Below are 61084 nucleotides of genomic sequence, written 5' to 3'. Positions count from 1 at the left end.
GTTTATAACATCAATAATCCCCTCTCCAACACTGGTCCTTCATTAATAAGGACTCGGTGTGACTGCACCAACCCTTTAAATGAGGACACAGAGGCCACATTCCTTAAAAAAAATTCCTACTGCATCATATTGTAACATACGAGCACTGGGGACATTTTCACGCGGTCACGAGGCTCTGTAACCTCACCAGCACTGGGCCCACCCATCACGGCCATTAGGAACTCGTTTCCATAAAGGAGCGCGGTATCCCGCGGGCGCAGAAACCTCAGCCTGGGCGGGCAGTCCCCAGGCATAGCCTGTGGAACCCTCAAAAAGCGTAGTGCTCTGGAGGGGGGTGTTCCGGCGAAGACCTTCACAGGCCTCCCTTACAGCCTCTCCAGGCAGTGCACGCGTGCCGCCGCCCCTGGCCCAGTACAACTCCCGGCGTCTTGGCCGGCAGAGAGCCGGCCCAACTCTCCCTGCGCCGGGGCCAGCGACAAGCTTGAGCGTAGGCGCCTGAGGGGTGGAGGCGCGGGACGACGCTGCGCTCCGGCCCAGTCGCGTCCCTTTTCCCTCGACCGCCCCCGTCCGCGCGCCAAGAGCTCCGCGGGCGGAGGACCTGCGGCCCGTGGGAGGGCGGGAAGCCACCAGGCGGTCGGCACCTGCAACCGGGGTCGCCCGTCCTGCCCCGCCCCCTTTCGCCCCCCCACGCCCTGTCCCTAGTCCCTCGTCCCTGTCTCACGCCTTTCTCTTCCGCTCCCTCCCTTCGCCCCAGGCCGCAGCCCGGCTCCGCCCCGCTCGCGCGGCGGCCCGGCCGGCTGTGACGTCACCAGACCCCGCCCCCTTACCATAAATACTGGCGTCGCCGGCGCCGCCTTCCCACACTCTCTGGCTTTTCGTTCGGCTGCAGTGTTTCCTTTTTTTCCACCTTCTCTGCCTCTTCTCATCCTTTCTCGTTCTTCGGCTCTGCAGTGTGACGAGGCCGAATCCTCTCCCCACCCAGTCCTCGCCATTCTTCTTTTACTCGCGCTGTTGTTCTATTTCTCCTTTCGGCCGCCGCCGCCACTGCTCCACAGCTGGTGTCGGTGCCGCGCTTTTTCCCCCACGTCGTCCCCGCAGCCTATGGCCCAGGCCGCCTTGGGTATTTCTGCTCAAGGTAACCACATCCCTCTTTAAAAATTCCGCCGAAAAAGAGAAGACGCTTTACCCGACTCTTTGGGCCGTTATCTCACGTGAGTACCGACCCGAGGGGCGCGGGGGCGCGGGGCCGGCCTCGGGGAGCTGCCAGGTGTCTGCCGGCTGGGCCCCGCCGCCCGGCCGGCGGCCCCACAGCGCCCCACGGCCGGCTGCCTCGAACATGGCGGACGACGGTGTGTGTGGTGGCGGTCGGTCCCTCCGCGGCGGCGGCGGCGGGCTGGGGTGGAGGGCGCGCTTCGGGGCCCTCAGGCTGCCGCCTGCCGCTCGACGGAGCAGGAGCCGCCACGGTTAAAGCGAGGGGGCGTGTGCGTGTGGGGGCGCTCGCGGGGGTCTCCGCCGGGGGTCGGCGTAGTCTCCTGGCGGCGTGCGGCCCCCACCCCTCTCCCGTGGTGCATTGCTGTTTCCGGGGAGGGGGCCGAGCCGCAGCCCTGAGGGGCCTTGGTCCCGCAGCCCCGGCCCGGAGCCCGGTCGCGCCGTCGCCCCCGGTATCCCCGCAGGCGGCGCGAAGGGCTGCAACGGCTGGGGCCTTATGAATGGGAGCGGGGCGGGTCTGGCGGCGGCCTCCTCTGACAGCTGCCGGAGGAGGACGGGTTCTTGGGGGTGCGGGGAGTGCGGTCCCCCTCTGGTGGAGGAAAGTTGACGCCACTCGGGGCCCGGAGGCAGGGAAGCCCCGGTGTCAGGTAGCGAGGGAGAGGCCTTTGGCCCCTTCTGGAAGCCTCGGGGCTGCTGCTCCGCCTCCTGCGGCGCTCCTGATTGGGCCAAGTCGCCTTCACTCACCCCAGTCACCTCCTGGAGCCTGAGGATTAGTCACCATGGCTTCGTTTCCCCGTCCGTGCCACGATTCCTGGGCAGTGAGAGGGAGAACGGTAGGCTTAGGTGGCTTATCAAGTGCTATTTTGACTGCCAGCAGGAATGATGGTGACGTGTTTTAACTCTAGCCCAAAATATTTCTTGAGGGTGTATGTTTCTTGGGCTACACTGCTGGCTCGGAAACCTGAAGGCGGGTACACAGTTTACAGCCCCATGATGTTCAGATTTAACTGGGTTTTGTGGTGGCATCTTGGATCTGTTCAGATGTTTTCTGTTCCGTGGTGTTTCCACCTTTCAGCCCACAGCTTGGGTGGGAACCTAAGGAGTCTTGAGGGAGAGAGAAGTGCTCTGTGATGGGAAAGAGTTGATGGGACGAACCTGGCAGAGATACGGCTAATGATTGTCGGGCAAGGCCCTAATCTTTTAATTTTTTACAAATGTGAGAGTGCAGATGCTGGCCATGAAGACAACAGAAGCCCCGAGGAGTTTACATTTAGTAGGAAAGATAGGCTCCTAGTGATTAAATGTGATACAGTCGGTGCAGTGATCAAGTAATCAGTGACTTCTCTTTTGCCATTCAGGTTTAATTTATACATTTCCAACCATATAGAGAAGGCGAAAGAATTGTACCCTCTCCTAGATGCATTTAACAGCATTTTGCTTTATTTGCCATCCTGCTATCCTTTCATCAATTCATCTCATTTTTCCATGTATTTCAAAATTGGAGACGCCAGAACGCTTTACCCTTCTGACTTCAGTTCATAAGCCCGTATCATAGTTTAATACTGTTTATTCCTTTAAAAAAAAAAAAACCTTTGGATAATATTCATGTAAAATGCACAGATTTAAGTGTATCATTTTATGAGTTTTGACAAAAAAATAGAGTTGTGTAATGCAAACTGAGCAAGATATGGAGCGTTGCCCTCACCCCAGAAACTCCCTTTGCACCTTCAAATGCCATCTCCCCCTCCCCCCTTCCAGAGGCAACCAGGATTCTGATTTTTTTTAAAACCATAGATTAGTTCCGTCTATCCCAGAACTTCCATGTAAATGGAATTATACTGTTCAGCATTATTTTGTATAAAAGGCTATATAACTCAGCAGGTTTTTGATATTCATCTGTGGTACACATGTCAGTAGGTTGTTACTTTTATTCCTCAGTGGTAGTCCATTATGTGAATACTTTGCCTGAGTTTATAAAATAAACTGTTTTGGAATAATTTTAGACTTATAGAAAAGTTGCAAAGGTAGTACAGAGCTGTGTACTTCTCACCCAGTTCACATTATTATTAGCATCTTACTGTGGTGCATTTGTCAAAACTAAAAGTGATTTTGATGCGTTACTATTAACTAAACTGCAGACTTAATTTGAATTTCATCAGTTTTTTAATGTCCTTTTTTGTTCCAGGATAATCCAGGGTACCACATTACGTTCAGTTGCCGTGTCTTCCCCAGTTGTCTCAGATCTATGATAGCTTCTTAACCTAGTTTGTCATGTCCTTGACAGCCTGGAGAAGTATTGGCCAGATATTCAGTAGAATGTCGCCCAGTTTGGCTTATCTGATATTTTTTCTCATAATTAGACTGAAGTTTGGGGGTTTTGGAAAGAATACCACATGGCAACTTTGAAAGTCATTGGTAAAGGCATTTGATATGTGTCATTCAGAGAAATACTGATAATTTGGGGCTACTAGGCTTTGGGGTAGTAACTATAAAAGTGATGGGAGGGTTTTGGGTTTGTGTGTTGGGGGGGGGGTAGTGACCTGTAGCTGACCAGTCAGGACTAGTTCTACCTATGCTCGTTCACCTAGATGTAGCAAGAGACATTCTCTTCAGTTAAAGAACTAGATCACAATGTTGTGCATAATCCAACAGATTTACACATTGCATTCTAAATGAGAATAATTACCTTTTCCTGTACCTCCTTTTCTCCACATTTTCATTTAATTTCCTTATGGTTTATTTTAACTGTACAAATAATTCTATTCTGTGTGTAAATGGCCCTCTTAACCCTGTGTACCCCTTTTATTTTACTAAAACGTGCCCTTCATATTTTAGGGACTTCATTTCCTATTAGTATCTTTTTGTTAGATGGAAATGTTTTAGGGATCATGCTGAAGAACATTTTTGAATGTCTGAAGTTTAATATTCTTAACCTTTTACATCTCTGCACTTGGGTTGCATTAAGCAAAATAGCTGTGTGGATAGATGGGGGAAGGGAGATGAGAGTGTCTCACCCAGGATAATTATCCTATTCCTTAGGATAATTGAAAATAAACTCTGTCTCTGTCTCCAGCATGAGTCAGCTTTTAATTTATTTTTAAAATTATTTTGGTGTGGGAAGAATCAAAATCTTTGTTTTGTTGGAGTGCATCATTTGGAATCTAATGTAAGGTTATAATCACCGTTACATGTTGGTATGGGTTCTTGACTCATTTTAAGAGTGTGAGCAGATTCTCCTAGTAGGTTGAAAGAACCACAAGGATGCTTCTATCCTGGTGGAGATGAGAGATGCTTTATTTTTATTTTATTTTTATTTTTTTGAAATGCTTTAGAGATGCCTAGAGTACTTCTGAAATTTCTCTGATTCTTAACATTCTAATTTCTAGTTTCATCATTTTTCTGGTTTCCTCCTTATCACCCTTTTTAGCAAATGCTGTCAGGTTATATTGCTTTAAAGTAGCAACCACCTAAGTATGATTAGAAGTATAGATACAGCAGTTAGAGGTGAGAAGTCGATCCAAGCAAACCATAATAGGTAATAACCATTGCTAAAACGTAGTATTTTGTAATATGCTAAGCTCTTTTCACATTTGTATGTTGTTCTAGTGATTATAGACTTAAGTCTAGGTAGGTTAAGGTATAAGGAAGAGAGGTGTAAACCTTAAGTTCCTTGCCTAATGTACAAAGCAGCTATCGAGTGTTATTTCACATACATGATGTATCAGCTAAGTCATAGATCTTTTTGGTATGTAGTAAGGTTTTACACTTTAAGTAAAGAACTTGGAATTTGGAGAGTAAAAGAAATGTTCTGGGTAGTTCCAGATTGCAGATCATGCCAGAACATTATACATCAGGTTGATAAAGGGTACTTGGAAATTTTCAATTTTAGGCCACTTAGAAATGCGGGTTTTTGAAGGATAAATAAAAGTGAAAATGAAATTAGATGAAGGCTGGAAACTGAGTGGGTAGATAAAGCAAGTTGGTAAGGGACCAGGCCCTGTGAATATCGTACTATAGCAGCTTGGAAGTTTTTACTACAGAAAAAAGTGCTTTGGTGAACCCTTTGAAAACATTAGTGTAATGTGACTAATGAAACACTCTTTAAAACTGAAATTTATTACTACAGTTAATATTTAAATCAGTTTAATCTGCTTCAACTTTTTTTTTTTTTTTTAACTTAGGACTATTTACTACTACTTCTGTTTCATTCTTTAGGGCGAACTTTCTGACCAAGTATACAACTACCCAGAGGGCCTAGGAGAAGTGCTGTATAGAGAGCAGTTCGACTTCAACGCTGAGCCACCTTGGGAACCTAGCTGATGATAGGGGGGTTCCATCTCCTAACTTGTCCATGTAAGTATTTTCACATCTAAGCTGGGGGTCTTGTAAGATTGAAATAAAGGAGAGTTTTTGTTGCTCGGTGTTTTTCAAAACTTGAAAGTATACTTATCTCTTAAAGTGAAGTGACTCTTAGAGCTCTTTTAAGAGTTCTAAAATAAAGGCTTGACAGTTACGGGTATACTGATTCAGTTTTGTATGCATTGTTTACCAATGATTGGATCACTTCATTTATTTTGAGTACATAACAAGTGTTGTTATACTTAAGTACATACCACAAGCCCAAGTTTTAGGAAATCCTACTAGTCCAGGTTTTAATATAAGTTGGAAAGATTTTGTATTTTTGTTTTTAATTCAAGGTGTAGGCAGTGGTTTATTCCATCATTCAACTGTTTAACTTGGTGAATTTTTAAATATTTGGGCTTAATCAGAAAAAAGAGACATTTAAATAGAGCAAAAGATTCTGTTCTTCATTCCACTCACCGACTCACTGAAGCTATGTACCCCATAATATGGGATGTAAGAGGTGAATCTTCCTGCTTTCTAGGTTTGAGCATCTTGCCAGGTATAATGTGATCACTAGAGTTTAAAATTGTTTCATAAAATGACTTTATAGGATACTCAGCTGGTGGGGAAAAATTGGTTGTTTTTAGAGGACTTATTGAGAGATGTATGTATGTCTCCCACCATGTCACTTTCTGAACAGATTTTCTTGGATAAATTTTGACTGTATGTAAAACTCTGTGCAAAATATAATTCTATAGTAAACTGTTCTTTGAATTTGTGCTGCTAGATTTGTATAATTTTTTAAAAATTTATGATAGGTTTCTTGCTATTGAAATTTAGGTTTTGAGGTTTGGATGTTTCTAAGTTGTCCAGACACTTGGAGGAAATAATTGAAATTTTCAGGAAAGTTTATGGTATCAATTTAGTGTTCCTATAGTCTGATGTTAAATAGATTCTATCAAATAAAAATGTTTTTCTATCTAATTAAAGTAAGTTAAAGCAGACCTTTTCAACACATTTGCAAGGCTAAAGAGAAGAGAAAATAAACAGTTTAATAGGATTTCCTGGAAGTTCTGGCAGAAACCCAACTGGAAGATTTCTCATACTGGCTTTCTCCTAGCTATGTGAGTTTGAGCAAACTGCTTATTTTTTAAGTCATAACTATAAACAGTTCCTTTAGCCCTAAACTGATAACAATGATTTTTCATTTTTGAGTGTATTATGCACCCCTTGTTAATGTAGTGTGGGTTTTGGGATTTTAGCGTCATCTGTAACAGAAATGCAGAATCTCAGCCCCACCCAAACCTGACTCAAGCTGCATTTTAACCAAGTGGCTTGTATGAATAGTAAAGAGAAGCATTGTTGCTGCCATCTCAGTACCAAGTCAGTTATCTCTTAATTTTTGATAGTCATCTGTTCTGTTTCCAATATATCTGATATTTCCCCCTCATATTATGATTACAGGGTGTTAGCTTGGCCTCTTGGAGAATGTTATATATATACAAAGTATGTGTACTATAGTACCATTCTGAAATCTGAGAAATTTTAAATTCAGAAAAGATTGACTCCGAAGGTTCTTGACTAGAATTAGTAGAAATGGCAAGAGAAAGTTCTACATTCCAGAAATGTCCTTAGATATCAGTAGGAGTTTGTTGTACTGGACATTAAAATCCTGTGGAGCAACAATACTGTTTGGAAAACCAGAGTCATTAAAAGGGCTTAACACACTGGCCTTTGTGGAAAACACTTGGCAATACAAAGCATATAGCCCTGTGAACTCTATTTGAATAGTGTAATATTCCACTAGTTCTGTACAAGTGGTCTAAGCTCTAGGATTTCTCTTCAAAGTTAGGTTTTTAAATCAGGTAACCATCTGAATTTTGAGATAGTTCATTAAGTATTTGGAAACTTGGGTAGTTGCTTACATAACGAGAGTTTTTCTTTGAAAACTTCTCTTTGGAGTATGTATATGATGTAATATATGAGCACTATAAAGATTTTTAACACTTGTTGTAACACTAGTATTATCTAAGATTAATGAAGGTCCTGTAATTGTGGAAAAGCTTTTGAATGCCTTTAAAAAAGTTCCTTAGGCCTTTATGATGGTGTGGTCATTCCCCCCCCCCCNGGCTAGATTCTCAAGTTATTTTAGCTGTCGCTGTTTTAGAATTAATAAATTAGCCTAATGGAAAAAATTTAAATAGTCCTTTCCAGAAAACAAATCTCTTCTAACCAACTACTTTTTATTAGCAGATCTGGTGATGAAGTCAGATTGAATTAATCATTACCATATACTTTTTAATAAGTTGTATCTAAATCTAGAAGTAGGTTTCAAGGAATTGAGTGGTTTAAATGGGCTTTTAAAATTTGTCTAAAATATTTTACGTGGTTGTCATTAGTTGATCGTGTAGGAACTTCATAAGAATCATCAGCATTTTAAATATTCCTGTTTTGTTTCCTAATTGGTGATATTTACATATGCCCTAACTAAATTGGAATTATTTTAACTAGGGAAAAAATGTTCTGTATGAATTTACTAGTATTTTCTCATGTTTTGCTGTTGTCAGTAGTAAAGTCAGGTTTTTGATTTACTATGGAGAAAATTTAGTTTGGATAATTTACAGATTCTGTGAATGCAGACAAATTCAACAGAACATTCATTAATGGTTGTTGGTGCTCTCTGACCCAAAAAACAAAAAAACAAAAAACGTGAATAAAACTGCTATCCTTGAAATACACAGTTTTTAAAGTATGTGTATCCCTTGGCATACATAAAGTAGTATTTGATGGTTCCTCACTGCTGGTGTAAATTAGCAGGAAAGTATTCCCTACAGCTCAATGTGAAGATATGTTAATGAATAAAACAGTGTTTGGGGAACATGGCTTTTTTTCTTTGGACAAATTTGGGATCTTTTCTGGGAGGGCCAAAAAGATTGGAAAGCAGTATAGACCAGTTTTTAAAGGGGATAAAATGGTTCTTGCATTTATTACAAAAGACAGTTGAGCCAGGAGGATTAATAATGGCTACCAATTTTTGTGTTCCATTACATTCCCTTTGCGTGGTCTTATTTCAGTGTTTTTGAGACTTCCCCTCTCTTCCCAAAATTCTGAGACACTTAATTCCAATTAGGAGTAAATGGGGTATTTGTACCTTATAAACTATATAAAATCTAGGTAAATAGAAGGCTGTTCTACGCTGGCCATTGTTCAGAGAAGCCTAAGGAGGCTGTTGGAAGTGAAGTGCTCTCACATTGGTAAGGCTTAGGAAACTGATATTTTTTTTGTCCTTCACCTCCATTCCAGGGTCATCTTTGTACACTTAAGCAATTTGTCACAAGCTAACTGAAGTAGAGATTTAGCCATCCTTTTCTCTATTCCGATGAATAATGTGAAGAATGTTATGGCATGAATAGAAAATATTTGTGTAGCATACTGAGTTACAAGGATTAGACTGTTCAGCCTGCCTGGGCCATACTCAGCCACCATGAGGTCTTAAATGCTTATAACTAATTGACTTGGAGAAGGACCCAAGATAACAAATTAATTTCAAATGCTTCTCTCTGAACTTTCTGCCTTTTCTTCATTATCTTATGTAAACACATTTTAAATCTCTCTTCTGAACTTGCTATGGGGTTTGTTACTTTTTGTGCCCCTACAGTCTTAACTTTGCAAACTTGTGAATTGATCTTTGTTATGTTGAACAAAGTTATTTGGAGGCGGGGACATTTTTAATCTGTAATGTGTGTGGACATGTTCCTTAGAAGTTTAAAATTGCTTATGAAAATAGCATCCTCCAGCACTGCTTTGTTCAGTACAGTAGCCACTAGCCAGGTGGCTATTTGAATTTTAAAAGTTAAAACTAAGTAAAATTTAAAATTCGGTTCTCAGTTGCATAAGCCACATTGTGAGTGCTGGGGAGCTATATGTGGCTATTGGCTATTTTTGGGCAGTGATAAAATTTCAGTTATCACAGAGAATTCTTGGACAGCATTGCTCTCAGGTATTCTGTGAACATAAGTAGCCGTGATAATCTTAAAACATCGATTAAGAATCGTAAGAAATTGCACGTTCTCTTCTTTCTCCTTATATTTAATAAAACTTCTTTAACTTATAGGGGCTTTTCAATTTTATATTTTAGCTGAATCCTTTTTTGTTGTTTTTGCTGAGTTCTTTACCATGCTCTTAGGATGGAACTCCCTAGTATGGTTTATGTGCTTATGCAGACAGTATTAGGTTTATGTTGAATATATGACTTTTCACCTAGTTCTTTTTGCTGCAAGGATCCTCTGATGCCCAATTTATAAAGAGCTCCTAAATATTATACCTTCTTATCCAGGTTCAACATGGTCAATGTATTCTCTTTGGCATGACCAGAAGTAGGAAGGGGTCTTAGTATGTTCAACATGGACACTGTAACAAAAATGATCCCCAAACCATCCTCAAAATGAGGTATTTGCTATCCTAAATTCATGAAGAGCTCCTGCAAGTAAAAAAAAAAAAGGAAAAATGAGCAAAAGAGTTGAAGACCATTCTTCACTAAAAACCTAGCAGTTCTATGTAGCCCTAAACCAGTGCTACCTGAACTGCCAGTCAGCAAGCTGGGCTCTTGTACCACAGTGTAAAGTAGTGTACTGTTTGGTTCTTAACTTCTGAATCAGCTAGTTTGCAGGCCATAGTTTGAATAGCACTGCCTATTAGGTATATAAATAACAGAAGTTCTGTCATAATTAATATGATAAGTAATGTGGGAGGTAACCCATGGATCCAGTTCAGATATATAAATGTATATCTACACAAAATACTACACAGCAGTGAAGATTAATGGATTCCTGTCATATCTATCTGCATGGCTGAATGGAGACTATAAAGTTGAACAGAAGTCAGCCATGGTAGATGAATAACAGGGAAGCTAGTTATAGTTCAAAACCAGTAAAACTGAGGTTTTAGGGGCATATAGAACAATAAAACTATTAAATAACAAGGGAAAGTGGTTAGAAAAGCATGAACATGCTTATTCTAGGGGACATGCAACCACTGCCACCTGGGAAAGGTGTATAGTATAGGACTTCTAAGGTATTCTGTTTCTTAACCTAGTATTTGCTGCAGCCATTGTATTGCACGTGTGTTTTATATAATCTTTCTTCTTGGAGAGGTGACAATGAGATGTGCCGTATAAGGTAATCAAAATAGTAATAAAGTGCATTTGTTTAAAGAGTTATTCCCTATACTATACCAGGAAATCTCAGAAAGCTTAGGATTAATACAGCTATATATTTCCTGTTCACGTCATATTATGGTAGTTATCTTTAATGTTACTGCATCTTAATTACCAAAGGGGATTTAAGTATTTTTACTTGTGTGAGGTACATATACTTCTTCCAGAAAAAATTAGCCTTCACATCAAATAGTCAACACAGATTTTTTGAAGGGAGCCTAATCTTGTCAGTTCCACATGTAAAAGTATATTGGTATTAAAATCCTGGGTTTGTTTTCTCGTTAAGATGTATTTTCAGAATCTTGAGACATTTCATGGGGCAGCCTTTGCCTAGGCACTTGAAACAGCCTGTTGGGCTCATTTCCTTTCGGGTTTTTTCCCACCCTTATGTATCTCCTATTCTTGCTCTTTTAAAATAACTCTTCAGTAACCTTTAATACTCTTTTTCTAGGGTTAATCAGGGTTTGGGTTTTTTTTTTTTTTTTCATTCTTTTTCTTTTTTTTTTTTTCACCTCATCACCTGAGAAGTAACTTAAAGGGTGTTTATTGCCATTACTGGCTTTCCACTTACTGTTGATTGAAGCAAGATCTGTCCTGATTATCCTAAGTACTCAGTGTAAGTTATGGTTATCCATCACTTAATTTTTAGTCCAGTATGGCAAAAATCCATGTGGTCTCATAGTCATCGCACAATTTATTGGAACTTCCTACCATTTCCAGTATGTAGCTTCCTGTCACTGTTTCTGGTGGTTTGAACTTTCTCCAGGCCTCACATCTATAATGCCAAAGTCATCTTTGAGACTCCTCTTCTAATATTTCTTTTGCCCAGTTATTCCTAAAGGTATTCTATGTGGTAAGTAACATTTCTGTCAGAGATAGAATGCAGAGGTGACTTCGACAGCATCGTGTCTATTGTTAAAGTTGTGAGCTGAGTTTTAAGTCATCAAGTCATATGTTAAAAAACAAAAAAAGTGCTCTTAGGCTTCTTTACAGTAGTGGTTGTAATTTCAAAATATTTCAAGTTCTCATTCTTTAATGGTAAACGTCCTTTTAGAAAAGTGTTTGATATATTAAGGTTGGGTTTCCTGCTTACATGTATCTGAAACAGTACTCTCAACCTTTCAGCTCTCCCTGTTCTACTTCCAGGGAGGTCTTCACTTCAGAAATCCAAGACTCATATTCATCCAGCTTGGTGTCAAGTGGGCTGTTGCTGCCAGAATTATCTTGTGATTATTTGAGAGATGTATCAGTTTCTTCTGAAGTACAATCAACTATAGAAGCCTTTGTAGCAGGTGTGTAACAAGGCAAGTGCCCAGCTGCTGCAGCCACTACTCTTGGAGCTACCCTCTCAGTGAACATGAGGACTCAGCGGCCTCATGGAAGGCTCCAGGGAGCAGTGTGCAGTTCTTTGGAGCCGTTTGTTTCTTTGGCAGCTTTTCATTTAAAAAAAAAAAAAAATGTTATCAGAAAACACCAATATGAAAGTGTAAATAAGGAATGTTAAACACTTTTTTCTTCCCAGCTGCAATATCTAAGAGGAAATTACTTACAAAGTAGTATTGTGATTACAGCAATTTTATTGGTGTGAAATAAGCTGAGCTTGCTTTCCCCATATATTGGTAAGGTGTTCAGTCATGAACATGGCTTAAAGGCTTATAAGTAGAGAATACTTCTAGTGTCTGTTGATAAAAAATAAATGTCAGAGCTTTTATGAAAAATGAATTTGCTCCATTTGGACATCTAAGATTTACATAGAGTAGATTTTTCTGAAGTTTAATGTAAACAGTTCAGTGTCCAGCAGCACCAAAGTATACTACGTAGTGGGTCATAATGTGTTGGAGCCAGTAAATCACTCCCATTTCTGATTTATAAGCCATAAAAAATGGTGCAGTGTCTGTTGGAAATTAACACCCAGGATTGGAGCATCGGGGTGAGTTTGGCATTACTTGGGTTTGAGTGCATTCTTAATGGAGAGGTGTCTGAAAATTCCCTGTGGTATTTAAAATTGGTGGATTAACTTCGCAGATCTGGTATACAATACAAAACTCTGCTCACCCACAGCACATACGCACTTAGATTTTCTTTCTGGTTCCATAGGACATGCTGTATATGTCCTAGATTTTTGGTTTAACATCACCAAGTAACTAAATGCTTCTTGGAAAACAAGCAAAATACTTTAGTGCTTTGAGGCAGAAATGTAGAACATAAACCCTTTTGAGATAGTGGAGCTTTAAAATATTTTTTGCTAACATGTTAAGAAAATTAGGCAAAGGCTCCTGGATGTATGATTATGAACTACTTTTTAGGACTCTTTCAGTGAGATTGAGGTACAATGTTGGGGGTAGGAAAGAAATAATCAGCCTACCCATAACCACCTACTTCAGCCTTTTCAGTTGTTGGAAGTCTTGGGCTTCCAAGTGACATTTCATTTGAACAAAGGGTTTGTTGGCTCAGAATGTGTTAGAAAATTTCTCTCCTGAAGGTCTATGTTTTGCAGATTCTTTAGAGGTATTAGTTTTTCCTGGGCATAACTTTTATTTAGTTTTTAACAGTAACTGACAGTTGAGCTTTGCGTTCATATGCGAGTCACTTTTGTATACTGTTTTGGGGCTCCTTTTAAGAATGTGAACTATGGACCGTCTTTTTCAACACTTTGAAGGAGTTTGTTGCTGTCACAAGCCAATCCTAAGCTTAAGAACTTTCCATTCTTAAGAGTTGTGAGTTCCTTTGTCCACCTGTTAGCACCTATTCTCAGCTAGGAATTATGGGAGCATCAAAACCTTCAGGGACCATCCAAGAAGATAAACTGAGATAGAGCTCACTTATGTCCACTGTCTTTTATGTATAGGCTTTATTAGTGTTGGTTTAACAGTTTTATTGCAGTGCTCAGTATAATTAAGGAAATCAAACAATGTTGCATGTACTACATCTGTTTTAGTGGTTTGGGTGTGTTAGTCCCTCATTCTTTTTGTTAAGTACTGCCAATATAGTAAATGAATTTTATTTTTCCATCAGAGTCCTTTTGTGAGTCAAATAGGGATTGGTAACACTATGGTTACTTTTGAAGTGAGAATTACAGTTCAGTGATGGTAATAATAGCCATTTCACAAGCATTCCGTGCTTAAAGCAGGGCGTGCTTTCCAATATATATATATATTTTAGATTATTTATTTATTTGACACAGAGAGAGAGACAGCCAGCGAGAGAGGGACCACAAGCAGGGGGAAGTGGGAGAGGAAGAAACAGGCTCCCAGCAGAACACGGAGTCCAATGCGGGGCTTGATCCCAGGACCCCAGGATCACGCCCCGAGCCAAAGGCAGATGCTTAACGACTGAGCCACCCAGGCGCCCCTCCAATATTTTTATTCATGTTATTCATTATTTGTCAACTATTTTAGTTTGGTCCTGGGTTATACTGTAAAATTTTTTCACCTCTACAAAAGTCTGATCTATAGTGACAGCTCAATGGTTAGCTGAAGTGGATTTGGGGATTTACTGCAAAAGGGACATGAGGGAACTTAAGCTCATAGAAGTGGTTATGCAGATGTATATGTTTGTTAAAATGGGTGCACACTGTTTCATGTTAAACTGTTGGTAACATGGATTTAAAAAGGAAAAAATAATTTCAGAGATTTTGTCAGAGAGCACAAAGCAGGAGAAGCAGGCTCCCTGCTGAACAAGGAGCCCGATGTGGGACTCTATCCCAGGACCCTGGGATTATGACCTGAGCCAAAGGCAGACGCTTAACCGACTGAGCCACCTAGGCATTCCAGGAAAAAATAATTTCAGATTTGGGGTTTACCTAAGAATTAGCCAAAAGACACAGAAGGAACAGCAAAGCTAAAATCTAGAAAATAGTTACAAAGCCTAAAAGGCTATGAATAGGTGTAATAGGATGTTTTCATACCATATGTAAATTTAGTGTATTATTAGAACTATGGGAATTTATATTATCTGAGAAATGGTTACTTGATTATGGAAATGCGATAAAGCTCTATCAGACTGAGAGTTACTGTTGGGTTTCTAAAAAAGGAATCCTCTTTTCTAAGGGTGGGGGTGCTCGGGAGACAGATTTTTTTCCTTTTAAACATAATTTGATCATCAGCATCTCTAGAGCTAACTAATTGTTCTGTGCCTCAGTGTCTTCACCTCTAAAATTGGGGTAATACTGTTATTACGGTTTTAAGGGTTGAGAGAATTAATATGTATAAAGTACTTGCAACAGCGCCTGGCACGTTGCCCTAAAAAATGTTTGCTGTTAAGAATGTAGGCATTCAGCAGGTAAGTAAGACTGGATGGAATGGGTTTGATGTTTTTAAGTACTGAGGATCCTGATGCTAGAGGAAAATTACCCTTTCTGTAAGGACTGCAACTATAGGAAATTGAGGTACATATCGTTATGACTTTAAACTAGACTTTTTGGCAGCAGTTGCCTTGGAGGTCCATGATTGATAACCTAAGGTTCCCAGTTAAATACATAGAGACTTAGGAGTCTCATGAACTGAAATATTAGGCTGAAGATCTTAAGCATTTTTCATTATTAACAGAATAAATGAAAGGGGTTTGACCATAAAGATTTGTGATGCTAAACTGAAAGTTTCTACTGTACTTTCTTACACCTACCTTTGAATTGACTTTTTTTTTTAATGAGTAACCTTTGTCTTTTCTCTTTCACTTAGTACATAGTTGAATATCCCCCTAAATTGTTAAACGTTGTTTAAAATAAATATGTATCCTCGGGCCTAAAATGTCTGCTTTCTGGGCACGGGTTTACATCAATCCTGATATAACAACCCTTAGAGAATGTCCAGGATACAATTTTACTTTACCGCATAAGTATTAAGTCTCACTTATCTAAGTTAACTCCTTTTGTAAAATATTCTCAATTTTTCTGTTTCTGCTGTTGCTTGAAAGATTTGATGAGCTAAACTAATGTAGATGACTTTTTGGAAATGAAGTTGTTAGTGTTTTAAAAGTTAAGAAAAACTAAGTATTGGTTGTATATCATGGAATTAATATTATGGCTTATTGATGAGTTTTGGTGCATTCAGAAAGCCGACCCTTTTAGAACCATTGAAATGGAGTATACCTTTAAAATGAGGGCCATCACCAAAGGTGATCACAAGCACATAGAGCAGTATTGGAGGGAGGGAGAGGGAGAATCAAGAACACAGGAAAGGCTGTGCAAGTTTTAAAATAAGATGGCCAAGAGCTGGTCTGTGCCCATTATTAATGTGGCAACCAGAAATCAGTACCAGACAATAAGTATTATCATGTCTGGAGGACTGGTTTTACTAATGGACTTTTTTTTATGTTAAAAGAAATCCTTGCCTAAAGTAACCTTTAAGGACCAGTGAATTCAGCAAAGAAGATAAACAGTATATGCTACCCAGAGGAGAATGGGTGATCTAGGGGAGGGGAAAGATTTCTTCCATAGGAGAGAGGTTGGATTTAGCTTGCCTTTTTAGTGTTCTTAGTAAATGGCTTAGGATGTACCAAGTGCCTAGCTTGTACCTAGTTTTAAATTATGCTGGCCATTTTTGTGTTTCTGGCAGTTCGCAACTTAATTTTAGCTCTATTCTGAAGCAACACTTAAAACAAGTATGTTTTATTCATGTGCTGTCTTTTTTTTTTTTTAACAGCAACCTTTTGAGGAAGTAGTATAATTAACTGAAGTTTAGAGAAATTGAGCTAGGATCACAAAAGTATTAAATGATAGAGGTACAACCACATGAGTCTTTCCGACTTCTAGTCCAGTAAGGATTTCAGCTTTATTCATAAGAAACTTTAACATTGCTACCCTGATGTAGCCGGTACCATTTTCAGCTTGAGGTTAGACCTAGGCAGTCTGTGTCAAAGCTACAGATGGTCCACTAAAGTCACTCTCCACCCCCACCCATTTCTATTACTTCACTTTTCACCTACTGTAGAATTTAAAAGATCTGTATTTGTAGTTACCTGCTAGTATGCCATGGGATGTGGCTGGCAGTATATTGAGTTTAGACCAGTATTTTAATTTCTTGGCTGCCCATAGATACTTCACTGGCTTTCTTAACTTAGAATGAATTTTTACTGAAAATTGTATGTGTTATGAAAAAAAGCAATATGAATAATACAGACTGGGTCTACAACTGTGTGTAAATAAGGTGACCATATTGACTGGTAATAAACTTCACATGTATGAATTATCTTAAATTGTCATATTGAGCTCAGTTTTTTAAAGTATAAAATACACATTCACTTTAAAATGGACACTAAAAGATAATGATACACTGTGTCTGCAAGTGTTAAGTGATTACAGATTCCTCACTAAATTAGGCACTTAGCACACTTTCATTGACAACTCCTACACTGAAGTTAATTAGTAAAATAATACAGACTTTGAAAAAACTTCTATTTTGACAGTTTGTTGCATATTCTAAGGACCCAGACATAAGGCTTGGTGGCCCGTCTCTTGTTTTTCCTGGTTTATGACTTTCGGCTTTGTGGAATACGGCTGAGATGAAAGGATTTCTTGACGATGCAAACTACTCCGTTGGCCTGTTGGATGAAGGAACAAACCTTGGAAATGTTATTGATAACTATGTTTATGAACATACCCTGGTAAGTGTGCCATATCACATTTCTCAGATACAGTGTTCATAAATTTCTAATTCTAAAAACATTGCTCTATTTCCAAGATGTTAGTCTGATAAAAGTACTTTTTTCAGATGTTAACTTTTCCAGGTTGTCTTAATTTGATGCCCCACTTCCCTTGAGTAGCGATGAGGTTTTCATCCTAGCCCACATTAAAACAACTGCTTCCTAACAGCTTTTTCTCTGCTCTGCCTTTTAGCACCCAGCTCTTGTGTGTTCTATTTTCTTGATATGTTGCTATCTTCCTAGTCACTACATGGCTTCTTACTTATTTTTCTCAACCATAGACTTGAGTAGATTGTAATTTATATTTCAGATAATCCTGGTTGTATGTTGGCTGAGAACTTGCTTACTCTACCACACCAAGTGTCAGCTTCTACAGACTGATATTCACTGCTTCTTAAGATTATTTTTGAATTATCTTTATTGCCTTACTGATAAAATTTGTTTGTTGGAGCTAATTTCCCATATTCCTCAAATTTGTTGAAAAATTATTTTCATGTTACTGGTGTTTAGTAATAGGATATCAAAAAACTTCTCTTGACCTTTACAGATGGGCTCAAATCTCCCACATCTCAGCAAAATCCCTTTCTCTTTCTTCTGCCATCAAAATTTGGAGGGAAAAAAGTGACACTTGTCATACTGTTCAGTCTGTTGTATAACCAAGCCATTCTATAGTTAATTCTCTCCTGTCACTAGGGAACCTCCTAGTGGAAGTATGCTGACCTTTCTGTTCTCTAATTTTTGCAGCATTCTTTGTGGGTCAGTAATGATCTTTGAAATATTCCTTCCATCATTCTTGTCCCACAACCTTGAATTATCCCATATTCAGTAACATTTAGTGAGGGTTGTCTGAAACCCTATTCTCTCCTAGCAGTGTCATCGAATTATATGGCTCAAGAGTGATTACAACTGAACATCTTGTGGGTTGTTTTGTTTTTAAATCCCAGTTCTCTTGCTGGTAGCCATAAATTGCCTTTTTTTTTTTTAATTAAAGTAAAAATAAATTTTCTGTGTCTAGAACATTAGGATGGCATATCTTGAAAGAATGGAGTAACTTGAGTATAACTGTCCCATATCTGCCATGCAAAAACCATAATTTCCAATCATGTCTGTTTCCTGGTCAGTATGTTCCAATAATGTACATTTTCAAGTGTGTATTAAAGAATCAAAAACAGTAATATTGTCTTCGTGGCTTTTTAAACAATATTTAGATGTGTATTCTAAATAAGATTATTGTCTGCCATCCAACATTGAGTAACTTATGTGTTGCCTGACATGTTATAGTCCTTTTACCCCTAGACTAGCCATGTTAAAATCATTATAGATCTCCCCAGATCCCTAATTAAAATCTTTTTATTTTTAAGGGAAGAATATCCTTACTCAGATTCATCTGACATTTAGTGTGCTTCTGTATTTTTTAAATATAATTTTGTCATCTCTTTGTCATCTCTACCAACCTTGTCTCCTTAAACATTGGTTCCTAGTATTGCTTTGTTGTTTTACCATCCTGTCGTTAGGTGCGATTTATAATGGAGATATGTAGCTTATTTTGTTTAACATTCCTGATTCTACTCACTGTAATAGGAAATTAGATCCTGATCTACCGAAGTAAATGTATTTTAAACATCATAGGAAAGCATGGCAGGAAACAGGTCATGTCCTTCTCTACTCCTCCAAATGGAGGCAATTATAAAGTAGAAAGTCCCTAAATTGATAACATTTTTTAAAAAAGCAAAGTAGAGAATATTTTTATATGCCAGCTTAGCACAGCAAAATGAAAAAGGTGTTTGGATTCTCCTGTGTTTGCTGAATCTAGCTTAATTACTCTTAAGCCTTAAATGTAGTAGTGTATGGAAATGTATATTTTGGCTCATTTATGGAGGAAAGAGGGAGTTCTTTACTACTTATGGTACTCTGTTTTCAATAGTTCTTTGATTTTTTTTTTCCCCGTGATCATAACAGACGGGGAAAAATGCATTTTTTGTGGGAGATCTTGGAAAGATTGTGAAGAAACACAGTCAGTGGCAGAACATAGTGGCTCAGATAAAGCCATTCTACACAGTAAAGTGCAACTCCACTCCAGCTGTACTTGAGATTTTGGCAGCTCTTGGAACTGGATTTGCTTGCTCCAGTAAAGTAAGTATTTTTCATCATTTTGTCATTGAACTGCAACATTTTAGAACTCACTTTAACTTTTGGTTACAGTAGTTAGAAAAATTGCAAGGAAGTTTCACTTTGGGATGTTTTAAAACTCTTGTGTAAATTCGCAGCCTGATGGAAATTTACAAACTTTTCAGGTGTACCAATGAAAGGAAAGCTTCATTGAGATGAGACTTTTAAAAGCCTTTTTTTTTTTATCTTTAATCGGGAACTTTTTATCTGTTCCTCATCCTTAGGCTAGAGTAGGTAGACCATTAATTTCTGATGAGAGCAAAATAATTCTAAACCATGAGATTTCTCTGATGGTAGTTATACCTCTTTGAAGGGTTTTAACACAGGTAGTATAAAGTAGTAATTAAATGGAAAATAATAGAAATGTTGCTTTTTAGATGACACTATTTAAAATGTGTTTTTATAGACTGAAATGGCTTTAGTGCAAGAATTGGGGGTATCTCCAGAAAACATCATTTATATAAGTCCTTGCAAGCAAGTGTCTCAAATAAAGTATGCAGCAAAGATTGGAGTGAACATCATGACATGTGACAATGAAGTCGAATTGAAGAAAATCGCACGTAATCACCCAAATGCTAAGTAAGTGTAAAACTAAGTACATGGGAATATTACCTTATGGTGTAGGGTTTGGGTTTGTCTTTGGCCTGGGAAAAGGACATTTATGTAGAGCAGTGTTGTGTATTATAATTATTTTTTGTAACTTAAAAGTTCCTATACGGAAACTGCTAGTAGCATTTTACTGGCTGCCCACTTCTGATCCTTCTTGTAGAGTTGGGATGAGATAAGGGCAGTTTGGAATATGAATTTATAATCTTGAATTCAAAGAAGAAAATGTGGTTGTTGGAATAATGAATGAGGGCCACAGCTGTATTTTCATAATCACATCAACCCTACTAGTTATTTGTCATGTTAGAAACAGGATGTGTGTTGGTCAGCTTTTTTTCCTGGTTGGCTAAGGGTTTAATCTGCCTTTGGCTGTAGTTTCTATATATTTGTCCTTAGTGACAGTGTTTCAGGAGCCTAATCTGTAGATTCGAGGGGTTCCTTTTTTTAAGACCCACTCTTCTCTTTGAATAGGAAGTTTAATATATATATTTTTTACTTGTACCTGCATGTATCCCAAGATTTTTCTAATTAAAAAGCTTACTTTTTAAAAGCAAAAAAGGCAAATTGAATGCTGTCATGAACTGGTATGTCAAGAAGACTTTAGTATCTACTAAAATTGTATTAGTACAAAATTGCTTGCTTTTAATGGGTTATTAACGTGTGTTCCTGAAAATTTTTTATCATATCTGTATTTTCCTTGAACATTTATAATTTTCTTTATTGACTTTGATGGTATTCTTAGGTGTCCCGACAGGATTGATTACCCTGAAAACCATTGTTTGGATAAAGACCTTTTGGGGGAAATTTTAGTGAGCCACTTGTGTCTAGGAAAATATTTCTGTTCTTTGATCTTCTGAAGATAAACCCTGATTTGGGGTTACTATATTAACTGTAAAGTGATGGTACATTCTTAATAGAGCTGATTCTACCCATAGGAAGAATGATTTGCTTTTATTTTATGAGACTTAACCCCCTCTGATCAGTGGTCATTCATCAGGACTTCCTTGGGAAAACAGTTTTACAAACAGCATTTGCATATTTGCAGGTTTTAGTGGTTTGTAATTACTTTAGTATCTCTTGAGACAGTCTCAGTCATTTTGTCTTGGTTGTCATGATTTGGAAGAAAATACCAAGTAGATTTGAATTAGTATCTAAAAGGCTACTGTTTAGACACAAAAAATAACTCTGAGCTTGCCAATTTTTTTGTAAGATGGTTGAGGTTAATAGGAATTTTCAGAGTAAGTGGTAGAAAGTTAACCAGCTGGAACAATTTAGGGAACTTGAAACATGTAAAATCCCTGGTGTTTTTAACCGAAAGACAATGATGGCATTGCTATTCAATTTAGTCTTTCTAGGTGGTTTTATGGACTGATGGACTTCATTTGAAAGTAATGTCGTCTTTCATTACAGAGCCCAACTGACTCTTGCTGCTACAACAGAGTCTTAACTTCCTGCATTTTCCAAATTCCCATCCTTGTAAGCTTCATGCTTTAGGCCCTAATGGCTAGTTTTTTCTCTATACAGGATTGTTTTTCATTAGGGTCACTTGATTCAACCGTCGCTGGATTTGGGAGCACTGGCAACATAATCAACATACTTCCTACAATCTTCAGGCTTCACATGTGCTGATGATGATGTAAACCAACTCTGCCCCAATCATCTTCCCCTTCTCTTAGGGTCTTACTACATATTGCAACAGAAGATAATATTGGAGGCGAAGAGGGTAACATGAAGTTTGGCACTACCCTGAAGAACTGTAGGCATCTCTTGGAATGTGCTAAGGAACTTGATGTCCAAATTATTGGGGTTAAGTGAGTATTTTGTTTTATTAAATTTCCATTTTATGGGATAAATCTTTGTCTTTCTGATGACAGATCTTTCAGCACTTCATTTGCATGAAGTCTGATTAGATTGAACTTTCAGTTTAATGTATATTCTTTTAGTATAGGAAAAACAAATATGTTTTATCCTTCATATAATTTTATACATATACCTCCCCTTCTCTAATTAAGAGATAAAATAGTAAATAAAATTTCCATTAGGTCAGTAATGTAAAACCCCTCTTAAATTGAAGGGAGAGGATGTACTAGAATTCTAATGAATACCAAAATGACATTCATCTGAGTTGTTGTTTTTTTTCACCCCATCTTCAAATTTTTTTTCCTTCTCTTTTTAATCCCTTGGGCACGCCAGTAAGACATTGTGTTACCTTCTTGATTTTTATGTGTGCAGAAATGGATAACCAGAGAGATTTAATGATTTGATCATAATCTCAGAACTATGATCTGAGTATAATTGGGAGCACAAAGCTCCAAATTTTTTGAGATGCCAGTCCATTGCTAATCTTACTATAAGATCCTGCTTTTTTAAATTATTAATCAAGATGGATAAAGAATCACCACTGTTAAATTTAATTCTGTCTCAGGTGACAAATATTGACATATGTTTGAGAGTTTTCATATTTCTATTTTTAAAGTTAATATCCAGTAAAAATGACCTTGGGTTTATACTTCATATAAATGTAACAAATTTATGTAACCACTGCCACAATCAGGGTACAGAACCATATTTCAATTAAGTATTCTGAATCTCTGATAAGTATCTCTTAAGTAATACTAACAAGTGTTAGTAATACTCAGCTGAATTAATGTTTGTATTTCACAGTAGACATTTATATTTTGTCAGATAAAACTGTACATTCAAATTAAAGATTTCATGACCCAATTTTATTGCTGGTGCTTGTTACTTTACTATGTATATGTGAAAGCATGTCCTTATCTGATAGTTATAAAGCCTGATAACTCATTGTATAAAAATTCTTTATAAAATTACACTGTTACTCAAACGTTGTCTTTTCTGAAAGGCTGGTATTATAACTTGGATAATTAGTGGCTTGTGCTTCCAGTTCTTTAAATATTTGATAAGGTTATTGTGAATACTGTGTCAATATGGTAAATGAGAACTAAAAAGAATTATAGGAAGGGCCTCTGAAATTTACTGTTGCTTTAAATTTATTCTGTCTCTTTCTTCCAGATTTCATGTTTCAAGTGCTTGCAAAGAATCTCAAGTATACGTACACGCTCTGTCTGATGCCCGATGTGTGTTTGACATGGCTGTAAGTTTTTTCCTTAAATTATTTTGTTATCTTAAGCCAGGATCTTACTTGTTTTTCCTTTTTTCTTCATCTTTTCAAAGATTTTATTTATCCATTTATTTCAGAGAGAGAGAATGTGTGTGCGCAGGTGCGCATGCCCAAGAGCAGGGGGTGGAGCAGAGAGAGAGGGATAAGCAGACTCCATGCACCAAGAGTTCCATACAGTCATGTTTTTTAAGTGGATAAAGGGATGAAGTAGTAATGTACTTGCATATGTCTACAAGACAGTACAGACATCATCAGGAACACAGCATATACACAACACTGAATAAATCTGTTTCTGTTGGTAGAGACCAAAACTGTTGCCATACTAAGGATTAGAACAGATAATATTTACCTCCTTGGGAACAGGTTTTTGAAATGTCCCTGTAGCCATAATAATTTGGATAAGCATTTAAAGTATTTTTTTCCATCTCTAGGGAGAATTTGGCTTCACGATGAACATGTTAGATATTGGCGGAGGCTTCACAGGAACTGAATTTCAGTTGGAAGAGGTAAACTTTGTTCAGTGGATGGATATACTGGAATAATCTAAATTTCTTTGCTACTTAAGTGGTAGATGTAGACAAGGGTTTAACAGTGGCAGGAAATGAACCCTGTAACAAACATCTGTTTAAAATTTGATTCTAAAAAGATGAAGAGGCAATGAATGAGAAGACCTAGCTAACTTTAGCTTAATAAAATTCTATGAACTCTAGCATAACTTACAAAAAGTTTGTATTCAGTTGTGTTTCTGCTCTAATGGAGTACTTGATAATGGTACAAATGAATTTATAATTTGGACAGTTTAAGCTGTTTTATCCGATGTATGTTACTACTCACCTTCCTGCTCTGCCTTCCATCCCTCATTCTGTAATATCTGGAAGCTGATACGATGTTTTGCTCCTTCATTGCTACTGTTAAGGAATATAGAAACATGACTTTAAACAATCACCAGTAGCTATTTGCCATTGGAATTATGAAAGTTTTAATGCCATTCTGATAATACAGACTTTGATCTTTCAAAAGCTTGTTTAATTGCTTGAAGATAACTGCTAAATAGCTAAGCGTTTTGGTCTATAATTGGAACTACTTTGGTTTTAAGTTTTCTAGGAAACCTGTCAATCTCTTAATGTGAATTATCTAATCCAATATTGAAATCATAATGTGGGGTTTAAAATTCACAGGTTAATCATGTTATCAGCCCTTTGTTGGATGTCTACTTTCCTGAAGGATCTGGCATTAAGATAATCTCAGAACCTGGAAGCTACTATGTGTCTTCTGCATTTACACTTGCAGTTAATATCATTGCGAAGAAAGTTGTTGAAAAGGATAAATTTTCCTCTGGAGGTAAGTTACAAATTTTGTTTCTGTTAGATAAATTCATCTTCAAACTAACTGCAATTATCCGATACTAGTCAAGTGTAAAATACTGTAGGACAGACATTTATGGATTATGAGGTTGTGGGTGATATTCAGCCAGCTGTGGGCAGTTTAGGGAGCTTTTTAAAATGCCCTAGTGAAGTTACCACTCCATAAGACATCTGAAATCTAACTCTTGTTTCTGATGTTTAGATATGTATATTTTATTTATTTATTTTTTATCCCCCCCCACGTGCATGTGGGGTGGGGGTGGGGCATAGGGTGAGAGAGAGTCTTAACCAGACTCCGTGCCAAGTGCTGAGCTTGAGGCAGGGCTCAGTCTCATCACCCTGAGGTCATGCCCTGAGCCAACATCAGAAGTCAGTTGCTTGGGGCGCCTGGGTGGCACAGTGGTTAAAGCGTCTGCCTTCGGCTCAGGGCGTGATCCCGGCGTTACGGGATCGAGCCCCACATCAGGCTCCTCCGCTATGAGCCTGCTTCTTCCTCTCCCACTCCCCCTGCTTGTGTTCCCTCTCTCGCTGGCTGTCTCTATCTCTGTCAAATAAATAAATAAAATCTTTAAAAAAAAAAAAAAAAAAAGAAGTCAGTTGCTTAACCAACTGAGCCACCCAGGTGCCCCTAGTTATTCGTGTTTTAGATAACTTCCCCCAGGTGATTGATTCTCCTATCTTGTTAAGAACTAGTGTTTTATTGTAATGTCTCTTGTCCTGTTCCTCATAGTGAGATGGGTCACAGGAAGGATCTACTTTTTTACATAACAAGGGCCAACAGAGTGTTAATCTGTCTCTAGTCAAACCAACAAAAAGGCACTAGACTGTCTTGCTGGCAAATACCACTTAAAAAAATGGCGAAAGTACTGCTCTACATTAAGACTTGTTCCTATAGTTTGTTTTTTTCCTTAAGTTAGCAGGAAGAATGAGGTTTTTTTTTTCTTTTGAGTTTTTTTAAATATCTCAAAGTTGAAGAGCTGCAAAGAAAATAATAAGGAACTTCCCATTTTGATCGCTTGGTGAAGATGGTGTCAGGTGGGTTTCTTCATTAGGAAGTGGAAAGATAATTTGTAGATAACCTTTTTCTTTTCATACTTTCACCGCATTAGTTTTAACATCAGTGATTTTCTGACTCCATTACTCAGTCTAAGAATAGCTTTCTCTATTTATTTGTAGTAGTTTAGACTCCTAAATACTTATTCATTAGATTATGTAATTGATTATGTTTACTCTCCAAAACTGGGGTCCTTTTGACATGTCCCCATCATTCCCTGAGCACTTCTTTACTTCATGGTACATCAAGATGTTCCAGGTTCTTTACTTGCCTCAGTCCTAGAATTGGCCATTTCTCCAAGGAGCGAGCCTCCAGTTTTTAATGGAGAGTGGTATTTTAAAAACCAAGAAAGGATCGTGAGTAATGGTTGTTTTCTCTGCTATCATTTCATCTAGGCTTTCTCACTGAGCAGAACCAGGAAATGCATGTGTGTGCACGCATATATACACATTGCACACATAACTATATATCATCAAAGCTGTGCATGCAGTATACCATACCACATGGTGCATTCTGTTTTTCTCCTTACATATTATAACTCTCTTTCCCAACAGTGAGAAACCTAGCTCCCCTTATCCTACACCTACACACATTTGCTTAAATCTGAAATACACAGGAGGTGTTTCCCGAATAGCTAGCTTGTACCGCTGCAAATAACCAAACTACTTAACCTGTAGTTCGGTATCTCTTTAGGATTGGTTTTTGACATAAGATTATACTCCCTGTATAAAAATTTAAGTGTGTAATTTGACAAATTAATGAAAGCATATCCTGACATCCCTATAAAAACATAAATTTCATATCAGAATTTTTTCTTACCAAGTTTGTTCCTTTGCTAGACAGTCACTATTGTGATGGTTTTTGCACCATTGAGTAGTTTGGGCTGCCCTCAAACTCCATATAAATGGAATCCTCTAGCATATATTTTAGGACAGCTTGGTATAATGTCTGATTGAACTTTGTTTCATGTTTATTGCTAATATTCCACTGTGAATAGACAATTTATCCATTGTCTTTGCTGATGAATATTTGGTTGTTTCCAGTTCTGGGCTATTACAGATAAAACTTAACGTTGTTGTGTAAGTCTTGCGGACATTTTTCATGTCATTGGGGAAATGACTAAGAATAGAATTGCTGGGTCACAGAGTAGATGTTTTTAAAGATTTCAAAGTGGTATTTTACCCTCCCACTGGTGGTGTATATGTTCAAGTTCTGGTTGTGCCCTCACTTTTACTGGTTTTTTTTTTTTTTTTTTTTTGTATTATCACTTTTTAATTTTATGCAGTAGGTGTGGTGGTGGAAGCTTATTGTAGTTTTAATTTGCATTTACCTGGTGACTCTTATAGAGCACTTTTTTCATGTGTTCATTGGTCACCTTCCTTTGTGAAGTATTTTAGTTTTTTAGGCTAACAGTTTTAAGGTATGTCAGTATATATCAGGTTTTTTAAAGTTAATTTAAATATTTTGGGAAATGTGAAAACAAAGTTCTTTCAGTATTCGATCTGCTATGCCTTGCATAGTTTAACTATATATTAGACATTTTAGTGTAAATTCATGTTCATTTTTTCTGCTTTATTTCAGTAGAAAAAACCGGAAGTGATGAACCAGCCTTCATGTATTATATGAATGATGGTGTTTATGGTTCTTTTGCAAGTAAACTGTCTGAGGACTTAAATACCATTCCAGAGGTTCACAAGGCAAGTTGTATTACAAATAACAGAACTGCTTATTTGGTAGTTTATTAACTGACCCCCCCCCTTTTTTTAAGGTGCATCCCAATTTTTGGAAGAATACTCTAGGATGGAGAATATTGCCCTTTTTTGAGGATTTGCCTGCCTTAGATGGAGTTAAGAAGGAGCACCATTGCCCTTGTTTCTAGGCCTGCCTTTCATAGGCATATTGAATCTGATGTTGTGAAAATGCTCTCATCCACCCTCAAATTCAACACCCGCAATAACATGAGTAAAAACTTAATTTAGAAAGTTTCTTTTCCCCTGACAGAAATACAAGGAAGATGAGCCTCTGTTTACAAGCAGCCTTTGGGGTCCATCCTGTGATGAGCTTGATCAAATTGTGGAAAGTTGTCTTCTTCCTGAGCTGAATGTGGGAGATTGGCTTATCTTTGATAACATGGGAGCAGATTCTCTCCATGAACCATCTGCTTTTAATGATTTTCAGAGGCCAGCTATTTACTACATGATGTCATTTAGTGATTGGTAAGGTATTGTTTTCATTTTAAAGCTAATTGGATATTTGAGATGACATTAAATATCAGCTAATGATTTTAATTCTGTAACAAATGCCTAACTTAAAAGTAATAGCAAAATACTCCTCTGTTAAGGGTTATTGGAAGACTCGTTTTTTTATAATCTTATTTCATTGTTCATTTGTTATGTGTTGGTGTGGTCTTTCTGCTTAGAATTATGGTTTTGTGTTTGGTTTTTTTGAAAGGTATGAGATGCAAGATGCTGGAATTACTTCAGACACAATGATGAAGAACTTCTTCTTTGTGCCTTCTTGCATTCAGCTGAGCCAAGAAGATAGCTTTTCCTCTGAAGCTTAAACAGGCATTAATGCTTCTTTAGATCTGAAGTTGCAGGTTAAGCTTGTCTGGTCTACATTCCAGTGTGAAACAAATTCAAATAATCTTACTCTGTTAATTCTCTCGGGAAAAAAAATCTATTAGTAATAGCTATTTGGGACCAGACAAAATCAGCTTTCATCTATAATTCATTGGGGGGTAATTGGGAGATTTAGATAATGTATCCAGATTTAAACTTACCAGTTTGTCGTGCCCCATAAGCGTTTAAAATAAAATATGCAACAAAATGGATGACTTAGTGGAGATGGAAGCCCATTAATTGGGTTCCCCATTAAATCGTTTACATACAAGTACACAGTTTTTATACTAAGGATTCATGTTAAAAAGTCTTGTAAAGTTAAATGTCTTTCACCCAGATATATCGGATGTCAGTGGAAGACCAGTGTGACTTCATTAGATACGTTTAGTGTATTTAGAATGTGTAAATTTGTGCTTTGAACTGTAGTTTAATAAATGTAAAATTGCATCATAGTATTTGTTGTATTTGACCTAATGTAACCCTTGTATGATTGCAATAAAATTTTGTGTAGATTTTACTGTTTTTTCAGGCTAAAACTTTGGGAAAGGGGCTAGCTAGCAAAGGTAGTTTTGAAATAGATGTGTATATGGACTGTTTTGAAGGGGTTTTTTTTTTGGTTTTTTGTTTTTTTTTGTTTTTTTCCTTTATAGCCCATTTAAGTTTAGTTTGGCTCAGTAGTACATTTTTTTTCAGTTATTTAAATAGTAATTTAAGTAAAATGTTTGGTAAATCATTGTGAAGTTCAGATTCATTATGGAGAGTTGATGTGCAGTAAGCATGATGTTTAACAATTTTAACACCAAAAATGTTAATTCTGCATAAACCAATTGTAATAATTAATAGGTGTTTCTGTATAGATAGAATGCATAGAATACCTTAGTAAATTTTTGAATTACAAATCTTTTGGCTGAAATGGAAGATTCTATTAAATACTTTGAATAAACTTGGGGGGGAGGGAAATAAAATCGCAGAAGACTCTGCAGCGCACTAAAACTTAAAGAAGGGCTACATCTATATCCAGAAACCTGATGCTCTTTTGCACGGAATATTATTTAAATTCAGAGTTGTAAGGGGGTGGGGTGAAGCACGCCTATTCTCAATTTCTTAATTGCAATGATTTCAGACTTTAGTGGGAGTTTGTTTTGTTTTAGTTACACTTAGTTTCTTGTTATTTCCCGTTTGTTCAGCTTAGTAATTTTAATTCTTTTCATACTAAAATTTTGTGACTGGGGAAGGGAGTTAGCATTACTAACCTGACAGTTGTTGCCAGGAGTTTGCATTGTTCACTGCTAGTATATTAGTAATCCTAGATCTCAGAATCACAATAGTAATAAACAACAGGGGTCATTTTTTCCTGACTTATTCTATGTTCAGATGTGGAATTTCTGTCTCCCAAGAGGAAATGTGACTTCATTTTGGTGCCAATGGACAGAAAATTCTACCTATGCTACATAGGAGAAGTTTGGAATGCACTTAATAGCTGGTTTTTACACCTTGATTTCAAGGTGGAAAGAAATTGATCATGAATCTCTAATAAATTTCAATTTAAACCAGTAGGTGCTTAATATTTTTTGATTTGATTGATGCCCATTTGAATTTCATGGGTTCTAATAATTAAATTTAAGACCCCAGTCCATTGTCATCTATAATTACCCTTGGACTTTACCAAGGTATAATATGGGGTTTTATGCCAAGTTCCAACCTACATGCAACTTTTTTTAACTGTAATAAAGAGGAGGAATTATTCCCAGCCTTCTTTATGTGTTGTGCTTTGTGGTCCAGAAATGGCAGACCTTTTAGAAGATGGTACAACTTTGAGTCCTTGGCTTGACTATACAGCTTTGAGCTTCATGGCATGTCAACTTTGCCATATTCATAGGAGATTTCTATGTATAACAGCTCAGAGTTGCAAATTTCACATGTGAATGAGATGGTAACTTTAAGAAATGTCTGTATTGTATTTGAAGACTGTTCGCCATAAATCTGAAGTTTGAACTTATGTATTTCAATTTGGTATGCTAAAAAGTACTGAATTAATGTAACAATCTTTTTTTTTTTTACAATATTGTAATCTCAGTTCAGAATTTAACTGAAAATATAAAACCCAAATGATTTCTATATAGTAAATTGAACTGTAAAGGTAATTTGTGTGTGATTCTGAATACACAAGATAAAATGTTTTTATTCCTCCTTACGTTTTACTTTGGCTTCTATCATGAAAGAGTTAATTCTGCATATCAACTTTGTATATATTTGAAAAGCATTCTCTCAGAATCTTTATTATAAAGTAGCAAATCTGGTAAAATGTTGGGCGTTACCTATGAAAGATTTTGATAAAATTCAGTACATATGAGCACTAAGATGTTTCCAGGGCCATGTTTTCTAGACCCATTAATTTCCCAGCCTCTTAAATTTTAAACTTAGACTAAGTAAAATTGATTTAAGTTAAGGTAGGTATTCCAAGTAATTGTGGGCACTGTAACATTCAATGCAAATATTGTGTTTAAAAAGCCACTGTTAAATCTTTTGTGTTTCTTGTTGGGGACTTTGTATTTTCTCACTGTAGATACTAGCAACTTGACCAACAATATAGTAAGAATACTTGCTTAATTGGTTTCAGACTATAAGATCAGAAAAGAATTATTAGTCTTCCACATTCAAGTTATGAATAAATCCTCCAAATAATTCAATTCCTGTCTTGTCCATCCTGAAGGCAGAATAGAAGAATGGTGTATTTGCAGATTCAGGCTTTCATAATGGGAATAAACCTAGCCTAGGAATAAGAAATGAAAACCGGTTCTGGTCTTTACTGGCACTGCTGGAAGCCAGTCTATACCTACTTAAAGTAATCTACCAACTTTGGGGTGGCTGTATTTTGATAACAAGTTACGATTTCTGGAACCTTTTATTCTGCTGGGACTGCAGTCAAATTTGAGTTGAGGGTGGTGGGGATTTGATTTTTTTCCCCCCTCTTTGTTGCTAATTCAGGATGGGAGAAAGTATAGAAATAGGAAAGCATTTTAAGTCTTAAATTCTGGTAATGTGTGATCATCCATTTGGGGATAAAGTTAACCTGAAAAGTAGCAGTTGCCTACTCTTAAATGTTACTGGGAAATTTGTTTTTCCTTTGCTTACTACAAATTGTGGGTACTACGTGTATCTTAATCATAGTTCAGATCTTCGCCTAGAATGGGGTATAGATAGGGGAACACAAAGTGGCTCCAGGCTCCAGGCACTCTGTCCAGTGTTACACAGTTGAAGGTTTTATCTGTTGGAAACAGACTGGGCAAACTTTTTAAAAATGTCAATGAATAGAAGGCTTAATTTACCTAACATGCTCATTTTATGTATTGCCATAACTCCTGAATTCCTTGACCTAACTTCAGCTTCAAAAGTAATTCCATTGTTAAATGGTCTTTCAAATCCTGGTTCTACCATAACATTGCTTATGCCTGTCAAACCCTGTGCAGTTGATGGCCTAGTTTGAGAAGATTGTCACTGGATCATTTACAAAAAGTTGAATCTGCAGTTGACAGGTGAAGTGATCACGCATTGCCTCCCCCCCCCCCCCCCCCCCCCCACGTAATGCAAGAGTGCAAAAGAAAATCTTGCAGTAAACTAGTAGGATATTCCTCAGATTAAATTTAGGCCCAGGTAGGGCACCTGGGTAGCGCAGTCGTTAAAGCGTCTGCCTTCGGCTCAGGGCGTGATCCCGGCGTTCCGGGATCGAGTCCCACATCGGGCTCCTCCGCTGGGAGCCTGCTTCTTCCTCTCTCACTCGCCTGCTGTGTTCCCTCTCTCGCTGGCTGTCTCTCTGTCACATAAATAAATAAAATCTTTAAAAAAAAAAAAATTTAGGCCCAGGTAAATGAAAGCTTTTCCTAAATAATGGTGCCAGACTATCTGTGTGTGTGCCTACAGCTTTGCCACCACTCCGTTTTTAGCAGCAGTATGCAAGAGGGGACACTTGACTGAAGGATAGGAATTTTGTCTGGATTTCATTGATTTCCTCCCATCTATTCTGTGTCTTAAATTGCTTCTGGGGGTTTTCTCCACTCCGTCTATTTTTCACTGGTGTAACTCTAATTTCCAAGGTAAGGGTGCAGTATCTTTTATCTCTGAAAATGTCCCTCAGCATTAATTCTTCATGACTTAAACCTACCCTCTTAAGATACTCTTCCTTACTCTTCTCAACAGAAGTGAAGCAGAGTATTTTCCAAGTTTGATTTTCTCCTTTTCTAATTCTGCAAGGATGCAACAACTTGTTGGGAGAGGGAGGAGCACTTTATTGGTTCCCAAAAGAAAAGCATCATTTAAAAACGTGTGAATGTTACCTTCACGTTGCCCGGATAACAGCTGGGTTTAGAGTTAGACTGAAGGGGGGAGGGCATTGGAGTGTGGAGCTGGATGTGAGAAGTTCACATTGAGGTGGAAAATATTCCCAAGTAGCATGATGCTCTGTCCCTTTTTATGTACAGTCTGTGTTGCTATAATTTGACCTGCTTCCTTAAACGCGGTTACACTCTGAAATTGCACCATTAGGCTGTTGGGGAAAATGTGGGGTTCAGAGTACACAATACTGTCAGTGCAACATTATAGTATGGATAGTAACCAATTAAAACCTCAGTACAGTATCACATGTTAGTTAAATACACAAGTAGAGCAAACTGTAGCACTTGAAGACCTAAGGTTTGTGGAAGTGGGAGGGTTGCAGACTCGGAAGTGATGGAAGAAGGGTTATCCGAAATTGGAAAGTTGTAACACCAGTTGTGGATGGATGTGGCTTTGAACACTTGAGCTGAGGTGGCTGGTAGATGCTTGAGGGATGTGCCTTTTTGTATGATACTAAGCTTGATTCAACTGGGTGTCTCATTCTTNAGTGTTTCTAGAAGACAGAAATACTAAGTACCATGAAGTTCATGTTATGTTAACATTGGTCCCTAATAAAACCAATCACTTTGGAACAAAGCGGTTTCAAAACATAAGAGAGCTTACGTCACTCCGTCAGTAATACCAGTAATAAAGGATTGAGTTGAAAAATACCAGTAATAAAGGATTACATTCAAGCCTTCACTAGCAGCAACCGCACTTTCCAATGACAGCAATTTGGTGGCAGTTGAGCAAATTAAACAGGATGCGGACATCGGAAATAAAGCCTGGCCTTAAGCCATGTAGCCAAGGGCTAACATCTCCATAGCCTCATGACACTGCTGTATGATACACACATGAGAAGCTGTAAGCGTCCTAGAGATTTTTCCCCTCTAATTCCCTTGATTTGCATTTGAAGAAATGAACACCCAGATAGTTTAAGGAATTTGCCCAAGATTTTACGGCTAGAGCAGGTCAGCAGGGATTCCAGCACAACACTTGATAAACCTGTGTCATTGTCTTAGCTTGGGTTTCCTGGACACACCCACATGCAGAATGTTGGTTGGAAGTGCTCAGCCCTACAGAAAACCTTGGAGGAGTACCCCAGTGCCCAGTCCTTAAAGGAAAAAGGCTATATACTATGTATTTTTAAGGCTATCCTAGGTTTAATGTCTAAGTTCAGAACCACAGTTTCTGCTAAGATGTGTATTAGTTGCTAGGACTGCGGTAACAAAAGACTGCAAACTGGGGCTTTAACGGAGTTTATTATCTCCGTTCTAGAGGCTACAAGTCCAAGATCAAGGCATTTTTTGGGTTGGTTACTTCTGAGGGCTGGGAGGGAAGGATCTTTTCCTTCTGTCCTTGCCTTGTAGATAGCCATTTTCACGTACACATGGCGTTCTCCCTGTATATATGTCTGTGCCCAAATTCCCCCTTTTATAAGGACACAGCTACATTGGATTAGGCTCCACCCTAATAACCTCATGTTAGCTTTAATTACATCTGCAGTGACCCTATTTCCAAATAAGGTCATATTCTGAAGTGCTGAGCATCAGGACTTCAGTATGAACTTTGGTGGGACAAAGCCTGTAGCAACAGGTGCTGCCATTCAGAATGGGCAATATCTTGACCCTGGACCCCTGGTCCAACTGCCTTGGTGTCTGCTCCTTTCCCTTCAGTGGCTGCTCCTTTCTTCTGCCCCCTCCCATTCTTTGCTTATTACATGTTCCAGCTTTCCTTCTTTCTTTTATCTTCCTTTTTTCCTGCAGAGAGATCGTTTTTTCCTATTATGAAATTATTTTGTAAAAAATCCCAATAATACAGAAAAGTATAAAGAAGATAGCTTTTTAAAATCACCTGAAAACTCTCCACAACTGCTTTTAATATTCTGTAGCACTGCCTTCTAGACACCTCTGTTTTCATTCCAACATTCCAGCCCTCTTTCTCCTCCCTGGAAAATATGACTTCATTGACACGAGTGCCCAGCATTTTACTTCTGCCACTTCCAATCATTTTTGTCTCACCTAGAGTAGGCAACTGCCTCCGAGTATTACAGGCAGGCTGTGACTGGAGAAGAAAATCCAGGGAGAGGGTCTGAAGTCGGTCCACCCCTCAGGTCAGTCCTCAGATACACCTGCACAGTGATTCAGGAGCCTGGAAATGGTAGGTGCAAGTTGTATCAAAGGGGTGTGGCTACTTTGCAATTCTCCAGATGGTTCTCTCCAGGAGAGTGAAGCCCAGGGTTCAGACCTCCATAGCCTAGCCCAGGGGGCAGCTTAGGGCATGAGAGCATGTCCAAGAACTAGTATCCTCAATCTGGCCCCTTTTTGTTCTCAACATGTTAAACATCCCTCTTCCCATAACTTGGCCCCCAGACCAGCAGCTCAGAAGGCCCTCACCCATTACCTCGTACCTCACCGTTCCCAGCGTCAGCCTACTGACCACCCACACTGCATGACCCAGAGTGTACACGGCGTCAAACCTACCCAGACACCCACGTGAGGGCAAAGGGCACACCAGAAATCGTGCCTGCTTCTAGAGACTTGCCAGTCTGGGGACACCTGGTGACTCTTGATTTCGGCTCAGGTCGTGATCTCACACTCGAGAGATCCAGCCCTGGGTCCCGCTCCACACTGGGTGTGGAGCCTGCTTAGGATTCTCTATCTCCCCTCTCCCTCTGCCCCTCCCTCACCCTCTAAAAAAATAGACTTGCCAGTTTGACTTCCTCTCTCTCTCAAAGATTTTCTTCATTCATCGGGGAGAGAGAGGGAGGCGAGGCAGAGGGAGAAGCAAGCTCCCCACAGAGCAGGGAGCCCGATGTGAGACTCAGACCCTGGGATCATGACTCAAGCTGAAGGCAGATGCTTAACTGACTGAGCCACCCAGCCACGCTTGACTTCCTGTCTCTTAACTGGACTATTTCAATAGTTTCTAACTGGTCTCTCTGCTACCAGGAACCCCCCTCAGGCCACCATCTTTATGGCTGCAAAGCGAGCTTCTGAAACGATTCTGACTGAATGATTGATCTTTACAATCTCCCTTTGCAGTTCTGTTTGGGATCTGTGCTTTCTAGGCAGGCCTTGGTTGGCCTTAGGCACCATCTTGCTACCCGTCCCTTCCCGTGAGATCCCTCAGCACCTTTCACAGCTCGAATCCTTCACCGCAAAGCCTGAGGGAGGGTTCGACTTTATCATTCATATTCATTCATTTGATTGTTCACTCATTCTCCAAGTATCTTTTGATATTTAGAGGCCAGGCATTATTTTAACAACAGGACAATAAAATAGCCCTGAATCCCTGCCCGCATGGCACTTCCATTCCAGGGAGCCAACTAGACACTTTCTCCTGACTTCTAGATAATATCTGAGAGACAAACCAGCTCCCACTTGATCTTTAGACCTGGCATAGTAAGTAGTCTGAGCTTGTACATGCCCCGTATCGCTCATCCAGGGTGCTGGGCTGGGCAGGAGTAAACAACTGTCATGTCCACACAACCCCAATCACATAACAAGCAACTGCAGGTGATTCTGTGTCATACAGCAACCCCCTACCCCCAGCGCTCTCTGCTGGCAAGTTCCTCTTCCAGCCTGTGACCCTGAAACTTGGAGCCCTGCTTTTCCCACTCTGGCTTTGGCTGATGCCTGAGTCAGAGCTCATGAAGCCTCAGTAGAGCCTAATGATTAAGAACATGGACTTGGGGCATCCCAACTCCATTTCTACTGCTTACTAGGTGGGTGACCTTGGATGAATCACTTAACCTCTCTGAGCCTCAATCACCTCTTCCATAAAAACTGCATATTAGGTATTTATTGCTGTAGAGAAAATTGCCCCAAGCCTCTGAGCTTCATTTCCTCACCTACAGAAATTGGATTGTAAGAATGCAATAAATTTTACATTTAGTGCTTAGAAAAGTGTCCAGCACATAGTAAAGGTTCAATACGTGAGAGCCATTATGTCTCCCAGGTTCCCACTCACTGGATTTTAGCTTGCTGCATCCTGGGGCTCTGAACCCTCTCTCACTCCTGATGACTCCTGAATAAGATGTTTAGGAAGTTAATGGAGACCCTGTAGGAAGTAACTGATGACTCCACTTTTTCCAAAAATTTGGAAAAATAGGTTTCATATGAGATAAAAACTAGATAAGGAAAATGGCAATAAATGGGGGGGAGACTTTAAAAATTAGATAAAAAGTAGGTGAGGTTAGTAAACGTGATCATTTTAAGGTCCTGTTAAAGATTGACCCCTGTGTTAGCGCTGAGCCTCCTAGCGGCCAGGTTAAAGGGAAGCACATTGAATACAAATTTTTTAAAAATTTCACAAAATTCGAAGTATCTATAGGTTATGAGTGAGACTTTCTTGGCTTCCTTTTTACAGCGCAGAGCCCCGCGCCAGGGATAGTTAAGCTCAAAAAGTTCTCTCTGAAAAGGGCACAGGCAGGCCCCGCTCTTGCTGCAGAAAAACTCAGGCATCTCATGCTATGCGCAGCAGCTTAAAAAGAGCTCAGAGGGTGGGCGGCAGTGACAGATATTCCCACTAGATGGCGCCCGTGGACTACCTTTATGCTTAGTGCCTTGGCAAGTTAACACAAACCGTTTTTTCTCCGAGTGCTTAAGCTGATTTCACTTAGTATTAAATTCGTAGGTTTTATCATGTTTTTGAACCTCGCAAGTGCCCCCGCCTTTCTACACTGCATCGCTACAGTGGGTTTTGAAGGGGGAGGAGCCGAGAGGAAGAGGGGATTCCTGCCTCAATGGCCCAGCGCTCCCCCATACACTCACTCCTAGGAGCAACAGCCTTTGCCACTGCAAATCCCAAACAAAGTACAGGTTTCCAGGTGCCGTGACAACTTCTGGAGCCCTGAGCCCAACGTGAACCCTGTTCCAAGGCGTGAGACAAAGTAACGAAAGACTAGAAGACCTGGGTATTCAAGGGATGTGTGGTGGTTACACTTTGAGTGTGGCTTTTTCCAGGTGGGGTATGAACTTCTTCAAGCTGGAATGTCAGGCTCACCAAGAACATGCCTATGGCCACACAAAGCCAGGCTTACTTAGCTCGATGCAGCCAAGGAAGTCCCACACCAGGCAAGCCTTCAGAGCCTCTGGATCTGAGAGGGTTAGGATGGGATCTTAAAGGGTCGGGTGGTTGAGGCACGCACAAAGCAGGGAGCCATTAGGCCCGGCTGGTTGGCAGAAAGGGGTTTTTGCTGCTTGGTTCAGGCTCAAAGAAGGGAACTTTATTCTGTGGGGGCAAGGTCCCTGTGTCGTGGTGGCTTTGCTAGACCCATGGGTTTGTTTTTGTGATTTAAACGTGAAGCTCTCGAAGGCAGTCAGTGAACTGGCTCCTCAGGCTGCCATGTTTCAGTGGCGCGTGAGGGCAGGGCTGCATCTTCGTCCTGTCCCCAGAGCCCGGCACAGAACAGATGCTCTCTGCCAGAACTCACAAACACCCCTCCTTTCTGTGCTTCTGGTTCTCTTCCTGGGCTTGTCCTGAGATGGGGGAGCCGAGGCGAGCAGACACCTACTCCAGGCTCTGGGCCAGGGTGGGGCAACACCATTATAAGGCAACCCAGACACGACAGTATCCTGAGGGAGACAGGCATGGGTCGGAGCCCCTGGGATTGAGCTGAAGAGATGGAGGGAGAATGTTCCATGTACGGGGCACAACATGTGCAGAGAAAGGCCCTGGGATGGAAACTCAGGGGACTGAGGAAGAAGGCCCGTGTCCCCTGGAACATAGAGGCTCGTAATACAAGCACCATGCAGAACAGAGCCAGACCAGGCAGGGCTCTGCAGGCCTTTTCATGGATTTCCATTTTTATCCTAGGACAAATGGGGAAGACATTTCCATTTTTATAGCTAAGGGTGGGGTGTGTTTTAGAGCTGTCAAATAATTTTGCAGGTCATGCACCGCAGAATCCTAGGTGAGGTGGTAAGCCTGGGCAGCTACTCCTGGTGGCCCGGGGATGTGTGTATGTGACATAATTGAGTCTGTGTTTCAAAGGGATCCATCCAGCTTCGTTGTGGAGAAAGGACCTGAGTAGAGCAAGAGTTGGAAGTAGAGGCTGGTTAGGCTCTTGCTTCAGTGGTGGTGGAGGTGAAGAGCAGGGAAGGGTTGGAGGGCTGTTTCGGAGGTAAATGGGCAAGACGTGACATGAGTCAGGTAAGGATGGAGGAGAAGGAGGTGGAAGGTGCCTGAGTTCCGAGCTTGTGTAACTGGGTGGATGATGGGTTTGATCACTGACGTGGGTCACAACAGAGGAAGAACAGTCTTTGAGGGGAGGTTTGTGAGTGTGGTCTTGGACATGTTGCATCTGAGGTAAATTTGGTGTGGGAAGCAAGTGGGGAAGTCGGTAGGAGGTTGGCTATTCAGTCTGGAGCGCGGAGAGAGGCCCAGCACAAAGGCTACATATGTGACTGTCTTGGTTCCCATACCCTTCTTGAGAAGTTACGGTAGTGTCCTTTTTGTCATGGTAGTGCTCTGGGAGGGTGGGGGTGTTTCTGGGGAGTTTGGCTCCTCTCTCTCAAAGTCCCTGGGGGGGGTCCCCGGGGACAAGCTGGGTCCTGGAAGTGAGTCCAAGATAAAGATGCAACCACCAGTGCTAAAATCTATTGGTTTGAAGGTGGCAGCTGCAAGTAAGTAAGGAGGTGTGACCACATCTGAAGTCTAACCCAACCAAATCCTACCCCTTCACACCCCGCACCCCACATTCAATCACATCTCATCAGCTGGCACCTCAATTACCTGGAGTTACTGTGCACACTGAGTGTGCAGGAGACAGGCAAACGGGAAAGCACGAGCTCAAAGCAGAGACTCACGTCATATGACCTCGGGCGTGACCAAGGTCAGTGCAAGTCCACAGTCTCTACAAGTTCAAAATTCAAAATGCTCTGGAAACCTGAAGTTTTGAGTTGAGTTTGGTGAAAACTCCTTTGGCCTCAAAAGTTGACTACACTGACATGCAGCTGTTTACGGTGTTTATCCTACTTGGTGTGAAGGGCCACACGCTCTGCTGCAGGCATCTGGTGTGTTTGATTACAGGGTGCTGTCTGGGCGTGTGGGGGTTACCTTATACGTGTACCGTGAATAATTCTGAATCCCAAACACGTCTGCCTTCAGATTCTAGCTACGGGGGCTAGTGGACCATTTTACCATCAATCTCTTACATACTCACATTCCACGGGGTCCGTGGATCATTAAAGAAAATTCAAGCATGAGAACAGTGATGGTCCTGACAGTGAGCCCATGTAGACAGAAACAAAGGGTTTCTGAGCATCTGGAATACTGCCAGTGTTCTAGACGCTGAGGAGGGAGCAGTGAATAACATGAGGCCTCTGTGTTCATGAAGCTGACAATATTGTATTTTTTATTTTATTTTTAATTCTTTTATGTTTTTAACGATTTAATTTATTTATTTGACAGAGAGAGAGCACAAGCAGGGAGAGCAGTAGAGGGAGAGGGAGAAGCAGGCTTCCGGCTGAGCAGGGATCATGACCTGAGCTGAAGGCAGACGCTTAACCATCTGAGCCACCCAGGCCCCTATGTTTTTTATTCTGTAAAGAATACACACACAGAAATTTGCCAATATGAAGCACTGAAAGGGTAGACACTAAAACTGTAAGTGTTCGTTTCTAGATACGGGCACTATGAGTGATTTTTTTCCTCCACATTCACATTTTCCAGGACTCACTTTTGAATTCCTTTTTTTTTCTTTGAAAAAGAATGATGATCTTTAAGTTACCAGTAGTTTCTACTGACCAGACCCGAGCAGCCCTGAGCAGTCCTCAGCCTCCCGAGGCTGCTTGTCTCTGTAGGTGCAGGTGGGGTCCGTGTGCCGTTACGAGGCTGCACCAGCAGAGGGCGCAGCGCCCGGGGGGCTCGGGGCGGGGCCGCGGCGACGCTTTTCTCCCCAGCAACACCGGCCCGCGCGCCGCTCGTGAAGCGCGCCCTCGCGGCTTCCCCGGCGGGGCCTCCCCCGCCCCGCCCCCCGCCCGCTGAGCGGCCAGCTGGGGCGGCGGCCGCGCTGCCGCGGCCTCGCCCGCGCCTCGCCCTGTGGGCCGGGGCAGACTGGGGCGCGGCGGGCGAGGTCCGGCCCCTGCAGACGCTCCCCGCGCCGCGCGGGAGGGGGGCGACCCAGCGCTCCGCCCCGCCCGCCCGGGTCACCTCCCCTCCCCTTACCCCCTCCCGCCCCCGCCCCGCCCTCCCCCGGCCCCCGCCTCTTGGCGGGGTCGGCCGGGCAGCGGCTGACTCGTACTTTGGAGCCGGATGGGAAGACGTGACCGGCGAGACGCGGGCCGCGCCGGGAACAGGGGCGGGGGCGGGAGGGGGAGGCCGGGTTTCTGGGCACCTGGCGGCCGGGCGGGGTGAGGAGGGCAGCGGCCGCCCCCTCCCCCAGCGGCGGGTTCCCAGGGGAGGGGGAAGGAAAATGGGCTCCTCCCCGGCGCTCGGGGGCCCGGGTCCTGGGCTCGGGTGTGTGCGCGCGTACCAGACGGTGTCTCCCGTTTGCCCTGCCGCGCCCGGGGCCGCCCTGCAGCCGGGAGGGCCCGGCCTGGCGGTGCTGCCGGGTTACCGCTCCGGTCCAATAGGTGGTCAGGCCTGCTTCTGCGACTCGACCGAGGGGACTTAGGGAGTCCAATCCAGACACAGTTGTTTCCCAGTGATACTTCTGTCCAGCCTCAAGTTCCTAATCTGTGCAACGTAGCTTCCACACCGGGCATCTTGTGACGCTACCAGGAGAGGTGCCGGGAGAATCCCAAGGGAGAAGTGTCCATGCCTAAATCCAAGAGAGGGCCGTCTGGTGGCGTCTCCCAAGAGACCTTGGACAGCCTCTAGCTTGCCCTAATTTTGGCCAGGAAAGACCTTCCAGTAAACACTGGTTACCTTCGTAGAGTTTCCTCTAACATGATGGGGATTCACAGGAAGAAGAGTGCACAGCATTAAAAGGACACTTCCCCCTTGGGTTTAATGCCCAAACCCTGGGATTAAGTGCGGCTTCTCTAGGGCTCTGGTGGCAAGGCTTAAGATGAACAACACGAAATCCTAGGATATTAGAGTCAAAAGGCAGGGAGGGATTGCCCCAGGACTTTCAACTGCCGGCTTTCGGTTTCCAGCCCCCTCCCTGCCTCTTGACACGGCTGCTTCACCAAGTTACTGAATGTCTCTCAGCCTCAGTTTTCTCAGCTGTCATATGGGAACAACGCTGCTTGGTGGTGACAGGGTTAGGTGCTCAGGACGAATCTCCAACTTTCACAGACTATGAGTCCTTTAGGCAACACTGGTCATTTGTCAGGAAATTCTTCCTATAGTTCTAAATCCTCCCCGGGCTCAAGGCCCTATTTCTGCTTCTCAGTCAGTCCCAGGAAAGGTTGGCTGGTTACCCTCTTGTTAATCCACGTCATTTCCCTTGCAGCAGAGAGGCCACTGCCAAGTCCTCCGCCTGACCTTCCTAACCCAGGGCCTCCGATATAGCTTCAAGGTCCTCCCCAAAGCCGTGGATTAGGGAGGTGGGGTGGATGGACAGTGAGGGAGTTGTGAGGCCCAGATTTGGAGATTTTCCCTAAACTTGTGAAGGGAGTTACTAGCAAAACAGAGAATGTTTACTGAAAACTGTCCCCATGCTGAGGTGATTTTTCTGAAGACCTTCACAGGGGCAGGAATCCTCACCTCCATTTTGCCCGTGAGAAAGAGAGGAGCTGCCAGGTCCCCAATCTGCACTTCTCCGGGCCAGTGTTGCCGGAGATGGTGCCACCTCCACCCAGGCTCCCACCAGGCCTGTGCAGGCGATGGGAAATGGCTGTAGTTCCTGCTGACTCCTGTTCTCCTGCCGGTGGGGATCAGGGTGCCTATCACTGGCTTGAAGGGCCAGTTGGCTCTTGGGAAGCAAACAGAAGCCTCACCCTCCCTTCCTGTTGGAAACTTTGGCCTCCACTACAGAGTGGATGCCTGGGAAACACATTTCAGCTCCAGCCTCAGGGAGTCCAAATGCTCCTGGAGATCTGCCAAGGCCCTTCTCAGGGTTTGTTGGAGTTGGGAAGTCTGAAGGCCAGGAGGCCCCACTCTGAGTGTGGGCCAGACCTGGACGCACCCAGTGGTGACATCTGCATCACTGCTTCTCATCCCTGGCCTCCCAGTGAAAGAATGCTGATGCCTGGGCTCCACCCCAGACCCATGAAGTCCAATTTCAGGGAGGGGGCCCATGCATCAAAATTTTTGTTTTCTAAAGCATCTCTGATAATTCTAAGGTGCTGCTGGGGTTAAGAAACCCTGAGGGAGATCAATACAGATAGATAATGATCAAAGGACAGAAGAGGAAAGTATTTGAAATCTGAACAAAAGAGGATTTGCATTAGACACCAACTAATAAAAGCCATCCAAAGCAGGGAGGCTCCAGCAGCTGTGACTGAGCAGGACTACGGAATTCTTGGAAGGAATCCATCTGTCTGGGAACTGGCATGACGCAGTGCCCTGGGGCAGAGGGCGGAACCCTATGGCTCCAGGTCCCTCTGGGCCACTGTGCCTGCTTCTGAGATCCACATCTGTCTGCTAGGCCAAGCTGCTGATGCTCTGGTGAGCCTCAGCTCTTCCGGTCCAACTAGATTGCTTGCCATTCCCAGAACTCGCCCTGCTCTTTCCCGCCTCTAGGCTTTGGTTCCAGGCATTTGTTTCTGTCTGGAATGTCCTTTCCCCATCTGTTCAAATCATTCCTCTTCAAGGTCCCTACCCTCGTGCCAGCTCCACCAGGAAGCCTTCACCAGGGCCTCTGTATGTGCCTGTTACCCCTGTCCCCCCAGTTCTGCTCAAGGTGTGCCCACGGCTGTTTCCCTGGCCAGCTTGTATCTGCAGGGTGAGGACCAATGGACTCTTCTGTGCCTCTTCCTCCCCCACCTGTCATTGGGGATGGGGAGCACCTTGCATACATGAGTCTCACGTATTTCTTGAATGCTACAGAATTTGTCCCTGTTCCAGGACAGGGTGCACAGTCACCCAGATAAATTCTCTCTGCTCATGCGCCCCTCTGTTCTCTGGCTCCTCTGTTCCATTTTCTGAGAGCACGGGGCCTTGTGGTTAGCCAGCAATGACAGGAAAGCGCCAGGGCCAGGCCTTGACCCAGCACGTGGTGGCTACAGCAGCAGGGTAGATGCCCCCGGAGAGGGGCGGGGTACAAAGAATGAGACCGGGATTGCAGGCTTCCAGGCCCTGGAAGCTGGTGCCGTCTCTTCCCAGACACACCGAAAGTCTTAAAGGGAGGGGGAAGAGCCCCACGACCTCGGGCGCCGCCGAGGCCAGGGCTGGTGTCTCGGAGCCGTCTTCTCCCGATAGCTGGGCGTGTGGGCGTGTGCGACGCGGGGCGGGGGAGCCTCCCGCGGCCCTCACCCCCAGCTCACCCCGGCGGGGCCCCGCGAGGTGCAGCTAGACTGCGGAAGAGGGGCGGGTGGGCCCCTGACGCGGCGCGCCGGCAGCTGGGGGGCGGGGACTGCTTCTCTCTCCGGTCGCCCGCCGCCGGCCCCGCGCTTCAGGTGACCCCGGCAGCTGCCAGCCGGCCCCAGCGCCCCCTCCGCGGCCGCCTCCTCGGGGTTTTCCGGCTCGACGCGCCTCAGACGACCTCGGCTGCCGCCCGCCCGGGCCTCTCCCCTGCCCCCTCCCCCCTCCCCCCCAGCGGCCGCGCCGCCCCGCCCCCCGCCGCCCGGGCAGCGCGGCCGGGCTTTCTGATGAGTCAGCGGGAGCCCGGGAGCCACCGGCCGCCCCGGGCATCTGCTCCGGTGACGCACCGTGACTCACGGGCGCCCGGGCCGCCGCAGCCGCCGAGCGCGCCGCACAGCCCCCCGCCGCGGCCGGGCGCCCTCGGGCTCGGCCCCGCGCCTCCCCCGCCACCCAGCGCCCCCGCCCCCTCTCCCCTGGTCCCGCTCCAGGTTGACATCAGACGCTGGCCGCCCGGCCACCCTCTGAGTCAACAGTTTCCGAAGCGGAGCCCGCTGCCAGGGGCGGAGAAAGCGCTGCCTCCGGGGGAGGCGGAGGGGGGCCGGCCCCGATCTGGCAGCCGCGGGAGGGCGGAGGTGGGTGGGGACGCGCGCAGCTTTTTACAAGAAGTCACGGGGGGTAGGGGCGAAAGGGGGTGAAAACCACCCTGCGGTGCTACAGGGGCGGGGAGGAAACCTGCCGCCCCAGAGCCACGTGCTGAAGCCGGCGCTGGGTGGGTGGCTGGCCCCGCCCCGAGTGGCTCGGGGAAGGGGGGCTTGCTGGGAACCGCAGCAGGCCAAGTTCCCTGGGGAGGGAGAGAACTCGAGGTGGACACCCTCGACCCCAGGGCACCAGGGAACAAATGTGTCTGGAGTAGGAGGTCCAGTTCCCTTCGATGGGGGCAGCTCTGGCCGAGCCTGAAGAAATGCACTGGCCTAACCTAACTTTCTCCCCTGACCGTGGTGGGATGGGGTGGAAGCTGGAGACCACCCCGACCTCATACCCTTCAAAAAGGATGTATGTCCCAGGGTTTACAGAACCTCAGTAAATAGAGGGTGGGTGGCGGTTTAGTGAAGGGGGTGGTTGGTGGTAGGAAGATGGAAGGAAGCTGTATAAAAAGAGGAAAGAAGAATTGTAAGAACATGTGAAGTGCAGAACTGGACTCCTTGCAAAGGTGAGTTTATTACTACCTGAGGACTTAGGCCAAAGCCCCCTGAAGACAGGAGATGGGCTATTTGCAGGCAGTAATGAGACCCGTGGGGGAGTATGGGCTTCTTCTTCTGGGTAACAAGGCTGGAGGGGCTCCGGTGCGATGGTCTGCCACTGAGACCGTTTTCAGTAACCGCTTTGAGAGGCTGCATCCCGTGGTTCTGGGATGCTCAGGGAGGACAAAAGCACCCTTTAAAAGCACCCACCTGCAACCTACCAGGCATCCGGAAGCTGCTCTAGCCCAGATAGGTTCCCCACCCATGGCAGACAGGAAGGAAGGCAGAGGAGCCAGGAGGACAGAAAGGCTGCAGACCCCTGCAGGCGCTTGGGTTTCTTCCACTCCCACTCCATCCCACCTCACCCCACCATCCTGGGCCCTGTGTGGTGGTCCTTCTGGGAAGCTGGTGGGCGGCATCAGTGGGAGTTATCCTGGGAGCTAAGGCCAGGTGCCGGAGGGGGGCTGTGGCCGCCAGGATGAGCAAGACACAACTGTCCTTGGTGGGCCTCCAGCTGGATTTCATTCTCAGGCTCTTTCCGGGATTTAACTTGCTGTTCTTTCCAAAGCCACGGCTCAACAAGTGATGCCAGCCCGGGAGGGGGCTGTCCGTGTCTCATCTTGCAGGCAGAAGTAGCACAACAGCTGGGTGAACAAAACCCGCCCGGATCTGTCCAGAACTGTTTGTCAGTACAGCCTCAACAGGGACCATGTGAGCAGCTTCTTGCCCCATATGACCCTCATTCCAACTCACGCAGAGCAGGAAGGAGCTCCTGGCCCCCTTCTCCCTGGACAGCCTTTTCCCAAGTGTGCGGGTGGGCGGCTCATTTCTGCCAATCCAGTCCAACTCAAAATAGCACTGAACCAGACTTCTGGGAAGCTCTGTGCTAGAGGCCTCTGTAGAAAAGAGTTAAAAATGACAGCTCTTGGGAAATCGAGGGGTGTAATTTACTGAGATGGGTCAAGATGCAGAGGCCTGTGACGTCAGAGGGCAGAAATAGTGGCCAGGGACTGGTATGGAAAGTGTTAGTGGTGGAAGGTCCTGGGCCCTGTGTGGTTGCCCTTTGGGGAAGCTGGTGGGCTGGGCCAGTGGAGATTATCTTGGGAACTAAGGCCAGGTGCAGGAGGGGGGCTGTGACCGGATATTTAAGCCACAAACGCTGTCATCCCCCAACTTCCACATTTTTTTTTTCCAGGCTGAGAACTCCCTTGGTAGGGGTTACCTCCTCCACCATTTCACATTCTGATTTCTCGTGTTTCTGGTTCGGGCTCAGTTCAGTTGCCACCTTCTCTGGGAAGCGCCTTTCTCCTGCCCCATCGTCTGAGTGCACTTGGCCCATGCATCCAGGTAACTCTTCCCTTGCTTTGTTTGGCCTCAGAGGTTTTGCTGAGTCCAACTTCCCTCTCCACCCGGAGGCCCACTGGGAGGCCCAGTTTCATCTTTGCAGTTCTCCCTTGGTGGAGCTCCTGAGGAAATGAATTAGCTGTCAGCTCTGCCCTCCTCTGCCCATGCTTGGCCTCATAGGCTTCCTTTGTGTCTGACCGGGCTTCCTGCTTGCTGTGTCTGCTTCCATGAGAGCCTCATCTCAGGTTTTGACCCAGCCTGCTCTTTGCTTGATGGTTTAGCCCAGCCTCTGGGTCCTTGGTTCATCATCCTCACGGATTCCAGCGGCCATTCGGCAGAAAGTCTTTGCTCCTTCCCTTAGCAATTGGAACAAGGACAGAGGGTCAATGGAATTTCAGTGCAACTCACTAAAACTAGCCCGTTGTGTGTACATCCATACTCAAGAATACAGATGGACTTCATTAAAGCTATCGTGTCCTGTGGAAATACATTCATACAAAAAATATTAGGGGCCGTCTCTCTCTCTCTTTTTTCCCCCCCTTGAGCGGCTGTGTCTCTTCACAAAACTTTTTCAAAGACTATTAAATGTAAGATTCCTCATATGCATTTACAAGTCTTACTTTTGTTTTTGTTTTTGTTTTTTGGGGGCAACTTTTGGGGGAAAGATGTTGAAAGTGAGATATAAGATCAAGAGATGAATTAGCAGAGATTTGACTATTTTCAGGGGTCATGTAACAAAATTCTGTATTACTGCAGATACCAGAAAACTGAGCTAAATTAGGAATATCTGTCTCCTGAAGTTTGGCCTAACTCCTCAAAACATCTGTCATCCGCTGGTAGCATTTATCACTCCACAGAGAAGCGAATCTCCTCTATGCCGTCCTTGGCCACGTAATAGAGCAGAGAGCCCAGGACACTGTTAGAAAATCTTGGCTCTACCTCTGGCTCTGCCATGTGTGAGCTTTGCTACCTTGGGCCACCTGCTAGTCTGCTTGAGCCTTGGTTTTACTTACCTGTAATATAGGGATCATTCCATCTATGTCTTAGGGCCCATGTGAAGACCAGAAGAATAAGAGACACTCAGTAAAGGGTACTCAATAAAGAGTAGCTTCAAGTGTTTTAGACTTTTTTTTTTTTTTCAAGATTTTATTTATTTATTTGACAGAGAGAGAGACAGCCAGTGAGAGAGGGAACACAAGCAGGTGGAGTGGGAGAGGAAGAAGCAGGCTCCAGCGGAGCAGGGAGCCCGATGTGGGGCTCCATCCCAGGACCTTGGGATCACGCCCTGAGCCGAAGGCAGACGCCCAACGACTGAGCCACCCAGGCACCCCTGTTTTAGACTTTCTAACTGTAGGGGTAAAAACTTCTTGATATAATTTTCTTCCTGTGTATAGTTTTCTCCATTTGGGATTCTTTAGGTCTAGGTTCTGTCCCGGGTCAAGAAGGTCAACTTTAGAGAGCAATGGGCTCTTTTTCAGAAGCCCCTGGAGAAAAGACCAACATATTTCTAGGAGAAGTAAAGAATGTAATAGGAGTACAATCCACCAACCAATCGTGGGTTAAGGGTCTGAGAGAAACCTGATGATGAATCAGTCTGAAGCCTATTAGTGACAAAGATGACCTTTGCCCAGACACTAGGCATGTCTGAGCCGCTGAGCAAGGTTTTAATCCAGGAGGTGTTGAAAGAGCCTAATAAATACTTACTCCATTGAGTCAAATCCAAGAATTTGAAGAAAAATGCAAAGTTTGTTTTCGGTGCCCCTCTACCATGCAAGATGTGACTGAGGGAAAATGGTAAACCAGATCCTCTAGCAGCTGCTCTGATGGATGATGGGCCCTAGAGTCCCATGCTGGGCCCTGGACTTATGCTTCTGTGCATAGGGGCAGAAAATGCTCCCAGGAAGGACAGATTAACTCGCTGCCCTGGACACTCTTTGGAAAGGAAGCAAGAACTGTCCTTTGCACCTCAGCCATTTCTGGCCCAGCTGACACCAATGCAGGAAATGTATGTATGTTCATTTCCTAGGAATGCATAACCAAGCACCACAGAGATTTATTTGCTCTGAGTTCTGGAAGCTAGAGATCTGAAATCAAGATGACAGCAGGGTCATGCTGCCCCTGAGACTCTGGGTAGGAGCCTTCCTTGTCGCTTCCTGGCTTCAGGTGGTCTTCCTTGGCATGCAGTCACGTCACTCCGATCTCTGCCTCCATGAGCACATGACGTTCTCCCTGTGTGTCTGTGTCTTCACATGGCATTCTCCTCTTAATAAGGTCATCCATCATATTGGACAAAGGCCCACCCTAATTACCTCCTCTTAACTTGATTACACCTGCAAAGACTGTTTTCAAATAAGGTCACAGGTACTGGGGTTTAGGACTCCACAATATCTTTTTTAGGGAAAATAATTCAACCCTGACATATGGTAAGAGTGATATCTTTGCCATCAGGCTGTATGTAACACAGGCCAGGGGGTGGTCAACCCAGGGACATTCTACTATATGCTGGCGAGGGGGCAAATTGGAACAGCAAGTTGGCAGTCTCTTTATCAGAAGCCTTAAAAACATTCATATCCTTTAATCCAGTAATCTGCTTCTAGGAATCCAGCTATCGAAGTCAGCAAAAATGTTGATAAAGCTTTAGGCATGGAGATATCCAACTCAATATTGTTTATAATAATTAATTATTGGGAACAACTTCAACATCTAACACTAAGGGATGGCTATTAAGTCACATCCACACGAGGGGGATATTATATAGCCTTAGAAATGATATATTCAGAAAAGAAATAGTAACATGGGGGAAGTGAAATAACATGATATATTCAGTATGTTGTCAGCTTTATAAAAAATATACAGAGAAGAAAAACACAACATAATGTTAATAGTCCCACCCCTTATGGAGAGATAATTATGAGTGTCTGTTATTTTTTTATTATGGCATTATATAAGTTCTCTGCAACAGCTTTATTTATTTATTTATTTGAAATTTTATTTATTTGAGAGAGAGAGAGAGAGTGAGCATGAGCAAGAAGCAGAGGGAGTAGCAGACTCCCCGCCAAGCAGGGAGCCTGACACGGGGCTTAGGATCCCAGGACCCCAGGATCATGACCTGAAACGAAGGCAGATACTTAAGTGACTGAGCCACCCAGGCGCCCTTCTGCAATAGCTTTATAACCAAAGAGAAAAAAAATTATGTCATTTAAAAAACAGGTATCTAAATAGTTTCCTGCAATATACATTCCAGGAAAGTTGTGGCTGGGAGAAGAGCAGCAGCTGCTGGGTGTTCAGCTGATTTCTACGCTTATAAGCCATAGCCATAACCCCTCTGGAATTTTTCAACATGTAGTTGGGTGGCTACTTGCATCAGAATTACCATGCTGTTTATTTAAAAATGCAGAATTCTAGGCCCCACCCCAGACCTACTAAATCAGGATCTCTGAGCGCAGGGCCCAGGAATTGGCATTCTTCCGGGCTCTGCACATTTGAGCTGAATCCGCCCCACCTTAGAGGCTGTAGACAACCCGCTCATCAGTAATCCAGTGTGATTTGTCACACCAGTCAGTTATGCCCTCTCGGCCTACACTGTGCTTTGAAGAATCAAGCCAAATAAACAGAGGGGTTATTTATTAATTTAGTTTTCTAGAGTCCACTCTTGGTTGTCCCTAAGACGGGAAGCTGTAAAACACGATATTCAAAAGAAAGAAAAATTCACATTTGTATTTTATTTTGGAATCCAGTAGCAGCAGATTGTGTTTCTTAAATTATGCTAGGCTAATAATTAAAATGAATTAACATTCCCAGACTCTGCCCTAATTTGGAATTAGGAAGGGTATAGTTGCAGGAGGATGGCAGCCCACAATGAAAGGTTTGCCCCATTAAAAAGCCGTTGATCTGTGTGCAGTTAGTTGAGAATCATAATTATAGACCTGATTACTTTTAACTCACAACCTTGAGGCTTCCTTTATTGCTGCTTTACTGGAGCGATATTGGAGAATGGTAGAAAGTTCTCCACTTTAAGGTGTGTCTTGGCTTGGGGCAGGGTTTGGCCAAGAGGGCCCTTCAGCCCTGCAGTGCCATGACTTGTCAAGACCAGGGGAGTCATAGCATGCTCGAGAGGGCCCCACAGCGGTGCGATTAGCCTTCTCATCTGGAGGTGAAATTCAACACCTCAAAGAGGCAATAGTTCAAGGTATTAGTCCACACTTGTTGCTTCCGGAGTTGGTCATTGCCTCTTAAGAGAAAAGATGAGCCATCTCAAGAATGAACTACCTGGCTACAGGTGGGAGCAATCAGAAAAAAGAACCAAGAACAGCAACTGTGAGAAACTATATTAAACCTCCTGGAAGGGGTCCTGTTCCTTCACTCAAATGGCTTCAGGATGCCATCCTCATGCTGCCCTCCCCTCGGTGCTCCTGTTGGTGGAGGGAGGAGGGCAAAAGGAGATGGACTACAGAGGGGCCGAGTGCTGGGCCCGGAAATAACACCTTCATCTGCGCTAGGTCTTAATCGCGGGCACTCAGAATCTGCCTGCAGGGGAGCATGACACCGGGGTGGGTAGGGCTGTCCCTGAGCAGTCAGCAGCCAAGAGCCGGGCTCAGAGGGCTGTAGGGCAGGCTGCTCCTTCTCCCTGTGTGCCCTTCTTTCCTGCAGCACAGGGAGGAGGCAGAGGCAGGCAGCAGAAAGGGTTAGGACCCATCAAGGAGAAAAAAAAATGTAAAAGGAAGCCCTGTATCTTTCACACAACATGTAATTAACTCTCCGAAGAAGATGCCACGGATTCATAATGGGAGCCGACAGCGGGGGAGGAAGACTCTGACAAGCATGAGATTTCTCGTGGGGTTTTTTTTTTTTTTTTATTTAATTTTTAAAGGAACATGAACAGTTGCCATTGTAATTGTGGACCTTCAGTGATGGTGTCTCTCCAGCAGCAAACCAGATGATGCTGTTTCTCACCCCTGTCCAGGCAGGTCGAACGGGAAGGGCTTTTCTGCCTCAGAGTTTTCTCCTCCAGCCAAAGCCTGGCTATTTCTTGTCCCTGGTTCCCCAGGGTGGGCCTGTCAGCAGCCCCTGCTCTGTCAGCCTTCCCCAGCATGAGGGCAGCAGTCCTTGGAGTCACCCTGGCCTCTAGCCAGGGGCTCCCAGGGTCATGCTGCTGGTAAAGCCCAGGCCTCCTCCCAAGTGTTCTGCCGTCAGTTAGGTGGCGGCTGCACTCGGTGAGGAAGGGAGGCCCAGCTGGAGAGGAAAGGTGGGGAGCTCCGGGGTGGGGCGGGGTGGCTGCAGGTGGGCAGAGCCTGGAAGACTGCCAGAACAAACCGGGGCCAATCCTCTTCCAGGTACAAAGGGCTCTCTGTCAGGGACACGCCCAGCCCCTACGGAATCAGGGAGGCCCATTCCCAGAGAGGCCTGGGTGTGGCCTGTAGGCTGAACCCCGCTGGGCAGAGCCCTTGGACTCCTGGTGATCCATCTGGGTGACTTTAGTCCTCATCATGATCTGGTCTGCAAGTGAAGATGGAGAGAGGCTTGGGCAGGCAGCCTAACGTCACAGAACACGTGGCAGTTGCCTCTTCTCCCTCTGGGAAAAGGCCTTCCTAGGCCGACCTCCCCCTACCCCACCACTATTTCTCATTCACATATATGCATTTTCTCATACGCTCAGTCCAAATGAGAGAAGGTCCCCAGTCATACTTAGAGTAGTCAACTATGCTGTGCAGATCTTTGCCCCCATCCCCAAGCCACTGTCACAGAGGAATTAGCCTAGGTCCAAAGAAATCAGAAGAAATCAGGCTAGGAAATGTGCAACAAGAACCACTGTACTGGCTGCAGACATAATCATCATTTTCTTCAGAACTCGGAGTCTCTCCCTGCCACTGAGTAACTTCTCATTATGACCCTGCTATGCATGAAGAAAGGAAAGAAATGGGGAAGAGAAGAGAGGAAAGAAAAAAGGAAGAAAGGAAACTTTGGGGTAAGCAAAATCTCATGGAAGACATATTGGAAGGGTCCATGCTGATGTATGTTTTAGCTGAGGTTGAGGTTTACCTGGGTGGCTGTGCCATGCCATGGAAAGGAATGGGTCAGGAAGTCACTTGTAGCCTCTATGGGCCTTGTGGGTTTTAAAATGTCAAAGTAGGATTTCTAAGGTCTCTTCAGTGATCAGTCCAGTCCTGAAAGCCCCAAGGCCATGCGGCCACCCAGCAGACCCTCCTGCCCACACGGGCCCTGAGACCCGGTTGAATGGGGCGGGGGGAGGGGATTGCGGGGGGGCTCTGCAGTCGCCTTGCAGCTGTGCTCCCTCACCGACCACAGCTGAGCTGGATGGTGATGGATAAGAGCGCCATCTATGAATGTAGGACCTTTCTCCGTCCTGTATACCCTGTGCTGTGAACTATGAAGAAGACACTCATTCATTGCACATAGAATTTTTTGGCACCATCTATGTTAGTAAATAAAGTGGATGAAATTGCCTGTTCGCGGGAGTTTCCCTTTGACACGGAAGCATTGGAACGTCCCCTCTGTACTCCTTTTCTAGGGCTGCCGTCAGAAGTACCACAAACTGGGGGGCTTAAACAACAGAAACGTATTTTCCCACAGTTCTGGAAGCTAGAAATCGGAGATCGAGGTCTCGGCAGGGAGGTTCCTCCTGGCGGCTTCCGTACCGCTCGGCGGCTGCTGGCGGTTGGCGGGCAGTCTTCCGCCTTCCTCGGCTTGTAGAAGCGGCACCCCGGCTCTGCCTTTATCTTCACACGGCGTTCTTCCTGTGTGCGTGTTTCTGGGTCCAAATTCCCCCCTTTTCGTAAGGACGTCAGTCATATCGGATTAGAGCGCACACTCATGGCCTCATTAACTTGATTCTCTCTGAAAAGACTCCATCTCCGAAAACGGTCACATTCTGAGGTACTGAGGGTTAGGATTCTAGCGTATCTCTGTGGGGGGACAGAATTCAGTTTATAACCCCCTCTATAGAAAAGCACAGGAAAGAACGGAGAAGACTCGCCTGCCCTTGAGGTGCCTGAAGTCTCCTGCTTCCTCTCTTGGGGATGCGTGTGATTGGAGGAGCCTGTTCTCCACCGCAAGGGAGGCTGGGAGATCAAGCTTCTGGCTTCTGCCTCGGGGAGCGTGGACCTCTACTGCGGGATTTCCCCCAAACACAGGTAGAGCCTTCAAATGATTCATGCAAAGGTGGCCACAAAGCACAACAGAAACCTACCACGCAGGTGCTCTCAGGTTTTCTCCAAGGGGCCACAAGAACAGAGAATGGAGACCACAGCTTCCCTTCCGGACGCCTTCCCTTCAGTGCCCAGCGCTGTATGCTCTCCGCTCTGGGGCCCACGTGTTGACCACGGAGGACACCTGGCAAATCTCCATAATGGACGGTAAGTAACGTTTAGTACACATTCACGACGTGCCAGGCATTTTTCTAAGCCCTTGTATGCATTGCCCAATTTAATCCTTACAGCAGCTTAATGAGATAGGGATCATGATTAGCCCCCTTTTGCAGATGAGGAAACTGAGGCACAGAGAGGTTAAGTGACGGACCCTGGAAGGTGGGAAAGCCAGGCTTTGGACCCAGCAATTTCTGTCTGAGACTGAGAGCTTAACCACGGTGCTTCCTAATAGGTGGAAGGAGATGAGAGGTAGGAGAAACGCCTCCCCAGCCCGCGCTCCGGGAAGGCAGGTGCGTGCTGTGAGCTCGGCAGAACTACCCCTGAGTGGCATGTATATTGTCTCACACGCTCTGAGTCAGGGTGGGTGTGATGTTGGCGTGAGGCACACTGACAAAGTCCTCGGGAATCCTGGGAGGGAGGCGTGGGAAGAGGCGGGAGGGGGGAGGAGGAGGGAACCTGCAGCTGGAGCCCTGCGGGTTCAACCCAGGAGGCTCTGCCTGGTGTGGCTGAGGAAGGCCTGTGTCACAGGCCTGGCTTCTGCGCTTCTGGGCTCAGCGGGGCTGGGCAGCTGGAAGGCTGGTTCCCCTGGCAGGGTGCTGCCCAGAGAAGGCCAGCATATTTCCAAGGATTCTTCCCCAGTGACCTAGAGCTGGACCTTGGAGGGGCCCGGTGGCTGCCAGGTCAGACCCTCCAAGCTGAGGTGCGTTGGAACACCTCGGATGTGGTGAATGTGGCTCAGGTAGCTGCCACGTGCCCAGAGGCTGAGACCAGGGACCTCTGTGCCTGTCCTGGAGGAGGCCTTGCCACTCCCTACTCCTGTGATCCCGGACACTGGAACATTGCTATTTCGATTACATTTTTGCAGAAGGAGGCAAAAATAGAAGGGACACATTCTTATATCCCCAAGTATGCCCAACGGGAGACTCCCCTATGGCCCTGGCCAATTGGATTGGGCCTTGGGTCTCACATACTCCAAGTCCAGAGCACAGTTTCAAGAATGTGCATATACCAAGAGTGTTTGCCATTCACCAGTGGGCACCCCTTCAAGAAAGCTGGGACCTGCCTGGTAGCTTCCTTTTCCAAAGGGAAACAGGGTACATGATGGCTGGGCTTTTCTTAAAAAGAACTGAAGAGGGGTGCCTGGCTGGCACAGTCGGTTAAGCATCCGACTCTTGGTCTCAGCTCAGGTTGTGGTCTCAGGGTTGTGAGATTGAACCCCGTGTTGGGCTCTGTGGTCTGTGTAGAGTCTGCTTGGGTTTCTCTCTCCCTCTCCCTCTGCCCCCCCCCACTCTTACTCTCTCTCTCTCAAATAAATAAATCTAAAAAAAAAAAAAACAGAAGAAAGGTAAAAGAGTATTTTCCTATAAAAGCATTGATATTAGGGTAAGAGTAATGTGGTTTCCTATACACTAGCAAGGCATTTCCGAAACACATATGGGTAACAAAAATAAGAAGAAAAGCAAAGGAGAAGAAATTATCCACTGGAGGTTTTTACTACAATAAGTGACTACAAAATATATAGTTAATAAAAAGTTCAGTTTAAGAAATGTTTGCAAACATCAGTAGTGTTTCAGAGTTTTAAAACCAGATTAATATTTGTAGTAACATGAAAAACACTAATGCCTTGCACGTACCCTACTGTCCAGTTGTCTCCCCACAGATAAGATGCAGAGAAGAAGGACATTCTTAGAATTTAAAGAATGAGGTGGGGCCAGGGTTACAAGATAAGATACAAGATGACCTATTAAATTGGAAAGCCAGATAAAACAACAAATATTTTGTTAGGAGAAGTATGTTCCAAATATTGCATGGTACATATCTATACTGCAAAAATTGTTTGTTGTTTCTCTGAAATTCAAATTTAACTGTTTATTGGGTATTTTTACTTGCTCCATCCGGCAACCTTGGGTGGGCCTCATAGGGATAGAGAGAGGGGGGAGTTCTGGAAGAGAGGCTGGTAGGACTATGCCAGGTCATGGGGACTTTAGGGAGGCCAGGCCTCTGGGTCTAGGGTGGCCACAGTGGGGCCCTGGGAAAAAGCTCTGGGCCTCTTCTTGGAGCTCCGTGTCCCTGGAGGGAAGAGGCAGGGCCCAACAGCTGCAGAAAGAAGCCTTGGAGTCAACCTGAAAACAATTCAGGCTTCTCTGGGGACCTGCCAGTGGAGGAGAAGACAGGCTCAGGGTAGCAACGTGGGTAATGTGTAAGTGCAGCAGGCTGGCTTGTCTCCCCCGGGCATGAGGGGTCACCCTGATTCCCCAGGGGTATGGAAACACGGCCCCACGCCTCAGCTGACCCTGTAAACTCCCTACCCTGCCCTGACCTCCCCTTCAGGTCTGGCTGTGTCAGCCCTGCCTCACACTAAATTCCCCCACATTCTCTGGGGCTGAGGTCACTGAATATCCCCAGGCCTTTCCTGCAAGGTTGGAGTGCCAATCCGGGGCATTAGCTGGGTGAGTTATTTGTGTACTGCCCAAAGGTGCCCTGGGAAGGGGAAGTGTGGACACCTGTGCCCAGGAGCCCTGGAGAAACCACTGGGTGAGACTCCAACAGTCTCTTCCCGAGGCCAGTGGAGCTCGCAGGCCTGGGAGCCGCAGTCTCCCCACCCTCCCAGCCCCCCTGCCAGGCTAGCTGTGATGAAGTGTAGGCCCTCCTCAGGGCCTTCCTCCCAGGGCTGTGTGGGAGCTGCTCTTGTGTCCTTTCCCAGTGAACAGGGCGGGAGAGGGAGCGAGAAGGGGCAGGCCTGCCATGGGAAGTTTCAGTTTGTATGTTGGACCAGAACATTCACTGGAGGGCGGAGAAAGGAAGGAAGGACAGCCTATGAGCAGAACATCGCTCTGATAATCTTGTGAGGTGCTTTTAATCCCATTTTTACAGAAGATGAAACGGGCGCAGAGAGGTTATGGAACTTTTCTTAGGTCACACAGTTAATAAGTGGTGGGGTCAGAAATCCTACCCAGGTCACTCTGGCTCTAAAACCTGGGCTCATTCGGTTCCACTTTGCTGCCCAGGAAAATTCTAGCTCAGGAGAAAATATCTACCAGCAACTCTGTTACTGTGCTCTTGTCAGCTTCCTGCCTTCCCTGTGACCTCCAACACTTGGCTATGATTGAAATTTGCACTAGAAAATAATGCTGAAAGGAAACAGCTGTGCTTCTCTGTGTGCACACCAGGAACTCCATCTCCTGGGCTCTCAGCCCTCCTCCCACAGAGCCGAGTGGGTGCTCAGGGATAGGCTGTGGTGGTTTCAGCACACAGGGAATTGTCCCTCGTCCCTGCCCTTGCACGCCTTACCTAATAATCCCTGAGATGGAAAACCACACTCCCTGGTGATCAAAGTCATAACTCTAGCCTGTGGGGTTGGTTGAATTTGGTCAAACTGTGGGACATAGGCCCCCATGATATCCTCCCCACCCCCAAGGGATGCTAGGTGCTCTCCCTGCCACCTCAGTTCTTCTCGGATCTCTCTGTACACAGAGGGTCAAGCCTTCCTTGTCTTCCCCTTTGGGCTTTGGCTGTTTCTCGTGCTCTCTGACTCTCCTGCCACCTTGCATCGCTATCCCTCCCCTTCAACACCTCACAGCAGTAAGATGGCAAAGACTTTCAGTTCAGAGCGTGGTGGGGAGAGAGTGGGGGAGGCTTGAGGAGGGTGAGCTGGGATTCTCCCAATCATGAACCTTGCTCGTGCATTCATTTATTTGCCTCTGCATGTATGTTGGCTGGGTGGGGCAACACGGCAGGATTTGGAGGCGGGGCGTGAAAATACCAGCCAGGGCCCACACAGCTCATGGTCTGCTCAAAGAGGCTCACTGTCCGTCAATGAAAAGTCACGAAATGGACTTCCAAGCTCTCCTTGTGCCTCCTCCCCTGAGGTTCAACTCTTCTTTCACATTTGCATCTCCTCCAATTTCCTAGAAACATCCAGCCTACACCATGTCTTCTCTTGGTTGCAGTGTGGATTTTGGAGCCAGACTGCCTGAGTTCTAATTCTGGCTCTGAAACTTCCCAGACTTGGGCACATTACTTAATCCCTCTCTGCCTCAGATCTCTTGTCTCTGATGTGGGATAAGAGCATTGACTGCTGAGTCTTGTTGCGAGGATTATCGTGTTAACAGTCGTCAAAGACTGGAAGTTGTCTTGGCCCATGGCCGACACCATGTAGTAGCTATCATTATTGTTACTATTATGAATATTCTCTCTCCCTTTCCTTTCGTCCCACATCCCCAGTCCGATGTTTATCAACCCACTGTCCCCCCGAAGCCTTGGCTGGCTAGCTGAGCAGAGCCCTCCTCAGAGGTTGGTGTGTGTGGAGGGGGTGGGGGTAGGGGGGTTGACTGGAAAGCTGCAGACGCTCCCAAGGCAATGAACCTGCCCTGGATGTTTGAGAAGGTGTGGGGACCCCACAGATGATCCTGAGGTGGAAAGGAGTGCCAGCCTCCACTACACTGGCACAGACGAGGGGCCTGGTGCCTGCCCGGGAGATGGGTCTCCCTGCCATGAGAGAGAACTTCTACTTTAGGTCCAGTCTAGTTTAGAGGAAAACTCATCAGGCAGAAGCCTGCTGAGTGTGACCAAATGAAGGTGGCAATCAAGCCACTCATGCAACAGGACTCACGTGGGTTGACTGGTGACTTCCCAAAAGGTGTGTCCAAGTCCTAATGCCCCAAACCTGTGAGTATGACCTTATTTTGAGAAAGGATCTTTGTGGATGTAATTAGGAATCCTCAGACGAGAGCATCTTGGATTATCCAGGGGTGTACTAAGTCCAATGACAAATGCCCTTTGAGCAAAAGAGAAGAATTCATAGACACAGACAAGAAGACTGTGTGGGAGCAGTGACAGAGACTGGAGTGATGCAGCTGCAAGCCAAAGAAAGCCTGGAGCCACCAGAAGCTGGAAGAGGTCAGGAAGGAAAACTCTGGAGAGAGTGAAGCCCTACTGACACCCTGACTTTGAACTTCTGTGAGAGAAAATGTTTCTGTTGTTTTAAGCCACCCAGTTTGTGGTAATTTGTTACTACAGCTCTAGGACACTAATACAGAGGCCAACTGCAAAACGCCTTCAGAAGGGAAAAGATAACAAGACATGGTCTGAAGTGGGAAAGACAGAAGTGAAACTCAAAATATCAACGAAGGACTTTTATCAAGGTGGCTGCATATGGTGGTGCAGGTTGTGCACTGCCCAACAGTGGGGGTGCCATTTACAACATGGTTGTAGTTTGAATATTTATTGCTCTCTTGCTCCTGCAAGGGTCAGTGAGGTGTCTTGAGAAAGGGGTACCTTTTTCTAAGTCACACAAAGGCACCCTACGGCCTTGTTTGATTTTTGACAAGAAAATCTAGAGAGCATTATATATCTGCACCATCCACTACAGTAGCCAATAGTCACATGTGGCTCTCGAGCACCTAGAATGTGGCGTGCAACTGAGAGCTGAATTTTAAGATTTATTTAATTTTGATTAATGTGAATTTATTTATTTTTATTTTTATTATTATTTTTTAACACGGAAGCTCTGTTTATTCAACAGCAGCTTTGAAAAAGGAATCCTTGACACAGTGAGAGGATGTATTTCTCCATTTCCACTTCACTCCTTTCCCACACGTTTCTGTTCTTCACAGGCTAAAGCCTGATGCAAAAAAGGTGACTGTCTTAGATGTACTTATACACGACCTTGGAGGGCATAGTCTGGAGGTGCAGACGGACCGGGACATTTGTAGAAGTGGGACAGCAGAGTCTCACTGTAGCCCACCAGGAAGTGAAACTTGTGTGCAGGCAGCTGCCTCAGGACCGGGGCACAGATCTCCAACTGGTTAGCGCGGCGGTTTAGGATCATCTGGTCGGCCGGACACCGTGGGAAGGTGCCCAGCATGAACTTTCCAAGGAAAACATCCTCCACTGTTGGCTCTGCCGCATGGTTCTCCCCATCCAGGTTACCTGTGTGCCGCGACAGCCAGCCCTTGCGATGGGCGATGTAGTGCGGCCCGTGCGCCTCCTCGTAGGTCCCCGGCTTGTCCCCCTTGCCCACTCTGACTCGGGCCGCCCAGTTCTTGGCTCAGACCGCGGATGTGTGCAGCGTGCACCAGGAGCACAGCAGCTCTCGGCTCCAAGATGGCACCCGGGACCCGAGCCCCTGACAGCACACGGGCGCCGCCATCTTGGGCCCAGCACAGCGCGCCCGATTAATGTGAATTTAGCTGGGCACATGTTGCTGACAGCTACCACATTGGACACACAGCTCTAGGACATGAAACTGGAAACTCAGCACTGCTTGATGCAGAATTTGATCACCAAACACATGGCCACTATCCACTGATATTGTTCAGCGGCCCCTCCACAACCACACTCCTTGTTGAATAGGGTGAGGGTGTCAAACAGGGACCAAGGGAGTGGTGGAGGGGGTGGAAGGCATTAAGGCATGCTGGAGAGTAGGAGGAAGGCCCAGCCCTGGTTGGGTGCAAGGACCCAACAGCAAAAGGAGAGGGAGAGAAAGGGTTGCCTGAGGAGGTAAGAGTCACCTCTCCAATTTGCTGGTTCCCCATATCCCTTAGTAACCATTCATGAATCTGTCAGTCATGAAGTAAGCTAAGCTCTTGAACCTATTTTTGTTTTCAACCCTCAATTTGGGATAATGAACTTTTTTTTTTTTTTTTTAAGTTTTTATTTACTCTACACCCAGTGTGGGGCTTGGACTCACAACCCTGAGATCAAGAGTTGCATGCTCTTCCGACTGAGCCAGACAGACGCCCCAGGGACTGATGAACTTTTATATGGGGATAATTGTAGAGATGGGCAGAGGGCACCAGTTTAGGGGTTCCTGGGCCTCAGGGTCATTCCTCTTTTGAAAGCAGGCTCTTTGGAAGCAGGTCTGTTTAAGCTCCCAGTTAAGTCTGCAGTGGGAAGGTTGGGAGCCAATCCTGTCCACGCCACCCGGTCGTTACCCAAGTGTAGCTGCACGTGAGTAGGAC

At 44.2% G+C, this 61084-nt stretch overlaps 1 protein-coding gene, 1 long non-coding RNA gene and 1 pseudogene across 6 annotated transcripts; 2 read left to right on the top strand and 1 right to left on the bottom strand.

Annotated features, from left to right (window-relative positions):
• The first annotated feature begins 862 nt into the window (after window positions 1-862).
• AZIN1 (antizyme inhibitor 1) lies at window positions 863-30556 on the top strand. Of its 5 annotated transcripts, none has more exons than XM_040625827.1 (13): window positions 863-1211; window positions 5425-5562; window positions 11915-12060; window positions 17174-17371; window positions 19370-19543; window positions 19986-20158; window positions 21862-21996; window positions 23219-23300; window positions 23759-23833; window positions 24506-24668; window positions 27327-27442; window positions 27747-27961; window positions 28197-30556. In XM_040625827.1, the coding sequence occupies exons 4-13, from the start codon at window positions 17270-17272 to the stop codon at window positions 28306-28308; spliced, it is 1347 nt and encodes a 448-aa protein (XP_040481761.1). In that variant the 5' UTR covers window positions 863-1211; window positions 5425-5562; window positions 11915-12060; window positions 17174-17269; the 3' UTR covers window positions 28309-30556. The 5 variants fall into 5 exon arrangements, with proteins under 5 accessions (XP_040481761.1, XP_040481762.1, XP_008687448.1 ...); XM_040625828.1 differs by having other exon boundaries at window positions 11915-12072; XM_008689226.2 differs by having other exon boundaries at window positions 11894-12060.
• Window positions 30557-44857: 14301 nt separating this feature from the next.
• Window positions 44858-47341, top strand: LOC103661523. Its single transcript, XR_568148.2, has 3 exons — window positions 44858-45362; window positions 45962-46104; window positions 46589-47341. It is a non-coding gene; the product is annotated as an uncharacterized LOC103661523 (long non-coding RNA).
• A 12298-nt stretch (window positions 47342-59639) lies between these two features.
• LOC103661522 lies at window positions 59640-60759 on the bottom strand (annotated as a pseudogene).
• Window positions 60760-61084: the final 325 nt, after the last annotated feature.

Source organism: Ursus maritimus, unplaced genomic scaffold, assembly GCF_017311325.1.
Source record: "Ursus maritimus isolate PB19 unplaced genomic scaffold, ASM1731132v1 scaffold_9, whole genome shotgun sequence".
NCBI lineage: Eukaryota > Metazoa > Chordata > Mammalia > Carnivora > Ursidae > Ursus > Ursus maritimus.
The sequence above is the reverse complement of the archived record's forward strand: the minus strand, read 5'-3'. Positions and strand labels throughout refer to the sequence as shown.

Bases quoted from the DNA above. Each gene is read 5' to 3' on its own strand.
- AZIN1 (XM_040625826.1), top strand. From the start codon at position 17,270: ATGAAAGGATTTCTTGACGATGCAAACTACTCCGTTGGCCTGTTGGAT. The intron at 24,669-27,326 runs GTAAGTTACAAA...GCTTTATTTCAG, and splicing joins GGATAAATTTTCCTCTGGAG to TAGAAAAAACCGGAAGTGAT. The intron at 27,962-28,196 runs GTAAGGTATTGT...TTTTTTTGAAAG, and splicing joins ATGATGTCATTTAGTGATTG to GTATGAGATGCAAGATGCTG.